We start from the raw sequence: 72,089 nt of genomic DNA on the forward strand, positions 1-72,089 counted from the left end.
CTGAAATCTTTTGGAAAGGACTCTTAATCCTATAGTTTGGCACAAGACCTATCACGTGTAACAGAGCATGTGACCTACTACTGAAATGGTGCACAGCTTCCATGCAAAGTATTTACCCCAGGAATATTAACCTTCAAAATAGGTTTTATGTTTATATGTTCTCCTAGATAAGCTAAAACAAAGTGGCTGGTATGTTACTTATAACTTTACAAGTAACAAGTTTACTTGTTTATTTAAAAAAAATGCAAACTGTTTTTGTTTCAAGTAATAAAAATACTTGCATAACTTTTTTGATCATACGACTTCTTAATTACATTATATTTAATAATTAATTACTAAATATGAACAAGAAACAAGGGAAGATAACTCCATTAACTGTTATACTCCTCTTTCCTGATCTTTATTCAAATGCTTTCACAATCACTCACTTTAATGGACAGCTTCATTATTTTCTTTTGTGAATTAACTCATTTCTTGTATTGAAATTCCTGAGCAGAATAAGATAATAAGACAAATACACACCCCCTTCCCATCAATAACACTTTACTTACATGCAGGTGACATGAAATAATATTATTAGTTTTTATTCCGTGTTCTGTGTCTGTACAGAAGATTTTTAAACATTATGTGCATTAACACTATATGGCCATATTGCCCCCCACCCCTACGACCGAAACCCCTGACCCAGGGACCATGAATTTCACAATTAAGGTAGAGGAGCTCGTGGACATCATGACCATGCATTCAGTTTTTTCCCAACATGTATGGGCGTAAACAAGACTATGTAAGATTTAATACATTTTCACTATATGGCCAAAAAGGCCCCACCCTAGAGTCTGAACCCCGACACAGGAGCCATGGTTTTCACAATTAAGGTAGAGAGCTTCATTGACATCGTAACTATGCGGATAGAGGAGTCCGAAGACATCATATCCATGCACTCAGTTTTATAAAAATATATATAGGAGTAGAGAAGAAGATTGTTCAATATTTAATACATTTTCACTACATTGGCTAAAAAGCGCCACCTTAGAGCTTGAACCCCTGACCCAGGGGCCATGGATTTCACAATTTTGAAAGACAGCTTCATGAACATCACCACCATGCATTCAGTTTGTTTCCCCACATGTGTGGGAGTAAAGAAGAAGAGTTTGTAAGTTTTAATACATTTTCACTATATGGCTAAATTGGCCCCGCCCTAGGGCCTGAATCCGTGACCCAGGGGCCAGGAATTTTACAATTTTGGTACAGGGCTTCATGGACACCATAACCATGCATTCAGTTTTTCCTCACATGTGTAGGGGTAAAGAAGACGATTTTAACATATTTGGCTTTTTTGCATATTTTGCACAGCACGACGAAGAGATGCACGAAGACCAATTGCAATAGGTCACCTGAGAGACTCAGGTGACCTTATAAAAACCCAGTCATAACCGTTGTGGTAATTGCATTGCATTTACGACAGACAATTTTCTGTTAAATTGGTTTTAACCTTCTCTTAAATAATATACTATCCAAAGGAAAAGCGTTGGAAGGAAAAGTGTTTGAGGTCCTGTCCGACAATGTTTTCTCATTTTATGAAAATGATCTAGAAATTGAAATCATTACGAATTTTTGGGTTAATGTGTGCAGAAGACACGGTGTGTTTTGTCGAATCTGTACATTAACTTCAAAATGGAACCTAGCCATTTATACAGATTAAACTAAAATTGTTGTATTTAGAAATGGAGGCAAAATCCATGAAAACGAAAAATAGCATACATATACTGACCAGATAGAAGCTGTGTTGAACTAAAATGGGAATTTTAATGTAACACAAAAACAATTAGCCAGTCAAGGCAGAAAAGCAATGTTCTGTCTAAGATTTAAGGTTGCTCAATTGACAGTTAGTGTTGAAACTACGTTCTTTCTTTTTGACACTTATATACATGTACTAGTAAGGGCATTTTGAAGTAAGGATGTGATTTTTGGAAAACCACAGTGCGTGTGACCTTGAGAAAAAATATTTGGAATTCATAAAAAAAATATTTGTGTGTTAGAAAAAATACAAATACGTCTATGATGTATTTTGAAACCGGCAGGTCGCCTTTGAAGATTGTAGCCTATTTCCGGATTATTTAGTTTTCGTTAAATTTATTACAACGTAAACATTTTATCATTACGTCATGTTATGACAAAATGTTATAATAGTGTGAACACATATTGAAACATGTATCAGACTGGGAAAATCTCATTGCAGATATAGGTAGTTCAGCTAGATGTATGCTATATAGAAACATTATTGAACATGTTCACTACAATATTAGTGAAACCCATTCTTTCTATTTACAATTAACAACTCAGTAAAATCAGAATGTCATCACATAATTTATCAATAGAAATTGGACGCCATAGAAAAACTTTGCGAGATAACATAATATGTGAATTTTGTAGATCCAGTATTGAGGATGAATATCACGTTGTCTTAATATGCCCACCCTACCAGCAATTACAAGCCCAATATATAAAAAAAACTATCAATTTATAGATTTATACAGGTATTATGTGTAAACAATGTTAGAGAACTCTGTAACTTAGGGATTTCTTTTCAAACTACCTAATGATTGATATACTATTTAACAATTGCTGTAATTAAATCGATATGTTGAAATGTACATTCTCTAATGTTATTACATGTATTACTGTACTACATATTTATTGTTGCTATTACCAGTTTGTTACTTAATTCATGCACTGTGCTGCACATATTCTGTTAAAAAACATCCCATATGCAATAAGGTGTATGTCTTACGCAATAAAAACGTTGATGTTGATATATATGGGATAGCCAATATTTATTATTGTTTATGGGGGGGGGGGTCACATTCTACCAGGGTCAGTTTTCGTCATGTTTAACGAGAAGAAAAAATGATCCCTATGTGTTTTTTCTTCAAAATAATCCAATAATTCTACAGCTTGAAGTGGTCAATTTTTTTCTTTACAGCGGATCTTCTCATCAGTGTCCTGATTTAACTCTATTCATAGAACAGAAATTTCCAAAATTAAAATTATTAACAAAATGTAGAGTTGTGTCTGTTTAATTGTAAGCAAACAAAATGCTAATATACATATATAAATATGTATAACTGTAAAAAACATATAAAACTATAACCTTGGAAAATAATAATACATATGATTTACGTTCATTAGGTAAAATTAAGCGTTTTCTAACAATTTCGTCTGCTTGAGATCAACGATCAACATTTACGGCAAGGCTGGCTTTTCCAATTTCAGGAATAATTATAACGATCATATAGGCCTATACACTTTCACGGTAACGCTGCTCTTCATTTTTATAACAAAGATTTTTTAATTAGCACATGTAGGTGATCGGTCATCAGAATAGGCATCGCAAAACATAGCTATGAATAGCTAATTAACTTCTTTATGATTTTCCAAAAGGCAGATATACCATTTAGGTACCTCAATGCCCGTCTACATATATATCGATAAACAATCATATGCCATATGATATTAACAGTTGAGTCTTGGATTAAATATTTCTATTTTGCTGTCAGTTAAAAAAGTGAAAATATTAATATCGGCTACTCGGGTAGATTACACAAAACTTAATAGGTATGCCTTTACAGAATATTTTGTTTTATCAAAAATACATCTAATTTCAAAGCACACCTTTTACTAAAATTCAACAGTAATACTAACTTAACATATTTTTGTTCATCTTTATTATTTTTGTTTATTTTCAACTTTACATTTACGTGCATTTGATATTTTCTTGTCGAGTCACAACTTTAACTACATTATATTATTACTACATTATAATTTTATACACTTGTAGTAACCGTGGTTAATTTAATATACAGAATGATTCATATATTTTTATATTATTTTGATTGCCAATCAGATGAAAAAAAAAAATGCTACATATTGTATAAACATACAATGAATGTAGTTTTATCTCATGTAAGTCAAATGACGTTGACAGGAAAACTAAACATTGACATCATTTATGAACTCCGCGTTCTTTCTTCTTTACAGTTGTAGAGTCTTAATGACTTATTGCTATTTCATTCATCGCACTTCTATTTGCATAAGTTATACGCGCATACTAAAGTACAGATTATATGTAAAGTAAACTAATTTCAAAAGGCAGTTGCACAATTTCTATAGTCATGTGATGAGATTATGATATAAAAAAAAAAGATTCAACAATGATGTCATGATGTCATAAATACTGTTTGTTCTTTATCTTTTAACATATCATTTAAACATTGAAATCAATGGCCATGGGATATACATTGAAATATTGAAATCTATTGAGATTCAGTACAGTCAAATGTCTTTCCAAAGCTTGTATTTAGAAGTAAAACAAGAAACAAATGATATATTGTGATTGTGTCATTTATTGACCAGAGAATTAACGAATACATAACGAAAAATATTCAAAACACATTTACCAATACATAAACCAACACATTTAAACTATTAACATGTATTGACTGGAACTAGGCCCTATGGTAAAGCATCTACACTTCAAAACATGTTATGTCGCAAGTTTGTGTTTATTGTTTATTATATGCCTTTAATGATTACTTATTAATTTTTTTTTGCTACAAGAGTGTGGCACAAACAAAAGACCAAACTATATGCTATATGCTTCTGAATGATGCGTACTTTTAAGCTTGTGGTAGATACAAATATTTTGAATGGTTTCATTCAACTGGTAAACCGATTCTGATCAGATATCAAACCCAAACAAAATATGTACAAACTATACAACACTCTCATATTTAAAAAAAAATTAACTGGTACAAGTAAACATTTTAATGAAATGTGTTTAAATAAACTCTGTAGGACATCCCGCACACACACTTAAATTATACACTTCTTAATATGTAGACGCATATGTTTGGTCTACACGTATAATATGTCCAATTTGTTTTCTTATTTTTTAAACATATTTTTTATAAAACTTACATAAAAAACACAGCATTGCTGGATATTTAGAGGAGGGACAGTGATGAAAAATATAAATTAAAAAAGATCATATATGCATGTACTTGATGCAGCTGACTACAAAAAAAGCAACTGTCATTCCCCATTCAAGTTCCTCGTTTTGTGCATACATCATTTAATGATATAGACGTACAACACAAAATGTGTTCATTGTTTACAAATTAATGACTATGGTTTATGTTCACTAACCCGTTCTGAAAAATAAATCTTAAATAAATCAAAAGGATTATCATATCAAGCTAACCTATTTTTAAAACTTGTTTTTTACCATAGATTGTCCAATTACGGTATTAGGCTGTAATGCACGACAAGCTTGTCCTGTCAACCCGCGTCCTTGGTTACCTTGTTCTGGGAAGTTCTATCCGATTTTTTTACTAAAGGTTGTGGTTTGCAAGCGTCTTTCCATCAAAACCAACAACGCGCTTTAAAGGAACCAATTGACTCAATGTATTTATGCAACATATGTCAAATATTAGTTTTTATGCATAACCTGAATAAATTCTCAGTGGATTATTTATATTTTACGTGATAAATCTGCATTCATTATTATTTCAATGATTCATTCTGATCCAAACTCACACTGATTTTGATCCGCTAAACTTAGTCTACCACTTTACTCTTATTTCCATATTACACATGTTGAAATACCATAAGTATAAGTAGTTACTCTTGTGCAGACATTTCGTAATGTATTAGCAAAAGTCGTAGTTTTAAGTATACTTATAATATTACATAAAACAATTTGAAAAAGGTCATTAAAAAGCATATTATGCATTTTAATTTTAGTTCAAATGATTTCTTTGTTAGTATGTTATAATAACTTTTAAAAAAAATAATCAGGATAATATTAGTTAATATTACTGATTTTGCATCCTAATACTTATCTTCAATCAATATTTCTTATGTTTATTTTTAATTTTCGTATCATACAAATTATCTAGAATTATTGTGTCAAGGAGAATACCAATATATCATATCCGATTCGTTTATTTTGAAACAATGTTTTACTTCTTAACGTTTATCCCATTTCATGACAATCAGGTCATATCTTTAAGTTCATTACGCTTTTTGAGGTTAAGGAAATGAGAACTCTTATTACGTTCATTTTGTATATTGCACTCAAATGCTGAGAATATACATAAGATTTTATAATAAAGCCAAACGAATTTAGTCAAATCTGTATTGACATACAGAGCTATACCCAAAATCTCGATCTGGTCTCGTGTCCAAAAACTTATCGAAAGAAATAACGTATCTTAATCTAACTTCCCATTCACCATTGGTTTCATGCATGTATTCTTTTAAGAAATTCGGCATATTGGTATCATCATGGAATTTCCAAACGCCGTCATCTTTTTTGCCTTGGATCCATATGTCGTTAGTTTCACTATCTGCAATATTGTCTTTAAAACATTAGTGTGACGAATAATGAGTTCACATTGATTAAACATTCGGAATCGATATTTGTATGTTGAAGACCAAACTCATTTTTTTTTGTTAAAATAATTAAAACGGTTGACTCTCTCTCTCTCTCTCTCTCTCTCTCTCTCTCTCTCTCTCGTTTAGTTACTGGCTATATTGTTCATTAACCATATAAATCGAAGAATGGCATATATTCAAGTTTTTAAAAAACTATGCAATTAAATGTGATTGCTGATTATAGATAAGGCTATAAAGTTAACATACGTTGGCTATCAAAACTAATAGCTTTTGTCAAAGCATGTAAATACCAGATCTGGAGTCATTAATGTTGAACTGTTATGCAAAAATTTACAATTACAGTGGTATTCTTTCTGTTACATTTACAATTACAATTTCTTTGATTTACAAATGTATTTATTTAAATTACATCACTTTGTTTTAGCAATGAATTTTCTTACATATTACAATTTGAGAAAAAAATAAGACAATTTCTGAACAAAATTTATTTGCAGTTAACTTTAGAGTTCGTTTGTAAACAAAAACAAGAAACATGTAACATTTGCTTGAGGCTATTTATAAGATTTTAAAAATAGAAATTGAAAAATAGTTGCATTACACATCACACATTAAACCCCATTACTTTAATATATATATATATATATATATATATATATATATATATATATATATATATATATATATATATATATATATATAATGATTACAATGCATTTCCATTGCATATAACGATTACCACAGGACTGGTAAATACGTAGGTTCTTGTTATTGTCAATAAAAAAATGTACAACAAATCTGCGTTTAAAAGTAATCCTCTCTCTTATAAATAAAAACATGTACATGTACATGTTAAATATTAAATCCAAGCTGTTGCTTATGTACGATATAATCACACAATGGAAAACATCTAAATTTAGTGCTTACAATTATACACGTAGTTTGGTATGCATGTTATATTTTTTTATTTGCCTTTCTTCTTTTGTTTGTGTCTATATGCATATTATTTTACTCAATGTGTTCTGTCCTTTCTCACTCACTAATAAATAAACTTTCACATCATAGTGAATTATCAAATATATATGCTTACATGTGTAAAATGTAGAAATTCCAAAAGAAATGTAGTATGTAACAAAGCTGTAAATTCCTGAACAACAAAGAAAAAATTACTTAATTTCACGCTGATGCACAAAATGATATGAACAAAAATCACAAACTAATAACATGATTTCAATGCAGTTCACAACTATAAAAAAATCTGCAAAAAATGCTTTCCTTGATTTGACATGCTTGGCGTGGGGGGAGGGGGGGTCCAAATACTGTCTTTTCTAAATATCAAAGGGTGTTCACTTTGTGACATTTTATTGTGTCACACTTTGTAATAAGACTTTTCCGTACAGTTCCACAAATGGATTTTCTATAGTGTCATTAATTATAGCATTGTTTATAATTAAATGCGTGTTAATATATTCAGAGCAGAATTGATCTCTACTTCTGTTGCGAGATTTATTGAAATTAAGCCATATGAGCTAATACTAAAATAGAAATCAATTCACCGTATGAATTGATCTACTTAAACATTATAATGACAGAAACATTAGTATGGTCAATATACATGAATCAATGTACCTTTAACAAAATGTAAGAAGGCAAGTCTGATATCTGGTGTGTCTATTCTCACAAGATCTCCACCATCAGCTGAGCAGCCAAGTTTGGCGTCCCAATAATAAGTACGTTCAGCAGCAAATCGCAGACAAACTCTTGCAGAATTTGACCATACCTCTGTATAACCGACAGGACAGGCTAAAAAGAGTTGATCAAATTATATCCAAACCTGTTACATTTTTATCAAAATATACCAACATATATTTTACAACAACATAAATATTTATGTATATTGTTAATACACATAAATTTATTTCTTCGACATGTGTGTTGTGGTTTTTTTTTACCAAAGGTAAATTTAAAAAATTAAAAAGTAATATCATTTAAGAAACAGCTAGTATGCATGCCAATGCAATTCTGCATAACCCAAAATGGGATAATGAATGAGCCTGCAGTCCTAAAATAAATGTTTTTTTTTTTATACATAAAGACCAAATTACAAAGTATTACAGCCAATTTTTACTGGGCTTTTTAAAAAAAAGCCTTGGTGTAGGTAGGCACATCACCAATTTATCACTATATTATAAATACATGTATTATCATAAGCATCAAATTTATAATATATATAATTTTATATATTATATTTTACATTCCCATAAAAGTGAACATTTGTTTTTTTACACCAAGCACTAAATAAAGATAATCGAAAGTAATCCTCCAAAAGGAGGTAACAAAAGTGTGCACGGCTTTTAGTACTTCAGTAAATTGATCAGTATTTTGAATTGATTCGAACCTTTCAGAGTACAGCTAAAGTCTGTCTTCCACAGTCCATTAGATAAACATACAAAACGTTTAGAGCCTTCTGTTTTTTTGATTTGGAGATTTATATTTTTCACCAATTTTCAGCATGCTAAACTCTTAACTCCAAGTTTAAAAATGAAAAAAAGTCCATCCCTCCTGGGTCTAGAAACCTTCAGGTGGCAATTCAAAGCAAACATATTTTAAGGATGGCCTTATTATATGTATTTGAATCAAACCTTTCAAAGTGCAGTTCAAGTTTGTCTTCCAGAGTCCGTTAGATAAACAGACAAAGCGTTCAGAACCTTGTTGTTGATACTCAGAAGAGCATGTTATGTGGAGCCCTCTTGTTATTCCAATAGCATCCCATTCCCGCACGTTATCAAGTGAAAATCCTTCTCCCAAAGGGATACCACAATCTGGTATTTTAAAGTAATACAGTAAAACTCGTTTAGTACGAACACGGATATAGCGAATTCTCGGATATAGCGAAGTTTTTTTTTTGAGTCCCCGGTATATTTCTTAACAATTCCTTGCAATATTTTTCGGTCATGATGAATTCGGATTTAACGATCATTATTGGCATCAAAGGAATATATTTTTCTTCTTTTTTCTTCTAATCCTCAATTAGTAAAAACTATTGTCTCATGAAAAAAACGTGCATATTGTGAATTCGCAGCAATGTTAAGGCGTCCCGATGCTAAAATACGGCTGGAAAGCGATATTATTTGAATCATCGCAAAAATACTTTGACCGGGAGTATTTCTTAAAATATATGTTACATTTATTGACACCGATGTTAAACATTATATTTGAAACATTTTGTGACGTCATATGTTCTTTGTAATCACGTGACGGGCGAATCCTAATATTGAAAATGATCTTTTTAAATCGCATCGGCGCAGGTGATTAATAACATTAAATCATACATGTTTTTAAGAAAAATTCTTTGTTAAGTCATATACTTTGAAGTTCTTGCATGGAAAGAAATAGATATTTCGTTTATGGAAGATATTGTTGAAACATTCCAGAAAATCATCAAAATAATGCACATTTTTACTAATCAAAAGCGATTTACAAAAAATTGGGGTTAATCCGTATGTTTCCGTAGCACGATTCACATTGTTACTTATATTCTCTACCAATTTTACGTAAAAAATTCTAAAATTGTGTTCATCTTTCACCTGCGCCAAGCTGGTTTTACATGCATTAAAATTTCTTCATTCAGTTGTTTACACGTAGCAGGGAGAGTCTTCAAACCACTAGTTTATAAATAGTCTTTTACTTATAACGAAGCTTTACAACTGCCGATTATTTGATACTGGTTTTTGATATGAGTGAATTCTGTACGTCTAGCATTAACGGCAGCATCTATGTAAAGAAAACATGCGGATTTATAGTGGTTTGATGTAATTCACTTTAAACGTTGAGATACATTCCCTGAGAACTATCGACAGGAATGCAGATCGTGACGTCAAAGTTAATTATGACGTCATATGGTATGAAGTACAGACAAGTGACTTTCTACACATCGCTGTAAAATCCATCAGGAAGCCTTAACATGCCCGCGTTCGCTATAGTTGTTAATACGAATTCATTATACGGTTAAAACGAATTACGGATATAACGAAGTCAATTAATTGGTTCCTGAAACTTCGCTAAAGCCGAGGTTTACTGTATATCAAAATTACTTTACAGTACGTTACTTCTCTTCATTCAAGTTAACAAATACATGTACTTATCAAATAAAACTTTCATAAACCCTTTTCTATTAAACAAAGAAAGCAAAAAACTATTGTAATGTGTTGTCTTGATCCACAGAGACTTTATACCAGTAGGTGGTTTTATATTACTGATATTACAATAAAGTAAGTATTCCTTGATAATCACTTTAATGGATGTTAAAAAATGATAACTCACAAATGATTACATTTTAAACATTAGAAAAAAATAAAGAAAGAACATAAAATATCAGACCTGACAAGACGCAGTCATGCTCTCCAAAAGGCTTTGGGATGCATTTTTCATTGAGAGCACAATTAGAAGTTGAACAAGCTCCAGCAATATCCTACAAGTTTATTAAAATACATTTTAAACATGAATTGCTTGCATAATGTGTGTAGTAATCTCACTAGATTAAATATGATTTGTTGGGGAATAAAACATGTGATACCGGCATTCATAAACATTTTCTGGGTATGATCTTTTCAGTCTATAAACCTTAGTATAGTTAAGAAAAATACCATATATTTTAGCTTTTATGCTTAGATATTTTCTTTTATTCAAAGCTGTTCTTCCATAGAAGATTGATAGAAGTTTCAAAACGACTACAATCATGTGTATCTATTTAGGTAAAAAAAAAATATTACTGAACATTTTTGTTAATGGTTAACCATTAGTTCAATATACAAAAAAAATTGCAAAATACTAATTAATACACATGTAGTTTTGTAATGTTATGATTTACGAATGTTCTTCATTTTCATTTTTTTGCACATACATGTATTTACATTATTTTTTGTACTTTATGTTCTGTATATTGTAGATTCTTTATCAAAGCCGAGGAGTTTATTTCTGCGTATTATCACAAGAAGTAAATCTTAGAAAGTTTAAACCTTTATAATCATTTTTTTCATTTATAAAATGTGCGCTTTGATCGAACTAACGTCACGAAAGGCCGAGATCGGCCTAGTTTTCATGTAAATTGAAAAAAGCGAAGGACGAAAATGATGCTAAAAAATAGACACATATGTGTGACGGTACATGCATACATCACAAAAATTATTAAATGACGTAAGAGCTCTACTGTTCAAACACGCGATTTAATTTTTTCTGTCTTTTACCCCCCAAAAAAGCAAAAACTTGTATATCATAAATTTTAAAGGATAATATTTCTTAACATATGAAAACAGCCCTTTTAATACAATTTATTGTTAAGTAAAAAATTTAACAACTTAAACATAAAAGTAAATAAATATAACACATCTTGATTTGTATTGATAGCTTTGATCTTTTTTTTAATGTAACTACTCCCGCTTTATCGTTGATTTATAAGTCCTGTAACGATTAATATATTGTGTTCGTGTTTGTGACTATGTCCTTCCAATTAAAAAAAAATAAATAAAACAAGTGTGTAGGTTTTGGTACAATAAAATATATAAATACAAAGGATTTAAGTAGATCGGAAAAGACTCGTTTACACATCACATGACTTTTATAAAGTTAGTAGTAAACTTTCTGATTTGAAATAGAATTCGTGGATAATACAAATTTCAAAACGTGAAGTCGCACAAACGAAGGTAAATGGTGTAATAAGTATCATCGAACTCGCGTATCGAAATCAATGTTGCATATTTCACAAATGAGTAACACTTTAAAAGTTAAAGCGAGTTCACACCAGGGAAACAACATGAATTAATAATTGATAAGACGCTCTGAATTTTTGCACTTTCTAGAAGGACAGTGAGGTACATTTTTCTCTCTTTACATATACATTCACACGGTATTCTCTAGAAGTACATTCATAAAATATTAAGTACTTAAAAAAAAAAACAAGAACTTCCAAAATACTGTTTCTGATCCCAATTTGCTACAGTCGTATCTTACATCACCATTTTCTGATGACCACAACTGTCAAACAACATTTATGTGTTATTTAAAAAGAATAGCATTGAATGCGTTCATTCTATTCGAAAGGAGTGGCAATATTACAAAACCCAACTTTATTATCTGCGTCATACTCCCCAGTGCTGTAAAATTACATCGAATACCCTAAGTTATATCTAAAATAATGGATCTACATTATCTGTCTGATCACAGCTCTGTATCTAAATGCAAAAATAAGATTTTTTCTTGGATTAATTTTTATTCAGTTAGGTTTAGGTCTTTCGATTGTCGCATGACGTCATTGTAAGCATTCTGGAATATTTATCCGTTATCGGTTATAATATTTGTGTTATGTGATGCATGGTTTTGCCAATATTTGTTGATTTAACTTGTGTTTAACACATTTTAAGCTATGTAAAGTGAAATGGTACCAATGTTTAACAATTTATAAAGAGTAGTTTGAGTTGAAATCGCTGAATTCAACACAAAAGTTAACTTATAAAACTGTACATATGAAAAATTGACAGAGACTGCAATTCATAAATTTTTCCCTGGCAAGGTAAATATTTCTTTGCATATTTCGATAGAAAATATACTGAGTTTCAAATTGCCCAAATTGCAGACAGTTTAAACCATTATTTCAAAAGTTATAAACGTTTTACGTTGCCAAACTGTACTTACTATGGTTGAGAAATTATACCAAAATGCACTTTAAATGTGATAGCTTTCATATTGGCAAGGCTAAATGGCCTTCAAATGTAAAAATACAAAAAATAAAGGATTGCAATTAATTTCTTAAAAAAACCGCTTTATCACATAGAAATCAGTAAAAAAAAATGTAATGTTTGATTGGAGAACAGCCGTCGCTATAATTGCCCTTATAGTGTACTTGTGTTAGCTACTACAGCATGAACAAATTATTTGCAAAAAAACCAATATTTAGGTTCAATATGAGTGCTTTCATTGATTTTTAAATTTAAACAAACATTACACGGATTTAACCATAAAAACATAAAGGGTGGAGAAACCTTAATTTAAAATGACAGACACTTGTAAAAGACTTATCAGATTTTCCTGAACAATATACACCATATTCAAATTTATTAATTATTTCTTACCCTGTTCCAGTCCTCTATATTACTGTATATCCATCCAGGTTTTTCTATATACTGCGCAGGTGTAGAAACGTTGTTTTCAAAGTTGATCTGACAGAGGTGTGCTCCCTGGTGGTAGTTGACGGACCGACATCGTGTTGTTCTCAGACATTCCTCTACACAATCCAGAATACTATATCCATCATACGACGTTATCATCCTTCTATCCAACTTGTGTCCATACTGCAACATTGAGTAGCCATGTCGAAGGTCAGCAAAACAGCGACTGATAGGAAATACTAAACAAATCTTCAAATTAAAGCGTAAAATATCGTTTAGTGGAGGCATTTTTTTCATGACATGTCATATTATTTGTTGAATATTACTTAGAGTCGCACTAGACGATACCATATGGGTTAAAAGTTGAATTATTACAGTATTTATACAGTCTGTTTGGCGTTAAATGATCGTGTCTTCCGGTTGATTTTTACAGTGGTGTGTACAGAGAGAATTCTCTGTTCTTTCTAACGACATAACGTCATAATTTACTTTGAGGTCACGATATGTATTCCCTTTGATTGTTCTAAGGGAATACACATTTACAAAACTTCAAGATGTTCATTTTGATAAACAGAATAACTTTAAAATTTGGAACAAAAATTTTTAAACCTTTCCTTACTGTTAAACCTTTTCACTGACGTAAACCAAGTCAACAATTACTAAAACTGACTACCCGTGGCTAAAAGTTAAAACAATAAACTGGTATTGATTAATTCCTCTGCTTTTTAGACCTAGTCAAGGAAAATGAGCTTTTTTTTATTTTTTGCTCAGGCAGTAATAAAATATTAAACAGAACACATGTGGAAGAATGAAAACTGTCATTTATTTTATAAATGGCTAAAAGATATAAAAAAAAAACCAGGGGGGTTCATAAGCATAATAATACAATCTGTGGTGCAAAATGGAAGTATGACCCCCTATTATTCTCACACATTGAAAATGAATATCTACCCAAAGCACAATATAGGGGACAACAGGACTAGTACATTCTGCAACACATGTACTCAAAATATATGACACACCCTCTACAGTAGACACATAAGTAAACGCAAGCATCATATAAGTCTTTTACTGACATTAACCAAGTCAACCATGACTAGTATTGATGCGAAAGAATTTAGTTATAAACGCAAAACTTTACGGTATAAAATAATGAAACATTCATCATTTATATTTACGATGTTCAGGGCCCGTTTGTCATAATAACCATTGCGACACTTAATATGCATGTACACATAGTTGTTTCAATGGTTTCATATAATCAATCAATAAATTAAAAAATTCAACCTGTTGAGTTTCAAGGTTATTGATCCAGAAGTCGTCAACATAAATGCTTTAAAATAGAATTGCTTTTGATACGTAAGGAATTTATGAAACTGTTTCAAATATTCAACGCCAACGTTCATAGCTGTATATTAAAAGCTTTAACACTTTGAGTTTTGTGATGTTTAGATGTCTAGATGTAACCACTTCGATCTACTGGGTCCCTTATATATAAAATTATTATATCAGATAACTGATAATACAACTTTAATCCTATGAGAATTACTGCGTTGTTTTATTAATTGATATTTCTTGGCATTAATCACAGACAAAATTTTCCTGGAAATATTGCTATTTTCCGAAAAACCTTCTCACAACCCACTATATTAAAACCACGACATCATTCTTCTCCCTACATATGTTTTTACTGTAGTATGGAGTAGCAATGAAGAACATGTTTTTTAAACAAGTGTTAAAGAAAAAGACCTAAACATCATAAAACAGAATCGTAAATTATCGTGAAGAAAAAAAAAACAATTGTGTCATGTCTTAAAGCTAAATAGTTTATATGATTGTGTCCTTTATGTCTCATTGGACAATAATGCCTTTAACGTCATAAAACAGAATCGTAAATCACCGTAAAGAGAAAACAATAATGCCATGGCGTAGGTCGTAATATTTTAAATCATTTCGTTACTTTGTATTGCACCAGACAACAATAAAAATAAATCGATTTAATATATATTGATCGCAGATGTATTGTTTGTTTGTTTGTTTTTTCTTATTTGTTTTTTTTAGGTTTTGTTAATAGCATGAGTAAAAAAACATCTATGAAGACGATATTTAAATAGTCAGTATTAGTACTAAAATGTTCATTTTGTTATCTATATTGTTGTGACATATACGGGACATTAATTGGTGTCGAAAAATCATCAAATTTTGATACACCAATTTTTCGCTTAAATGGTTTTAACTGCATGGTGTTCTAAAGGGTTCTTTGTTTGGTATGAAATTATATTGAAGACGAATTCAGTTGTGAAATCGTGTCATCAGTCACCGCTAATGTTCATAAGCACATATTATTGTCATAGCAATCTGATCAATATATTTGTGTTGTGCTATGGTAGATGAATTTAAATGTTACCACTTCTAGTTGACCTAAAGAGTGACTCATAAAAGAAATAAGATATTGATACTTCAAAGAAAAATTTATGTTTAGTTCAATTTCTCAAAATTGGTCAGCATTTAACAAACAACTTAGAAAAAAAACTCTAGGATAAGAAATGAAACTTTATAAAAGTACTTGAATTTTTTGGTAGATATAAACGTGCCATAACTGTATGCTGGATTGACAAGTTCTTGTATAATTCAACGCCATATAAGCATCGAACTATCGCTAATCTTGCAATGGGCTTTTAGAATTGTAATTTCTTTGGATGTACGAGCTAAACAAATCAGTTAACAAAACAAAAAATCAACCATGTTGAATTGAATTTTATGAACACGTTCTAGCTGTATAGTCTAAAGAGACTACATATATTCTATAAGTAGGTCTTTTGCATGTTTAATGGATGTTTGCTAGTAAATTCCAATATATTTCCGTCTACCAAGTATTATTTCCTCTACTTCTTAGGGAAACTTACAGTTCATTCATAGCTTTATATTTACATCTATCGAGTATTATTTCCTCTATTTCTTACGGAAACTTATAGTTCACTCATAGCTCTATAGAAGCAGCCAGACAGAAATCTACACGCCCCGTTTATCGATTGGTCGAACTCTACAGCGGCTGAAACTGACAAGAGTGAAATTGACACACCTGTTAATCGATTGGTCGAAGCCTACAGCGACTTAAGAAAAACCACGGACTGCACGATATAATCATGATGCTCTAAGATGCAAAGTCTCACAGGAGACAATTTGGCTGTTTCTTTTAGCTAACATACTTACGTACATTAACAGTAATTTAGTTAATTTTACTTACTTTTTGATAATCAATTTATTAATTGGTCAAAAGAAAGATAGCGATCATTGCAGAAAAAAATTACATATTTTGTATTTTTTCTGCAATGTCGCTACCTTCTTATCCCGAATGAATCACGAAAGAAAGCATGTTATTGTTTAAATAAAAACAGCCTGAAAAAATGTACACGCCCCATTAATCGAATGGTTGAAAAAAAGAGCGGCTGAAACTCATTAGAAATTGACAGAACTAAAATCAGCACGCCCTGTTTATCGATTGGACGAAGCCTACAGCAACCTAAGAAAAAGCACGGATTGCACGAAATAACCTAAAAATATCAGACCCAAAGTAACACGGAAAGCGATTTGGCTGTTTCTTTTAGCTAACGTACTTATGTACATTAACAGTAATTTAGTGAAGTCTACTCACTTTTCATGATCAATTTTATTGATTAGTTAAAAGAAAGATCTCAATATAAACAATACAATGCTTTATTTGATGATTCATGCGGGTTATGAAGGTAGCAATCATTGCAGAAAAAGAATACGTAACCTGCTAGCGCGGGTTATGTATTTTTTCTGCAATGTGGCTACCTTCATATCCCGAATGAATTACCAAACAAAGCCTTTTATCCATGCAGCGAACTTGGTCAAATCCAATTTTAAATTAAAAAGGGGAAGAGTAATTAATTCTTTAAATGATTAGAGAGGAGAATTTTTTAAACTGCATGGACTTATTCGAAAGACTTAAGTGATCCCTACAATTAAAGGATTGTGCATATGTTATTAACATCTGTTTAAAAGTATAGAAGGTTGAAAGAAAACCAGCAAAAATACAATTGTAAATACCGTACCGACTTTATTCTATGACAACAATGAAGATGTGTTACTTGTTTTGTTGAAAATGACCAGCTCGTTTCAGTTTTTCATCACATCATCAATCAAAATCTATGATTCCCCTAACTTCTTGATTTTTGATTTAGTATATAAAGTATTTATATGTAAATATATTTTTCCTATTAGGTGTTTTGGGTAAAATGAAAAAGACATTGTTGAATTAGTGTTCAAATGTGTCAGTTTTATCAACAATTCATACATTTTTAAATTTTTGATTACTTTGTTTAGCAAAACATAATACAATGTCTATTACGATTTGTAAGCCTTTCGTCTTCTTGATCTAACTGAGGCTCAACTCAAACTTAGGAATCACAAAGTCCAAAAGTTGTTTCACAACCAGTTTATTAAAAAGCGTGATCGTATAGTTTTATCAGAGTTACATCAATTAGAAGCAGTCCAAAAATAATACTCTCTTATTCAATTTCTAAATTAAAAATCTCTAATTTCACACCCAAATAAAAATTGTAAATATAATTCTAAGCCCAAAAATTACAGTTCTCTATAAGCTGACCCAAAACCCAAAATAAAATTCTGTCTAACATCATTTTATTGGGGATAATATAACATTTTACTAATGATTGACAGTTCGGCCAATCTACAATGATTATGAGATAACATTTAGTGTTCAAATTTCAGAGTTCTATTTTATTTCTTTGTAATTGTGTCCGCATTCTACACTCCGTTGCATAAAATCATTTAAGAATGCTGCGCAGTGCTACAAGAGTCACATAGTTCACTCTGTTAGTTCTCATTATTACAATTCATTGTGCAGTATTTAGGTAAACATAATTATCATAGTGAATAATTTGCTATGCAAGGGCAAAGCATGGCTATCTGGTTACAAATTGTATAAAAAAATCGATACTATGATTCAGAAACTTTTATGACATATAACCTTGCCTGTCAAGAACGAATTTCTAATATTAATAAGCATTAAAATGAAAATTACAAAATTAACAAATTTTAGTAAATGCAATTATAAGTCCATTCCAATTAACCAAAGACGTTTGCTTATCTACCTATGCTGAAGCAAATGTAGATTAGTCGAAACATCGGTTTGAGTTTTAATGTTTCTCGTACAAATGTACCTAATGCACTTAATAAAAGAATAAAATGTCAAAAAAATAATAATATCTAATAAACCATTTTGTATCGATTAAAAAAAATGCATGCAATATATTATGGTTAATTATTACAAGTTTTTTTCGAATGTATTTCTTCTGCTTAGACATATTACGAATATCTGTGTAATCCACTTGACCATATCCACAGTTCTGTTTGTTTTAGAAGTTTCTTGTTAAAAGAAATATGTTATTTAAACATCGTTCTCAACGTGTTACCACGCATTGACGTATTAAATCAGTTAGAAATCGTAATCGAAACTAGGGTTTGAAATTGATTTTAAAGATATCCAAAACACCTTTGTTGTTGTTTTTTTGTCTATAGTTATTCTGAAAATTAATTTTAAATGTTTTTCAATAAAGACGACTGTCAATCGAAATGAGTTGCAAACAATTAACCGTAATGCAAAAAAAAATTTAGGCGATTTAATTATATTTAAAAAAAAAAAAAATATTAAGTTCAATAAAAAATATAAGTTTAATCATTACTAAAACGAAAAGCAGTTAAAACATTTTTTTATCCTAATTATAATTGTGTTTAAGGTAAAGTTGATTGCTTTCTGACTTTGGGGAGTTACAGTTAAGTTGCGAATTAATTTGTATATGAAGATATGTTTTTTTTCTTATAATTAACAAATTCAAATGAGTTAATAAATTGTATTGTCAAAGTTTAGAATGTGACAGTCGATTTGACAAAAAGGTACATGCAAAATGTTTTGTTAAATATGTACATTATATCGGTTGAAAATTTGATATTATTTGTATTATTTTTAAATTAGAGTACAATTTAAATTATCTGTAGTTTAAAAAAAAAACTAAATTCATTAACTCATTAAAACGTGAAACTTTGTTTGTACCATCTGGTGTACATCAATCTAATTTTCAAATATAACCATTTATTATGAGTAAAAAAAACTTTTTTTGCGATAAACTAACATTTTTTAAATGAAAAAAATGACAATAACAAACTGTCAACCATCTCAAAAACCCATAAAACAAAATACAAATTCAAAGCAGAGCAGAGCAACACGGACCTCCAAAAAGATAGAGGTAAGATCAGGTACCTAGGAGGAGTAAGCATCCTCTGCTGACCGGTCACACCTGCCGTGTGCTCTTTTCAAAATGAGTAACTAAAATCAAATGTTAAATAAAATACATCATCAGGAATTTCTTTCAAATTCTTAAAAGTCTAAAACGAATGAAAGTTATATCTAATAACAGAATTAATATCCGATTTATCTTTCTTTTGCAGCAAACTTCTACTCATTATATCACTTAAATACCTGCATAGATAAGCACAGAGCAATATCGGGAATTCAAATATGCTATTGAACAGAGAGAAAGCAACAGTTGGTTGCAAGACTAAGGGCACTCAAGAACATGAAAAAAATTGATTCTGCACAACAGTAGAAAAACAATAGGGCATGAGGAATTCACACTCTATTGATTGAAAGCACTTGATTTTTTTAAAGCATTATTAAAAAAAATAAAAGTAACAGGAAACATGTCAAAATGTCTAAACAACGCAACTATACAAAGTTATTGAAACAATGAATTGCATTCAAGGTATTATTAATAATTTGTCATTCCTTAAACAGGCTTCCAGATGACCAGAATATTACTAAGGCTTAATGATTTAGGTTTTAAATACGTCAGTATACAATCAGTTGACTACGAATTTTTAAGCTGGAGATAAATTCATTTCATTCATTTTTAATACTTATTATATGCAATCATGGTATGTAGAAATTTTACCTTACATCTAATATCATCACCTTAAGCTTTGATAGCAAAATGCAAATGGCATTTTCTGTTAACTGTCGAAGTGTCTGCATGTATTTATGAGACTTCGATGAGATAAAAAGACAGGCATTTTGTCCATGATATATTCTTGAATATACAGTAAAACTTGTCTGTGGTTCCTAAAAATTTGGCCGGATAAGGCAAAATCCGGTTTGGAGAACATTGATTCAAACTGAATTTAGGATGTAATACAGTAGGTCTTGATCGTCTTTTATGCAAAATGTTTAATTCTTCTGAAATATGCCCTCCCTGATCGCGATTATGGTGCAGATATTCATTTTTTAATTGGAAAACAATAATTGCATAACGGAATACGTACAATGGAAATACTTTTCAATCAAATCATCGTAATTGATAAGTTTTCAAACAACTGATTAACCTTAGAAGTCCGATACGAGACAAGTATGAATCACAGGAAATTGTTAAACATCACGCGACAAGTAAACATGCGGTTGATTACGTAATGGCGAGAACAATGGATAAATATGCGGGAATTTAAATAAAAACGTGAATAAACGGGAATTTAATAAAGAATGGAACATTTTGACAAAGTGAAATGTGACTCTGTAAGAGTAACCAAACAACGCATTACAAACAATATCGGCAGTCTTACTCCCACAGTATCAAGAATAATGACCGGAAAAAAAATGAGGTGTAGTAAAATACACAACCCCCATTTTAGATATAATGCTGGCAGGTAAAAAATGCATATTTATTTATAACAAGACCTAACGGTATCAACTGAAATTAGTTGCTAGTTTGGACTTATATTCACAGTTGTTTAAATAAAAAACAACGAAGAAAAATTGATAATTGAGCAGTAATTATCCTGCATAAGGCCGATCGATAAGTGGCAGGATTACGGGAGATAACTCTCACTAATTATAAGTATTTGGTTCTTTTAATCGCGGCCACTTTACAGAATAGACAAGATCCGGATTGCAAAACATTTTTTAAACATAAAATGATTAGAAAATGTCAAGGGACTGGATAATTTTGCCGGACTGGACATCATGCCGGTATGCACAACATCCATATTCAACAAGTTTTACTGTTTAAGCTGATTCCTAAATCAAACTGTAACGTTTTATATGAGATAAATCTCCATTTTCCAGGATTGACCGCAGGTTTCATCGTCGTTACCTTGGCATGGTAAATTGCATTCACTGTTATATAAAAGCTCTGGAGAGAATCTGATCTGTGTTCCACAAAAACATTGATTCCCGTTCTAAAAATAAAATTAAGATTTCTTCAAGCTATTAAACGATGTATTTTTTTCGTATCTACAAAAAATATATATCATCTATCTATCATTTGTTGATCGACGAACGAACTAGTAAAATGAAATAACTATTGATCATTAATTGAAATATATTTGAATTATACAATTACAATGTTAACCGAATTATAATGTAACAAAATTGCATAATGTCAAAAACTATAACTCGTCTTAGAGTACTCCATACCTGAAGCCCAAAATATTTGAATTCTCCAAGACTTTTACATACACGTTTGCAATATATTTTTCCATTTACGGGAGGGTAATTGGGTCCATTTCCTAACACACGGTCTTGTATGTCTGTATAACATCCTGCTATTTTTTATTTAGTTTAAAAGAAAAAAAAACATCCTTAGAAAAAATGATAAACACGAACAACAATTACAAACTTTTACTCAGGGTTGTGTCAAAAACGCATACAAATTCAACATAGACTCACAATAATTGGAAAAATTTAATAACCGTGTTTTAAAAAGATACTTATATTTATATTTGTTTATATTTTCATAATTGTTCGGAAACATTTTACATGTAACGTTTACTCTCGGTTGGTTCAAAACAAGGGAAGTATAAATTCATTCAATCTTCAGACTTTTTTTTAATGAAAGCGCTAACGTTTTACTCTGTGTTGTCTTTCATTTTTCAAATGTTCTTTATAGAAAACCGGACAATGCGATATTTTTTGGATTTAACTATATATATATATATATATATATATAGCACAGGGAAATTCAATTTTGTTGGAGTTCTACCTCCGCCCCGACCGAGGCTTGAACTCACGACCTCTGGAACCCATTCTTCTAGCAGTCAGCGGCCACTGCGCTACCCACTCGGCCATCTAGGCAAGACAAAAAATCTTGCTTTCGATGACGAACGGAACCTAGCGTGCTGACCGCGCACTACACAGTCGCTTTAGATACAGGTGGAATACAGTTAAACGACAATTTGAGAGTATCGAAACGATACATATTGCATAGATACACACATATACAATAAGCACAAACATTGCAATAATTCTCAAATTGACATATACCTACCCATAGTGAATGATATTGATATATATAAAACATAGGGAAATTCACTTTTGTTGGAGCTCCATCTCCGCCCCGACCGACGCTAAAACTCATATATAACTCTAAATATATGTTTTTCAAAAATTCATCAATGTTTAAGAAAATTAATTCTGTCAAATAAAGTATCTTTCTTAGTTACCTTTAAAAGTACAGTTTAGGTCCGTTTTCCACGATCCGTCGGATCTACAGATAAACAGTTCAGAACCACGTTGTTCAAATCCTTCCATACACGTAACATGGATCCCTCTTGTTATACCTATGGCATCCCATTCTTGTACTTTTTTCAAGGAAAATCCGTCATCTGAAGGAACTCCGCAATCTGGCATTTGATATTTCATATCAAATTCATATTAGTTAAATGTTACTATCATTTGTTATAGTACCTGTTTGGTAAATAATTAATTCACCCCAAATCAGCGAAATTCAATTTTCTCCGTGCTCTTTTACATGACAGTATTGTTTATTATATTCCTTTTGCTTCAAAGAATATTTGAAACTTGTTTTTGTGATTTTGAAATAAAAATCATAATAAAACTTACCTATTTGCATTGAATAAAAATCATTAAAAATATTTAAATAGAAAAAATAAAATAGATAATAATATCTAAAATAAATAATAAATATAAAAAAATAAAAACATTGTGTATACCTGACAAGATACAGGAAAACTCTCCAAAAGGCTTTGGGATGCATCTCTCGTTTATGGAACAATTTGACAGTGAACAACTTCCTGCTACCTTCTGTTTAAATGATTTTTTTTTTCAATTTTAAACCTATAAGATCGCAATATTGTTAATATCAAAAATGCAATTAAAATTATCATGCATTTAATTGTTCCATATAAACTATTGTCTTTATACTATTTCATGTTTCCTTCTTGGCTCATGCTCGCAAACTCTACAGAAAACACTCATACATGTACCAGTGCACTGTTTTGGATAATTGCTACTTTTTTCACAATGAATGGTAAACCAAAGAATACATTATGCTATGTTTGTTAACGTCTTTATGTAGATTCTCCACTAGATTTTTATGAAACTAAATCTGGTCTTATATTATATAAATTTTAATACGTAATATACATTCTGCATTTAATATCAAACCTATAAAAAGTATACAAATATTACACTTTAAAAAAGAATAATCACTTATGATGACAATAGTTGGTAACGACGAACGTTCTGTATTTAATTTGTCTATAAAGACCATTTCATACCGAATCTAATTAATACCATTTTATGCCGATCATTTTTTCATCCACTTGTACATGTAGGTGGCATATCCTTTAGATAATTACAATCATCTTGCCTCGATAAAAAGTGGTTAAGGTCTGAACACACTATTGTGCATGAGCGGATCTTTCAGTTCTCCAACAGAAATAGGAGTTCAGCTTGAACAGAATTGTGTAAACAGAAAGACAGATGTTATATTTATTTGAAAATTCTCAAACATTTTTCATTTCCAAATTCAGAACACAAAGTTACGAATATGCATATACTTTTCAAACCAAACAGATTATCGAAAACTTCCCTAAATTAATTTCTATATGCTTGTATTCCATGGAACTTATATTCAATTATATGCAACCTGGTGGTTTCCAAACATTGATTTTAATCCGGAGGGGGGGGGGGGCTACCATATAGCATTTTTCAAATTGGAAAAAGAAGCTACCAGGGGGACTGCTCCTCTACACCGTTAAACTGTAGAAATAATTTAGAAATAAACTAGTGCATAAGTACAATTGTATACTGCTTTAGTTTACTTTAGTGCACTACCAATAGAGGTCATATATATTCGAGGTAACAAGGCTATACATATAAAAAAAAACCAAAAAAATGTAGTTTTATAGCGTGTGTTTAATATTACATGTACATGAAAAGGCTCTTCGTTTGCGAAGTATATTAAACCTTAGGAACAGTATCTAATGTAAAGCCCTCTGCATAGACAGAAAGAGGAATGGCAAAGATCAAAAGCCTTTGAAATGCTAGTGCCTGAATTATTCATTATTTATGGATACAAAGGTCTTGGTCCTTTTGCTGTTTATGTTATATAATCAAATGGGTTTCGACTGTACACTAAAAAGTTTTGGTTCAGTGTAGATGGGAATGACCTTTAATGCAATTTAAACATGAAATTAAAAAAATAGTGAAAAATTCAATTCTCTCATTTCGTTGACTTTTTTTATATATTTGTATGATTTACTTGATTGTGAACTATTTAAGAAATGAACTAAATGTCTTCCCAAGTTATACAATATTACTTTGGTTGTGACAGTCTACGCTCCAACCTAGGTTACACGAGTATAACTTGGGTAGAGGATGCGTTCATAATCTAATTTTAGGTAATTTACTGTTCAAATTGAGTTCGTTTTACTTAATCTGTTCAATTTTCAAACGTATCTTTTAGCGTTTATGACGTTTTTTTTACTTGTCTTGTAGCGTGCCGGGTTATACAAATTTAAGCAAATCTTTTCATCTATTAACGGTATCCCCAAGTACCCAAACTCCTTACAGTCAGTTCAAGCATATCTTTTACAACATACACCATAGGATAGCATAGCATTGAAATCTCATAGCATAGCATTGGGATCTCAAAGCATAGCATTGGAATTTCATACCATAGCATACAATCTCATAGAATCGCATTCGTCATATCATACCATAGCATACCATAGCATAGCATACAACATTATTTTAACTTTGTTTTAAATGTTTTTATTTGAAAAAATAAATGTTTACATGATAGATTTGTGGTAAACTTTGGCTTCTTATTATTTCACTTCGAAATGTGTGGAACTCTTCTGTGTATGGAGGCCTTTTTGTTCAAATCTTATAGCATACCATAGCATAGCATAGCATACCATATCATTAAGCCCTTCATTTCAATTTCTCATAGCATAGCATACAAATCTCATAGCATAGCATACAAATCTCATAGCATATCATTAAAATCGCATACCATAGCATAGCATTAAATTGTAAAAGATATGCATGAAATGACTGTAACCATATGCAGAAAACATCCCGCGTTTCTCTGTGAATTATGTTTTGCTGTTTTTATTATATTTGCAATCACTAAATATTACCGGAAACGTTATATTTCATAAAATTATCAACAAAAATCTTATTATTATTAATCAAATAAGGCCTCTGAATACGACGTTTATTACACGTGTTATCATAACTTATGAACCTAACTCCGTCACCCACATGATCTATGATACGCCAGGCAATGAAGACACATTAACATTTAATTTAAACTCAACTTGTATCTAAGCCAAGTTAAAATAAGTAAAATCGGTGTATTCAATTTAAATTGTATTTAATTTCATCAAAGTGAAATTATCCCCAGAATAAAAAATGGGTCCTTGTAAAAACAATCACAATGATCTTTTCAAAATGTATGGATGCAGTTTGATTTCTGTCCTAAATATTTCAAATATACTATATCAAAAATGAATATATTAATGATTATATTATTTATTTATTACATATATATGTAGCAAATTCTAAATACCGACATACAGTATATATCTGCAATCCTTTATAAGGCAAATATTACGGCATGAGCGATTTGACGTTACCATCAAGTGTAGTGCATAAACACTATTGCGGACTGTATAAAATGTATTATTAACCTTAATAAAAAATGAATTACATGTGAAATGTCTCATCTTGACCTCTCTTATAAGGATTGACCACCGTAAATCATCGAATGGGCCCGCATGTCAGAAATATCGTTTTTAGTGCACGCCTGAAAAAAGTGTTAGCTGATTCCACGCAATTATTGTTGCATAGAATGAACAAGATGTAATTTTGTTATGTTTGAACACATTCATAAATTTTACCGTTGTAAATTGTGGACATTTTATTGAAGATTTTTTACATGTAAAAATGACGTCATTATCGCACTTGATTTCAAACGTCGAGGTGTTTTCCGAAAGGGACGGAGTTAGGGTATTGAGGGAGTTAAGGGCCATGCAATATAGTAAATGCTACTTTGTTTGATACTTAGTGTGGGTTCCTGAATTGATAGCCACGTGACATATATTGATAATTCTCCCAAATGAAGGTCATAAACTTTGACCACTATTTCGTGTTAAAAAAGATGGAATATTTAGATAATTATGTAAACATTTAAATGTACTTTTAATGGAAGCCATATTAAGAATCGTTTTTATTCAATGAAAAAGCGTACAGGTAATCATTTTTCTTTCTTTTTTTTAAAGCCTTGCACTGTAATGAAAGTTCTCCCTTTAATGTTATTTGATTATTGATTAAAATCAGAATGACTATTTTTATAATTGACTTACAATGTTTAGTTTCATGTGTCGGTCAAATAAATACGCAGGTATGCTAAAACTTTTCTATTGATCTCCAAGCGAAGTGTAAAAGGCATTTGGTTTTTCTTCATACTATATGACTTCATGCGCAGGTGAGTTAAGGCTAGATATATGTATTATGGAAATAGGGAAATCAAAATGCATTTGATTTTTTAAACAAACAATAATTGAATATATTTTGTAATACATACGTATATGTAGTACCAAAAACATGCCAAAGCTAACACACATTATGACGTCATATTAAGACGAATATTCTTAAAATTTAGGAATTGCTGCACAAATCATATGCACTTTCTATTTTAATTAGAATTCGGGAAACTTACACTGGACTGTGAATTTCCTGTTTACCTAACCTTAATTTACTTACTTGTCATATTTTATTCTTTTTTAAATGTATCTATTACTTTATTTTCGATCATTATATCTATCGTTTTACCTTATCCCAGTCAGATCTTGCACTATATATCCACCCTGGTTTCTCTAAATACAGATCTGGTGAAGAAACATTGGTTTCAAAGTTGGTCTGACAGAAGTGGGCTCCCTGGTGGTAGTTGACGGACCGACATCGTGTTGTTCTCAGACAATCCTCCACACAATCCAGAATACTATATCCATCATACGACGTTATCATCCTTCTGTCTAGTTTGTGTCCGTATTGTAGCATGGAGTAGCTATGTCGAAGATTCGTCGTAGACTGACTTGGTGCATAAAGAACAGCTGACTCATATATCAATATAAAATATAATTTCATGATGATTTGCCGTTTAAACGAAGTATACGCTGCGATGCCCATCGCTATTCTAAAGTCATTCCAAATAAACACCGGAAAAGATATTTCACTACCTCATATCATTCTTTTTTTATTTTTTATTTTTTAGGTTTTTTATGAAACGGTAATAAACACCTTTGTCAAGAAAAAGCTAATTGTTTAAATCCAACGAAAAAGATAAAACGCATAAGGTTATCAAAAATTTCCTCCACAATGAAGCAAAGGGCAGGTTTATATAATTATATATTTTTCCCCTTGATCAATACTATCAAATTTTTAAAAAAAGTATTGCCCGATAAATCGATCCCTTCAAAGTAGATTTATAAAGATCATATTTGCAAAGCATGAAAAATAAATGACAAACTGTGAAACCATTAACAGTAAAAACTTAATATTCAGATCAAAGTACATTTTATTGCTTTGATTTACATGCATAATTCAAAACTTTTTTAGAGCCTTTTAACTTAATATATATTGATAATGTTTTTATTATGAATTTTTAATACGCCGTATTATTTCTGTTCTGCTACAGACATTGCACATCTGGCATTAATTGACAAAGATGTATCAATTAATATAAAATCATTTAAAATCAGCCTTTTTGGAAAACTTAAAAATTTATTAAGTATGTTCCGAATTGGATTAAATATACTTTTTTTTGTGGCAAAATTTCTGAAATTGTCTTTAAGGTAGCACACTGATGATATTTTATTTTTATATCAATATTGGTTGCAAGGAAATAATAAGTGAAAAATTGCTAAACAAAACTTGCTTAGTATAATACGCGTCGGCTTGCTTCATTACCTTTCTTTACATTTTTATTTCTATGTTGTTCGTGTTTATCCATATTTCATGGCTATCAATAAATTTGATCTCTTTACCTTTTCCATGTCTTATTCGTCATTTAATTTGTTCCAATAATCGAACTTCATCTCCGATTTTTTTCTTTGGAGTCCTTAGTACGTTAAGACTTGTTTTGTTTATTATCAAACAAAGCAAAAACGTTTATTGGATGACACACGAAGTTAACTAGTTATTATATTTTTCAACAGCATATATTTGGCGAAGAATTTAATTACTTAAATTACTTAAACTTAGACATTTTATAGGCCGTTAGATATTCCTTCAAAATTAATAAATCCTTATTTCATCTGAAGTATCTGTATTTACCATTTAGAAACACAATACAGCACATCTTATTTTAAAAAAAAACGACTTGAAAGAAATTATCGATCGGGTTCGGATTTTTTTGTACTACTCATACATGTATAAACTTTCAGAAAATTACAAAATATTTACATCACAACGTGTGACAGGGTTCAACCTTCTATACTCATATCATGCCTATTTACTGTAAACAAACCACATGCATAACTCGCAAATGTTCTCCTCTTCATGTTTGTTGATAGAAATATGTCTTTTCTACTTCTTCCAGGTAATAAAATTTCAAAGTTTTTAAAATAACAACTATAATTATTTTGTAAACATTCATTTTGTGTGTTCATCACACCAGTTGCTATAACCAAGCGTTTATTATCTATCGAGAAAGTGACGATGTGTTCAGTTAAGAGAGGCCCCTTAATCTCGAATATCATGATGACTGTAGATCTTGTAGTTTTCAGCGCGTGTCAAATACTCTGAATCAAAATGAATAATATAAGATTTTTCCGGTTTGTACCATCTTTAATTTCCGGAAGCTCATAATAACATCAATTAGGTATGTGAAAGGGATTTTTTGTACTTCAACTGTCACAATCAACGTTATTTCTTTTTAAATTACGTCACAAAGGGTATATCGTAACTTATTCACACATTTGTAGCTGCACGGTCCCTTTAATTGCTTTTCTACATTTGACTTTATGTATGACAGAACAAAAATCAATATACTGTAGAGAAACGATGAGTTTCTACTTAAAATCAATAGCTCTCATGAATCAAAAAAAGTATACCTAGAAAATATGATGAATATCCCATGGTTTGTGATGGTTTATGATTTTGATAATACGGCATTTTTGCAAAGCATGAAAAATAAATGACAAACTATGAAACCATTAACAGTAAAAACTTAATATTCAGATCAAAGTACATTTTATTGCTTTGATTTACATGCATAATTCAAAACTTTTTTAGAGCCTTTTAACTTAATATATATTGATAATGTTTTTTTATTATGAATATTTAATGCACCGTATTATTTCTGTTCCGCTACAGACATTGCACATCTGGCATTTATTGACGAAGATGTATCAATTAATATTAAATCCATTAAAAACAACCTTTTTTTGGAAAACTTAAAAATTTATTAAGTATGATCCGAATTGGATTAGATATACTTTTTTGTGGCAAAATTTGTGCAATTGTCTTTAAGGTATCACACTGATGATATTTTATTTTTATATCAATATTGGTTGCAAGGAAATAATAAGTGAAAAATTGCTACTAAGATCAAAAATAATTTGCTTTACATAAAAGTAACTTTTCTAGATAATTTTTACTTAATACTTTTGTCAGTTTAGGCGTTTATAAAATAAACAAAACTTGCTTAGTATAATACGCGTCGGCTTGCTTCATTGCCTTTCTTTACATTTTTATTTCTATGTTGTTCGTGTTTATCCATATTTCATGGCTATCAATAAATTTGATCTCTTTAACTTTTCCATGTCTTATTCGTCATTTAATTTGTTCCAATAATCGAACTTCATCTCCGATTTTTTTCTTTGGAGTCCTTAGTACGTTTAGGCTTGTTTTGTTTATTATCAAACAAAGCAAAAACGTTGAATGGATGACACACGAAGTTAACTAATTATTATATTTTTCAACACATATGTTTGGCTAAGAATTTAATTACTTAAATTACTTAAACTTAGACATTTTATAGGCCAGTATATATTCCTTTAAAATTAATAAATCCTTATTTCATCTGAATGATCTGTATTTACCATTAAGAAACACAATACAGCACATCTTATAAAAAAAAAAAAACGACTTCAAAGAAATTATCGATCGGGTTCGGATTTTTTTGTACTACTCATACATGTATAAACTTTCAGAAAATTACAAAATATTTACATCACAACGTATGACAGGGTTCAACCTTCTATACTCATATCGTTCCTATTTGCTGTAAACAAACCACATGCATAACTCGCAAATGTTCTCCTTATCATGTTTGTTGATAGAATACATGTATGTCTTTTCTACTGCTTCCAGGTAATTATATTTCAAAGTTTTTAAAATAAAAACAATAATTATTTTGTAAGCATGTATTTTGTGTGTTTATCCTACCTAAGCATTTATAATCTATCGAGAACGTGATGATGTGTTTAGTTAAGAGAGTCCCTTTAACCTCGTATATCATGATGACTGTAGATCTTGTAGTTTTCAGCGCGTGGGAATTACTCTGAATCAAAATCCAAATGAATAATATAGGATTTGTCCGGTTTGAACGATCTTTAATTTCTGGAAGCTCATAATAACGTCAATTAGATATGTGAAAGGGATTTTTTGTACTTCAACTGACACAATCAACGTTATTTCTTTTTAAACTACGTTACAAAGGGTAAATCCTAAATTATTCACACATTTTTAGCTGCACGGTCCCTTAAATTGCTTTTCTACATCTAACTTTATGTATGACAGATCAAAAATCAATATACTGTGTAGAAACGATGAGTTTCTACTAAAAAACAATAGCTCTCATGAATAAAAAAAAGTATACCTGGAAAATATAATGAATATCCCATGGTTTGTGATGATTCATGAATTTGATAATACAGCATTATTGTTAATAAGTTAATAAACTCATAATGTAATAATTTAAAAAAAAAGAACTGAAATAATAATAAGCGTTTATGTAACTTGTGATATGTTTTTGTCCGAACAATATATTATGTACTTTTAAATTTTAGAAAATTTCAACCATACTTTTCGGTTTTTATCATTACCTTTTGATACTTATACAGATCAACCAATCAGAACGTGCTAAAATGCCATGTAATGAATATTTATCGCCACTTCAAAAAATAATGGTGATCGTGTATTTAAAATCTAATCACTATTATCAAGAAATAAGGAAGACATTTTAAGAAAAAAATAAAACTAATCAGTAGTCTTATCCTGTCATTGGAAATCTTCAAACTTACTGAGTTAAAAAAATCAATCCGATTGCACACACAAATACTCTGAAGTTGACATTAAAAATATCCTTGAATTTCTAATAGACGACATACATGTCGTTTTTGGAGACCAAGGATCATGTAGAAATTTCAAACTTAGGTCAGTATTTCAGTCAGTCATAAAATGATTGTTTATCATAATATGGTGATTGAAATTTGTAATTGACAACTTTAATCAAGACTCCTTAAATAGTTAATCAAATTTGTCAGTATTTTCATTTAGGAGAGATTAAGAAAGTGTACAATTTTTGACTAGTCTAAGATTGTTTCATGATTTTGGAGCCTTGTCTTCAAACAATCAGTAGGAATTTTCATGGACACAAATTGTGCTCATCTATTGGCTGCCTTGTTTTATAATCATATGAAGCACAATTTATTCAAAAGATTGTGCAAGAAGAAAACCCCTGAAACTCAACATTAAGAAATATTAAGGACATTTTTTTTTCAATAACAAAGTTACTTTCACTCTTATGTAAACTCAGATATATCCTAGTAAGCTTGAAATAAAATATTCCACATATTCTTAGTCATCTGTTTCACTATTATTGGATATTTTACTAGAAAAAGACATTAATAATAACCCAGCAACAAAACTTTATGATCAACATAATGATTCTTATCTTTCCATCGTCGACTTCCCTTACTTATGTAGCAATATATCACCATCACCGGCATGTGGAGTTTATGTCTCTTAGTGTATTCTTTATGCAATAGCATGCTATCTATACAAACAATTTCTTAAATGAGGCAAGCAACTAACAAACAAGTTGTTGGAACAACGATACTGAAGAGACAAACACCTCGACTAAAATCATCTTTACGCAAGTTCGATATGTGCAATGTTTCTTTTGGAGACATGCTGACTGATGTTGTTCGTACTTGTTAGACCGTTATTTATCTCGCGGATTGACTACGGTTTCTTCCGTTTTTTCATTACTTTACAAATAAGCACCCTGTGGGTGCAACTGATTATCAGGGAATGAGTAATCCTCCTAGGTACCTGATCCAATCGCTATCTCTTTAGAGGTCCTTGTTGTTCCGCTTTTAATTTGTATTTTGCTATATTGATTTTTTTATGGTTGGCGCATTGTCATTGTAGTTTTTATCACATCTTTTTACCAAGTTAACTAGTAAACTTTATTATTTTTACAAAGCAAAATTTTGTGCGCACATCACACTTTTGTGACGTCAACATTAGTAAGCAGAAAGAGTATTTAGCTAAACAAACATTTCAATTTTGATTAGTTTTTTTAAAGATTTTTCTATGAAAAAAGGCAAAAAAGAGCATGCAATGTTTTTGGGATTTTTTTCAAAATAGTTTTAACTTTGATATCATTTTTTTGATAATCCATTATGTCCAAAGTGAACTTTTCATTTCCACCCATGATGTACCAACTGATCAGATTTTAATATCATATGCCTGTCAGTATTTAATAGATGACCCAGAGGGAGATATGAAAAGCTTGTTGGCCAATAAAAAGTTAACAATGGAGCAGTCTGTCAAATCATGTGCAAAAATATGATGTACACATTTAATTAATTATGCTGATTGCAACACACTTCATTCCTGATGAATATTCTTCTTTACACACGGTTTAACTTCCTACATTTCACTACTTTACCTACATTAATTTTTTTAAATCCAAGACATGAAGTAAAATATACATTGTTTATATATGACAAGTATTACTACATGAACATGTACTTGCTTTTTGTAGCATGAATGTATAAAATACAAAGTATCACACAGATCATTCACCTTACAATTCTCATCAATACCAGCATTTTACTTATCATATGATATAAAAGCTAATTCCAATTATATATTAGTTACATAACACAGATTAAAATAAAACCCACATGGAAACAACTTTCCATCCAAGTAATTTTGTTATATAAAAATTGTAATACATGGGGTATATGTTGTCTTTATATATTTTCATATACGACATAATTGAATATTGTTTGGTGTATTTTATCATTTCTATGACAAATGCATTCATCTCCTAATGCAGTGTTTTTACATTTAAGATTGGTTTCTTAATTTTTCATATATTGCTGCAAAGTTATCAATAAATGTTTAAACAAAGAAAATGGAAAAAAAAAGTAGTTAACACTTATCAACTTGGAGGTGTGAGGATATATGTTACATGGAGTCTAATATTTTATGCAATATTTGCAAATATAACAAATTATTTCAGAAAATGAAAGTTAATATCTGCAAGGTCTAATCAATCATTTAATAAGTCAAAACCAGGGTTGGCCGGGAAATACCACTCAAAACCATGTGATTTTCTAAGATTCTAGCTTACAGACAGACATTGTAATATACTGGTATTTGATCATATAAAAAAAGTACTTTTATAGTTTATAGTTTTTTTGAAATGAGAATACTTTACAGTTAAAAAGTCTTGTTCTGCAGAGGTTTAGTCGGGTCGTAGAGATGTGTCCATTCGAATCAATAAGGAGTGTCCTTGGCTGTTGTTGATGTAACCCGAGTCGTAGTTTATGGAAATAGGCCTTTTTGGGGGACTTTCGAGCATTGTCCAGACCGGTGAAGCACTCATATGATCACATCATGGCTACAGCAGACTTAGTAGTTCTGGACTGTGGTAGCATTAACATTCTTCTTCTTGCGATGAACTTGTTCCTTTCACTGGGCTGTACTTTATGTCTGTTCTATTTATCTTAAACATTATGGAGGGTAATCGTGTTCAAAAATCCAGACATGTAAACTTGTAAATCCGAATATGCAATCGTGTTGATGTGTGAGCCTGAGCATGAATATGTGTAATTCTGATCGTGTAACCTATAAAACTCGGGCATAAACACGTGTAAGATTTGTCTCAGTTCCTTCGCATGATGCACATTTTGCAACTTTATTGTTTACATTAGTTAATTAAACCTTCAACTTTGCACACTTTCAATCCGTAGTTTCTGCGTTTGTAACTTCAGGCTCGGCAATAACACATCCGACATGATACAAATTGACAAATGTAAAGTCTACAAGTTTGTCGAATTTTGACATGACCTTATATGGCAACTGCCTTGCTGCGGGAAAAGGCATGCCGTAACCGCCGGACCGGAATGAACGAAAATAAAAATAATATTCAGCTAAACTGTTGCAATAAGCTTTTAATGAACGACACATTTTCTATCGAAAACACGGGTATTATTTTTAGAAAAGAAAAAAAAATTGAGGTATGATTGAAACTGGACCAAACAGGAAGAGGTTCATGTAGAAAAAAAATCGTTGCCGATGTGACGAATGCGCTAATTTCCGTAATATAATTCTCATGGTATTATTAAAGGAAATGCCTAATATCTTATATCTCTAAAAAAAAATTGACATGTAATTTAAACTGGAATATAAGTAAATGCGTACTCTTTTCTAGAAATGAGACGGATCAAGAAATTTCCTAAGGGGGTAAATATATTTTGAGCGGCATGGGGTTCGAAGACTGCCGTGAGGTCCCATGTAACTCCATTGCTTCTGAATTCTAAGAATTTTGAGAGTGAATTTTTAACCGGGTTTCCGATTATTGAAATAGTAAAAATTGCAGACGGGCGAGTGGCTGTCAAAAAGGTACCCTTATTGTACCGATAACTCCTCGAACAGTTTTCAAAATAGGAAGTTGTTCTTTTGCAGATCATTTATACATATATATCAGAAGTATGCAAATTGCTAGGATTTTGATTTCTGATAATTTATAAAAATATCAGCTGTTGAACTTAGTCATTTTTGGGCAAAAACATTGCATATAGAGTACCCCATTTTTACTCTTGTTATTTTTCTGAATTAGTTAGAATAAACGACCTGCAAGGATTTGGTAATTTTTCGCGGAAAAATTTATGTTACTTTACATGTATTTATACTTTTTGTTGTTGTGTAAGTGAAAGATAAATAATAACACAATCTTCAATAATAATAAAAAAAAACTAGCGCATATTTTTTGTGCGCCGTAAATTGAAGTTTTACTATGGGAGGCACTGTAGCTCAAAGATCGTCCATCTGTATTTTTAGACAGGGAGCTACAGACCTGCAGCTAGTTCACAAGTGGCTGTAAAGCTGTATTATACTAGCTCTCCAGAAAATTTTTATCAGCCAACTTCACAAAGTGAGTCTGTATTGAACCGACATTCAGGACGTCATACTCAATCCCGTAATAATTGCTTAAAATAATTTTAAAAAAATGTCAAATTTTACCTGCATGATAGGCTTTTTTTCCTTTATATTGCCGACAATGCAAAGAAACATTTCTTAAAATAATTTATACACATTTTAATTTCACGACAGTTAACCTTATCTTTGGAATCCTTATCTTTGGAATTTTTATTCATTTTTTTAAAAGAGGGTGTCGCTTCTTATGTCTCATATTACCGGGTAATCACAATCTCCAAACCAATGTCTTTAAATAGTTTGTTTTTCTTATCGATAACTTTGCAACTCAGCTGACGGACCCCGTGTAATTTTTCGCGTGGGGGGGGGGGGGGGGGGGTCTTGTCACAACTTTGTTGTAGCAATAAGGATGCATTTGGAGATATTTTCTTAATTCAGCCGAGGCCTATACTTTAACAATTTGTTGCATGTACTCTAATAACAGTGGCGTCGGAAGCAAATTGAAAGGGGGGGGGGGGGCTAAACTAATCATGAAAAATATTGACAAGAATTCCCATAATCATGAAAATTCTAATCCGTGGGGGAGGGTATACCAATAACTCCAATCTTACCTGCCCAATCCCCCCTCCCCAGATCATGAAATTCCTAATCCGTGGTGGTGGTGGGGGGGGGGGGGTGCTAGTATACCTACTATGACTCTAATTTTCAATATATCACTATTAATATTTCAATTTCTTTAAGGTCTTTTAAGGAACAATTTTGTTTGTTGCGAGGAAAAAGTGGGGGGGGGGGGTTGAATCCTCCCTGTTGCTATGTTCCTAATGGTTAGGTCTAACTTGGCAAAAAAGTGGGGGGGGGGGGGCTAAGTCCCCCCTAGTCCCCCACCCTCCCGGTTCAGACGCCTATGAATAAAAATGCGTATATATCTTTATTCACGTGTATTCAAACAAAGTCATTAAATGTAATTTTTTCAGTTCTAAGAGGATATCTGAAGCCGATCGAATTCTTTACTCGCATCTTTTATACATTCTCTTGAGTAAATGTACACCAATCTCATAATTTAATTTTCCGAAAAATAATACTCTATGAAATGTTGTTATCCAGAGATAATATGATTATAGGCTTACCTAATATTTTTTTTTATTTATTCCGTCCCTTACGGCATGCCTTTACCTGCAGCTAGCCTTTTTCTATCAGTGACGTCACTGTTTCCATATAAGGTCATGTCAAAATTCGACAAACTTGTAGACTTTACATTTGTCAATTTGTATCATGTCAGATGTGCTATTGCCGAGCCTGAAGTTACAAATGCAGAAACTACGGATTGAAAGTGTGCAAAGTTGAAGGTTTAATTAACTAATGTTAATAATAAAGTTGCAAAATGTGCATCATGCGAAGGAACTGAGTCAAATCTTACACGTGTTTATGCCCGAGTTTTATAGGTTACACGATCAGAATTACACATATTCATGCTCAGGCTCACACATCAACACGATTGCATATTCGGATTTACAAGTTTACATGTCTGGATTTTTGAACACGATTACCCTCCATAAAACATGAATAATAAAGTTTCATTTAGATTTTTAAACAATAAACATAAGTCATTCAGCCTAACATGTAATAAAAGCATTCTGAATAAAATTCTGAATACAGAAGCTACTATGCAGTTGCCAGTTGCTGTTTAAACTATGTCATATAATTACTACAGTAGTATCTGGTCTAAAATGTTTCATTTTATGTTTGAAGCTATGTTATTTTCATTTTGATTCAATTATTGTTTGTTGAACAATGGAAAAACTTATCAACAATAAGTGTGTTTCACCCCCCCCCCCCCCCATCAACCTCCTTTTCAAGAACTTAGACCTGGATTTCCCCAAAATTACTACAGTAAATTATAAACATCCAACACATGTATAAGTTAATGGTGAAAATAATCAATTTCAAAGCAATACCTTGCGTTCACATCGTCCAGCTGGTCAAAACATTCAGCCGAATCACCGAACAGAGGATGCAACTAATCACCGGAAACATTGACTTTGTATGCTGTCAATGCTGAAGAAGAAAAACGTGAAAGATTTCATTTTCCGGATTTAATTAATAAAAAATTTTCGTTACATTTAGAGTTTGTAAATTGTATAATGTGCGAAAGATTCATTGTTCGTCTTGTTTACCAACCAAGCATTCATATATTAGGGTCGTTTATATAATTATATATGTGTATACCCTGGATAATCTTGATTATCATGCATATAAAGTTGGTTAATGGTTAACTTGGTCAAAACGTATATTTAAAAGAGATACGGTAATAAAAATTAAAACGCCGAACCAAGTTTGAAAAAATGACGCCATCTTGTTTTGATGGCGCGAGATCTCGTTTACAAATGAGAGATAAATTAGAGGCTTGAAAATGTTATTGGGGGTATCTATATTGTGAATTAAGTTACCTTGACATGAGTTCTTCGTTCCTGCATTATCTCCTTGCTGTAGAGGCTATTAATGCTTCTCAATTCTCCATTTTACAACAGCACCTTCTTGTCCATTTTAGCCTTCGCTCGGAAGAAATCAAGTCAAGTCGTACCCAACCCGACTCGCACCCAAACCAACTCGTACCCAAATATTTGAGTACGACTTCACTAGTCAACTCGTACCCACGGGAAAAATATATTTATACTAAAAAAATAAAATACAATAGTTTTCATTCATATGTTATGAACCATGTTGATCTTCCAAAAGTGATGAAAATGTGTGTTTCTTCTTAATTATGGACAGCATGTTTATTTTGTGCTGACAAACTCATTGGTTGATCGGTTGAACGGAATCACATAAAGCAATTATTTTATTTTTAATTGATGATAGTTAACCTGCTCATAATCATTCTTTGATCCGTCCGCATTCAAGTACAGAACTATAGTATTATACTAGATTTTTATAACAAATTCTTTTAAATTTGTTATACAATTCGCATTATAATGTTATCGATAATATACAAAACATAACAACATACGAATAAAAGCCATTCATTTTATTTTCTAAAATAAATATTGAGCTGCCCGTATTCAAATACACTGAGATCTAGGACTAGGACTCGAGTGAACCACATGGTTTTGGGTAGGACCTGACCATTTGAGTACGAGTTGGTTTGGGTGCGAGTCGGGTTGGGTACGACTTGACTGTAATTCGCTCGGAATCATATAGTGCGCCAATACTGACCAATCAGAACCCGCTAAATCTTGGAAAAGTGCATCTTGGGATAGTTTAAAATGAATAATGTTTAATCAAAATTATCATTTTTTACCGAATAGTATACTTTTTACATGTATATTTATTTTAAATAAGAACTGTCGGAGTCAGTATTTCCTGGTTAAATACGACAAAGTATTGGCGTGTGTTTGTTACAATTGTATTTGTAACACGTGATTAACCAAAAAAAATGGCCGACCTTTTGTTTACAAATGTTTAATGAAATTAAACAAGTTTTAATGAGACATATGTATCAGATTTTCTCTTTAACTATATTTTATTTACATGTACTGATGATTTTGCCAAACTAAATATTATAGAGCCATATATAGTTTACTGACAAGTTAGTCTTGACTTGTCCAATTTTCACCGCGATTCTAAGCACGGTCATATTCTTATTCAAAATATAGAGGTGTGAAAATATTATGTTCATCACAGAGCAGGTTCTGCATGAACACAGAGAAATCACAAATATAAATAGATGCCGATCAATTAACGGGGTCCGGTTAACAGCGTTCACCCGTACGGTGAATTTACAACTACGATGAATCGATGGCAATTATTTTACAGTTACACATGTGCACTGATTGGTCATGCGATGAACAGTACGTTAAGAATACATATGAAATTAAAATACAAACGCGTTAAACAAGCCGGTAAGTAAGACGTTCACGTCGGACTGATATATAAACAAAATATAATTTTAATTATTTGGTATACTTTCTACATCAAATGTATACGAATGTATAATCAAATTTTAAAAATGGGATTAAAATCACGTGCACCACATGGCTAGTGCTGGATTTTAAACTGATTTTGTAATATAACGTATAACTTCAGTAAACTTATAAATAATGCTTATTATATCTTATAACAGAAACATGTGCATGTTTCATAAACATGTATCAATATCTGTGTTTACAGTACAAAAAGTAAATACAAATTATAGAAATGCACGAATCACAAAGGCGTCGAACCGGGGGGGGGGGGGGGGGGGGGGGGCTTAGTGCAAAGTTAGACTTAACCAATAGGCATATAGCCCCCCCCCCCTTTTTCTCGCCGGAAATGTAATTGTTCTTAAATTTACCTTGAAAGATTGAGAAGTTGGAGTAATAGGCATACTAGCCCCCCCCCCCCCCCCCCCCCACGGATTAGGATTTTCATGATTTTGGGAATTAGGGTTTTTTAGGGTTTTTCCTCAATATTTCTGAGGATTAGTCGAGCCCCCCCCCCCCCCCCCCCCCCCACACACACACTTTCAATTTGCTTCCGACGCCAGTGAATCATGATACAGTCATACAGTCATACATGTAGTAAAGTCTGAAATGCATGTAAATAATTAAACAATTATTATATTAGACTCAAACTCCAAGTGGGTTTTACTTGTTATTATCAACTGTAGAATTTTTTTAAAAAAATTCCTGTGTACATGTGCTGGCGTGGTATTAAAAAAGAAATGAATTAGCTCTAAACTTCAGGTTGTACGAATATTTGGTACGATTTGTAAAAATTTACAACGACTTTACCTTAATTTGTTTGCTTAATTAGTTACTGTACCTCAAGGTTCATTCAAATGATAACTAAATGATTTAAGAAGGAGTCTTACAAAATAGGTATAATAATCTATTTTACTAAATAATTATAATTTACTTATCAGTTTTACTAACTCAGGTACACACAAATTGAAAAAAAATTCCCGCCGGGCTCCAGTTATAAACTCACGCTTCGTACTGTATATATGTTATGTAACAGTCTTTTGTTCACTCCTGACAGACAAAACCTTGCAATCCACACAGAATATACAGGAAAATCACAGAGGAGGTCACCTGGACAAAGAATGTATACACATGTATACACGTGCCCGAGTACCTAAGATTAATGATTTCATCATATGCATTAAACAAGATCAGACATCCACTGGATGAAAAATCAAGTTTCAGCAAAACTGAAACTATATGGAAACCTTGCTGAAACTTGAAGTTGAAGTTTCATGTATAGTTTCCGCAATGCGGAAACCATTATATCGATTCAGCAAGTATCCGTTAGGTTTCAGTCAGCAGAAACTTTAGTCTAAGATTCCTGATGGTTTCTGCAATGCGAAAACTAAATTTGAATCGTGTGAATAGTTGTGTAAATTATTATGGAAATATCAATCAGTTTCAGAACATTTCCGCTAGGTTTCAGTATGCTGAAACTTTAAGTTAAGATTCCTGATGGTTTCCGCAATGCGGAAACTAAATTTGAATTATGTGAAAAGTTGTGTAAATTATGATGGAAATATCAATCAGTTTCAGAACATTTCCGCTAGGTTTCAGTATGCTGAAACTTTAAGTTTAGATTCCAAATGGTTTACGCGTTGCTGAAACTATTACTAAAATTGATTTGAGTTTAATAGTGATATCATTTATTTTCAACAGGTTTAAGTTTAATTCTAGCCTAATGATAATGAATCCGTACATACTAAAATGTATAGTAAGGTTTCAGCGTGACTGAAACTATATGTATACATGCAACTATCTTCAAATGTTGCAAATAAGGCGATTAATTAAGAACCTTACTAAGTAATTAATTGAATTTGAAAAGAAAAACTGATGTCTGATCTTGTTTAATGCATATGATGAAATCATTAATCTTAGGTACTCGGGCACGTGTATACATGTGTATACATTCTTTGTCCAGGTGACCTCCTCTGTGATTTTCCTGTATATTCTGTGTGGATTGCAGGGTTTTTTCTGTCAGGAGTGAACAAAAGACTGTTACATAACATATACACAGTACGAAGCGTGAGTTTATAACTGGAGCCCGGCGGGAATTTTTTTTTCAATTTGTGTGTACCTGAGTTAGTAAAACTGATAAGTAAATTATAATTATTTAGTAAAATAAATTAATTTACCTATTTTGTAAGACTCCTTCTTAAATCATTTAGTTATCATTTGAATGAACCTTGAGGTACAGTAACTAATTAAGCAAACAAATTAAGGTAAAGTCGTTGTAAATTTTTACAAATCGTACCAAATATTCGTACAACCTGAGATTAAGAGCTAATTCATTTCTTTTTTAATACCACGCCAACACATGTACATAGGAATTTTTTTGTAAAAAATTCTACAGTTGATAATAACAAGTAAAACCCACTTGGAGTTTGAGTCTAATCTAAAAATTGTTTAATTATTTACATGCATTTCAGACTTTACTACATCTATGGCTGTATCATGATTCACTGGCGTCGGGAGCAAATTGAAAGTGTGTGTGTGTGGGGGGGGGGGGGGGCTAGACTAATCCTCAGAAATATTGAGGAAAAACCCTAATTCCCAAAATCATGAAATTCCTAATCCGTGTCGGGGGGGGGGGGGGGGGGGTGCTAGTATGCCTATTACTCCAACTTCTCAATCTTTCAAGGTAAATTTAGGAAAAATTACATTTCCGGCGAGAAAAAGTTGGGGAGGGGGGTTATATGCCTATTGGTTAAGTCTAACTTTGCACTAAGCCCCCCCCCCCCCCCCCCCCACCGGTTCGACGCCTTTGTGATTCGTGCATTTCTATACTTTGTATTTACCTTCTGTACTGTAAACACAGATATTGATACATGTTTATGAAACATGCACATGTTTCTGTTATAAGATATAATAAGCATTATTTATAATTTTACTGAAGTTATACGTTATATTACAAAATCAGTTTAAAATCCAGCACTAGCCATGTGGTGCACGTGATTTTAATCCCATTTTTAAAATTTGATTATACATTCGTATACATTTGATGTAGAAAGTATACCAAATAATTAAAATTATATTTTGTTTATATATCAGTCCGACGTGTACGTCTTACTTCCCGGCTTGTTTAACGCGTTTGTATTTTAATTTCATAAGTATTCTTAACGTACTATTCATCGCATGACCAATCAGTGCACATGTGTAACTGTAAAATAATTGCCATCAATTCATCGTAGTTGTAAATTCACCGTACGGGTGAACGCTGTTAACCGGACCCCGTTAATTGATCGGCATATCTAATTATATTTGTGATTTCTGTGTGTTCATGCAGAACCTGCTCTGTGATGAACATAATATTTTCACACCTCTATATTTTGAATAAGAATATGACCGTGCTTAGAATCGCGGTGAAAATTGGACAAGTCAAGACTAACTTGTCAGTAAACTATATATAGCTCTATCATATTTAGTTTGGCAAAATCATCAGTACATGTGAATAAAATATAGTTAAAGACAAAATCTGATACATATGTCTCATTAAAACTTGTTTAATTTCATTAGACATTTGTAAACAAACGGTCGGCCATTTTTTTTTTTGGTTAATCACGTGTTACAAATACAATTGTAACAAACACACGCCAATACTTTGTCGTATTTAACCAGGAAATACTGACTCCGACAGTTCTTATTTAAAATAAATATACCTGTAAAAAGTATACTATTCGGTAAAAAATGATAATTTTGATTAAACATTATTCATTTTAAACTATCCCAAGATGCACTTTTCCAAGATTTAGCGGGTTCTGATTGGTCAGTATTGGCGCACTTTATGATTCCGAGCGAAGGTTAAAATGGACAAGAAGGTGCTGTTGTAAAATGGAGAATTGAGAAGCATTAATAGCCTCTACAACAAGGAGATAATGCAGGAACGAAGAACTCATGTCAAGGTAACTTAATACACAATATAGATACTCCCAATAACATTTTCAAGGCTCTAATTTATCTCTCATTTGTAAACGAGATCTCGCGCCATCAAATCAAGATGGCGTCATTTTTTCAAACTTGGTTCGGCGTTTTAATTTTCATTACCGTATCTCTTTTAAATATACGTTTTGACCAATTTAACCATTAACCAACTTTATATGCATGATAATCAAGATTATTCAGGGTAAATACATATATAATTATAAATATAAAAGTCCCTAATATATGAATGCTTGGTTGGTAAACATGACGAACAATGAATCTTTCGCACATTATACAATTTACAAACTCTAAATGTAACGAAAAAAAATTATTAATTAAATCCGGAAAATGAAATCTTTCACGTTTTTCTTTTTCAGCATTGACAGCATACAAAGTCAATGTTTCCGGTGATTAGTTGCATCCTCTGTTCGGTGATTCAGGTGAATGTTTTGACCAGCTGGACGATGTGAACGCAAGGTATTGCTTTGAAATTGATTATTTTCACCATTAACTTATACATGTGTTGGATGTTTATAATTTATTGTAGTAATTTTTTAGAAATCCAGGTCTAAGTTCTTGAAAAGGAGGTTGATAGGGGGGGGGGGTGAAACACACTTATTGTTGATAAGTTTTTCCATTGTTCAACAAACAATAATTGAATCAAAATGAAAATAACATAGCTTCAAACATAAAATGAAACATTTTAGACCAGATACTACTGTAGTCTTTATGTGACATAGTTTAAACAGCAACTGGCAACTGCATAGTAGCTTCTGTATTCAGAATTTTATTCAGAATGCTTTTATTACATGTTGGGCTGAATGACTTATGTTTATTGTTTAAAAATCTAAATGAAACTTTATTATTCATGTTTAAGATAAATAGAACAGACATAAAGTACAGCCCAGTGAAAGGAACAAGTTCATCGCAAGAAGAAGAATTTTAATGCTACCACTGTCCAGAACTACTAAGTCTGCTGAAGCCATGATGTGATCATATGAGTGCTTCACCGGTCTGGACAGTGCTTGAAAGTCCCCCCAAAAGGCCTATTTCCATAAACCATGACTCGGGTTACATCAACAACAGCCAAGGACACTTCTTATTGATTCGAATGGACACATCTCTACGACCCGACTAAACCTCTGCAGAACAAGACTTTTTAACTGTAAAGTATTCTCATTTCAAAAAACCTATAAACCATAAAAGTCCTTTTTTTATATGATCAATTACCAGTATATTACAATGTATGTCTGTAAGCTAGAATCTTAGAAAATCACATGGTTTTGACTTATTAAATGATTGATTAGACCTTGCAGATATTAACTTTCATTTTCTTAAATAATTTGTTATATTTGCAAATATTGCATAAAATATTAGACTCCATGTAACATATATCCTCACACCTCCAAGTTAATAAGTGTTAACTACTTTTTTTTCTCCATTTTCTTTGTTTAAACATTTATTGATAACTTAGTTTTTTATTTGCAGCAATATATGAAAAATTAAGAAACCAATCTTAAATGTAAAAACACTGCATTAGGAGATAAATGCATGGGTCATAAAAATGATAAAATACACCAAACAATATTCAATTATGTCGTATATGAAAATATATAATGACAACATATACCCCATGTATTAAATTTTTATATAACAAAATTACTTGGATGGAAAGTTGTTTCCATGTGGGTTTTATTTTAATCTGTGTTATGTAACTAATATATAATTGGAATTAGCTTTTATATCATAAGTAAAATGCTGGTATTGATGAGAATTGTAAGGTGAATGATCTGTGTGATACTTTGTATTTTATACATTCATGCTACAAAAAGCATGTACATGTAGTAATACTTGTCATATATAAACAATATATATTTTACTTCATGTCTTGAAATGTAGGAAGGTAAACCGTGTGTAAAGAAGAATATTCATCAGGAATGAAGTGTGTTGCAATCAGCATAATTAATTAAATGTGTACATCATATTTTTGCGCATGATTTGACAGACTGCTCCATTGTTAGCTTTTTATTGGCCAACAAGCTTTTCATATCTCCCTCTGGGTCATCTATTAAATACTGACAGGCTTATGATATTAAAATCTGATCAGTTGGTACATCATGGGTGGAAATGAAAAGTTCACTTTGGACTTAATGGATTATCAAAAAAATGATATCAAATCCTGTTCTATTGTAAAACATTAGATTATATTACTAACAAAGAAAACGTTTATCCCAACTTGTAAGTGGGTCACTTTGACCTCATTTTGGAATTTATTGACATATTCAAATCAGATCTGGGTCATACCTCTATAGTCAACTACTATCTTGTAGTGTATTTTTTTTTTTTTTAAAGATGGATACTTTAGACTTTTCAAAAATATTTTATGGTGTACATATTCATTGTAGTTCAAAACAAATTGAGACAAGTGTATCATGTTCATGTAACAGTGAAGTTTTCTTTGTTTATTCATGTACGTGCAGTTATTTTGTAAATTGCATTCATATTTTTAAAAAGGTAAGATCTTTGCTGCATTTTTAAAGGGAGATTTGATAGGCATTTAATGGAGATGAAAAAAATACAAATGTCAAGATTTCTATGGGAGTTTTTTTTCTTGTGCAATTTTATCATTTTTTAAATAAAAGTCCCTAATAAGGGAATTGCCATATGGATGTTTCTCCATTATTGTATCTTGGCTGTATTTTATTTATTATTGGAAACAATTTCAGATTTTTGAACAAAATAAATTTGGAACTGCTTGAAATTGTTTTGTTTTTACATAAAGTAGAAACCTTGCTCAGCTTTTGTGAAAGCAAAAATATAAAAAGTTTCAGTAAGTTTCAGTTGCGGAAACCCTTTGTAAACAATATGTTTCCCAATTGTATATGGAGGTTGAAACTATGCAGAAACTTCAAGTTTCAGTAAGTTTCCATCGCGGAAACCATTTGTAAACAATATGTATCCCAAACGTATATGGAGATTGAAACTATGCAGAAACTTCAAGTTTCAGTAAGTTTCCGTTGCGGAAACCATTTGGATTCATGGACAGCCTAAGTTTCAGCACTGCGGAAACTTAATGAAACTTGAAGTTTCCGTGCTGAAACCTGTCGGAAACTTAAAGTAACCTTAAGTTTCCGCAGAGTTTCCAATGGGTTTCCGCAGCGCTGAAACCAGATATTTCATCCAGTGATCAGTTTTTCTTTTCAAATTCAATTAATTACTTAGTATAAATGTTCTTAATCGCCTTATTTGCCACATTTGAAGATAGTTACATGTATACATATAGTTTCAGTCACGCTGAAACCTTACTATACATTTTAGTATATACGGATTCATTATCATTAGGCTAGAATTAAACTTAAACCTGTTGAAAATAAATGATATCACTATTTAACTCAAATCAATTTTAGTAATAGTTTCAGCAATGCGTAAACCATTTGGAATCTTAACTTTAAGTTTCAGCATACTGAAACCTAGCGGAAATGTTCTGAAACTGATTGATATTTCCATAATAATTTAAACAACTTTTCACATTATTCAAATTTAGTTTCCGCATTGCGGAAACCATCAGGAATCTTAACTTAGAGTTTCAGCATACTGAAACCTAGCGGAAATGTTCTGAAACTGATTGATATTTCCATAATAATTTACACAACTATTCACACGATTCAAATTTAGTTTCCGCATTGCGGAAACCATCAGGAATCTTAGACTAAAGTTTCTACTGACTGAAACCTAACGGATACTTGCTGAATCGATATAATGGTTTCTGCATTGTGGAAACTATACATGAAACTTCAACTTCAAGTTTCAGCAAGGATTCCATATAGTTTCAGTTTTGCTGAAACTTGATTTTTCATCCAGTGCATCGCTCAATTTTGTTTAAGTGTCTTCAATAAACAATTTAAGCAAATTCTATCACTTAAAGGTTTTTAGGAGTTTTTTTTAATTACTTCTTTCTTGTTAATCAACAAATATATCGATATCAAAACATTCGATTGACTGAAAATGTTTATATGTATTCACCATCTTGTGTCTCTTCGCCGTAGGCCGGCGTACAGCTTCAAGCCAATATTAAGGGAAAGGTAAACAAATATCGATCCATTCAATTTCAATATTCTAAATTTGAAATGGTTTCATATTTTTTTTAATTTTGTAGGTTTCACAAAGGCTGCGCCCGTTGATCTGAAGAACTGTATTATTAGGACTTATGCTCACCGAATTATTTGTAAACAAACTACACATGTATTGTTCGTACAATTGTACTATGTGCATGATTCACCATTTTGCGAGTAGCGTATCTAATGGTATACATCAAAATAAATTTGAGCTTGGGATATCTACTCGCGATGCGATAATGAACTCATCCTACACTTTTCGTCATGACGTTAATGTGTCGATCATCTCGGATTCTTGGTTACCCTGTTCTTGCAGGTTATACCCAATTTTATCAACAGAAGTCGTGTTTTGTACGAGTTCCATCTATCAAAACTAAAGTAGCACATTCAAGAAACAAAATGTATTATTTCATGTTCATGGTTTGTGACTTCTTAACTTTTAAATGTACTTGAAGTAAGTTGTGAGTAAATGCATTTACTCTTTACGTTGTACTTCAATATTATTGCATTGTAAGCATATATTGTAATGCAAACTCCCATTGCCTTTGATCCACCAAAGGGTGTCCATCATCTTACTCTCATGTTGGATATTTTGACATGTTCATAGAAAATAAAGAAGGGGATATTTTTGTTTATTTTACAATAATTACTAAACATATAAAATTCAGTTAAAATTTACAGACATCATAACACACATGTTTATTTACAAAAGATAACAGCAGTTACTCTGGTGCAGGCATCTTATAATTTATCGCCAAAATTGTTAATTAATATATAAAAAAAATACCTATTAAAAATATTGCAGCGTAAAATTTCAGATTGTCTGCCTCAGACATTACTAGAACAAATAGAAGATGTGATATTTACTGTGGACTGGATGATATCCCCCGAAAGCGCGGAAATAATTGCAATTTTTACATTGATATGAACATTGTGTCATGCTGTATTTTTTTAATTTACTCGATGGCAGTATGTACAAATTTCCAAACTGACAGCGTTGACATATATTTTTCTTAATTTACTACCGCAAAAATACAATGATAGCTTACATATATATACTCCCACGTAATGAAATACCAAAGTTACTCAGGTGGTAGTTTATATTTAAAATATCTTAATTTATAGGTATAGATATGGCTGTCTATTGAGATAATTTCGATATAAAATAGGGGAAACAACTATATAGCCAGCCTTTCTCTCGAATTATTGTACTATTTATTAATTCATATAACGTGGGCTTTTACAGGGAAACTGCTTCTTATTCATTTCATCTACAGTGAGAAAGACCGCTTGTGAAAGAAAGGCGCTACACAGCACTGATAATAATAATTTAAAAAAAAAACATATGATGCATTGACACATTCCATCATTATCAATATCGCAGCATAGTAACAGTATTTACTGCTCACTTACAGTCGTAATGTTTTCAGGGGTTTTTTTTCGTTTCACATAAATAACTCATTTTGCTTAATCATTTTACATCTTCCATGTTCATTTATAAATTATCTGCATTTATTGCCGTCTGTTTTTAATAGAGAAAAAAAAAATAAAAAAGAATTTAGTCAAATCTGTACTCACATACATAGCTAAATTTGTCACTTGGTTTAATGTCATGAAATTTCATTTTAGATATAATATATCTCAGATGAATTTCCCCAGAATTGTTTGATTCAACCATATAGTCAGTTAAGAAATCTGGCATTTTTAAACCATCGTGAAACTTCCAAACGCTGTCATCCTTTACGCCTTGTATCCATATGTCTTTACTATCTGCACCATGTGCTGTAAATAATAAAAGAAAGGCATAATATATAATTATGTATGTAATATTTATATTACGAAACTCTTTTTCATATTTTAACACTTGTACCATAATTAATCACTATTAATTAATTTTTCTTCCATTTTACTTATTTTTCTTTATTTCTTGTGGCCCATATTTTGACACACTGCTCTTTTAATCACGAATTCGGTGTTATTCATCTTTTCAAGGAATTACTTTTGCAGCATATAGTAACCGATTTTGGTTATTTTGAATGAATTTTATAAATTGAGATTAAATCAACGCTTTTGATATTATAAATAACGATAGACTATGATGTTTAAAAAGGTAAAAGATTAAGAAGGTATATAGCTTCAACAGCGTAAGGCTTCTTAAATAGTTCAGGTAGATAAAAATTGAAGGAGTACATTGTCCCAAAAAAACATATAAGCTTTCATTGGTTTTCAATGCGTATGTTACAAAAAGTTCAATGGAAAACTCATTATATAGTCATGCAAGGTCCCGGCAAATAACTGGAGCGATTTTCTTCCAGCAGACTTGTTTGTATTAAAATAAATTTAGGAGTTTTTGTTTCCACTCCACTTTTTTGGGGGAGGGAAGCAAACAAAAAATGTATTAAAAAAAGATTATTATGATAGAAAATTAGTTTGTTTGCTATCTTAAATACAGTTTTAACCCCTACACCCCCCCCCAATAAAAAAAAACAAACAAAAAAACTATAAAATTGCAAATAATATTTAACACCTTATTTTCATCATCGTGCAATTTTACAATTCGCTTTGGTGATTTCGGAGTTAATTTTAAATCATTCTCTGGGCCATGTAGAATTGATCTTACTTACTCGCAATAAAAGCTAGGAAGGTAAGTAGCATTGTTTTCGTATCTATTTTTATTAAATCTCCACCATCAGCTGTGCAGTCACATCTAGCATTTGGATAAGTAGCAGCTGTGGCAACAAATCGCAGATCAGCTCTTTTAGAATTTGAGGACACCCCTGTATAAAGGACTGGACAGCCTGAAAGAGTTCGATTATAACAAGTTAAAAGTATATGCTTAGCATGAAAGCAACTGAAGAATATATCATTATCATTTATTTTCTTCATTTACATGTTCTTGTCACATAATATATATTTCAATATTTTTAAGTATTTGTTTACGTACATTTCATATTTGTATGTCAATTATGACTTGACATTAATAAACTTGAACATTAGCTTAACCTGAGCTTTACAAAATGTCGCTTTTTCATTTGCAAACTTTCACATAGATCTTCGAAAAAAATATATTATTTTAATAATTTTCCATGTGTAATTCATTATATTAAACGAAAATTGTTCTAGAAAAGTCAGTAAAATAAAGACAAATAACACTGTGATATTGATTAAGGAAATGTTTGAGAATATATCTTCACTTTAACTTTGACTTTATTCTGAAACTAGAGAGGTCGGTTTTAAAACTTATCAAACATGAATTTGAATTGATATTATAATAGCGAAATGTTGAATTTAATCAAACTTAGTTCATTTGTTTAACCATTTTAATTGCTATACCTTTGAGTTATGTATATGTAAAAAAAAAAACAAACAAACAAACAAACAAACAAACAAACAATATCCGATATTTTCCGGTCCAAACGGAGATAACTTATTATATTATTACATAGCAACCTCATTTATTGGAATACAAACAGGATTTAAAAAAATTGCAATTAACAAATTGTAAAGAGGTTATCAAAAACAAAAAGCCTAAGGGACACTGAGGAACGTTAACAATACCTATAACAAAATAATTTATAAAGAATCACATTCAAAATATCCCCTCACTGTAGTAGAATAGATACTGTTTAAAATTATCTTTTTAAAATGTATCTCCCGATATTCCTATGTTTAACATTCATCCTCTTTTAAAATATGATTATTCTTAGTCCCATATCATATTTAGCATTAGACATTTTGGACCCACTCTACCCCCGAGGATCATGATTTAAACAAACAAAATCCACTGTATCTGAGAATTGTTTTTTACTTAAGTAATAGCTTTTCTATACAAAGTTTTAAGAGAATATTTCTTTGAAAATATATAACACTTTATATTTCTTTATAAAAATACAATCCAAACTGTGGCCCCACTATAAATGTACCCAAGGAAACAGAAGTTATTTTTAACAATCTTGAATTTAAACTACATGAGTATCCTTACACGCAATTGATAGCTTTTCTGGCCAATTGGGCTTCGAGAAGAATATTGTTAATAAATTCTCTTTAGATATTATTATTCTCAAGACCGCTTTTACTTAAGTCAGAGCTTTTTTGGCCGATCTGTTTGAAAAAGATTTTCAAAGAGACATATATATATATATATATATATATATATATATATATATATATATATATATATATATATATATATATATATATATATATATATATATATATATATATTAATTTCTTTATGTAAGTTTGACTACCATACCCGCCCATTGTTTTTTTTTATGAAATTCAAACATAACGTCATGCCATTGAAAAAATAGTCTCTTTTTTTACGTGTTTACAATATAAACCATTTATAAACCTATCAAAATGCGGGTGAAAACCGATATGAAATATTCTACAAAAAAATGAGGAATCGAATAAATATTCTATAAAAAAATTTTTTAAATGAAATCGAACCTTCCAAACTGCATATAAGGTCGGTTTTCCACGTTCCGTCCGATAAACAGACGAATTGTTCAGAGCCTTGCTTTTTATATCCAGGAGCGCACGTTATGTGAATTCTCCTTGATATACCGATTGCATCCCATTCCTGTGCTTCATTCATTGAAAACCCTCCCCATGAAGGAATACCACAATCTGTAATTTAAATTTAAATATAAAGTTAACATCATGTTGATATCATACGAATACTGAATAATAAATTAAGACTATTTTATTTGTGTTTTTTAATAAAAGATACAAACAAAACTATCATTTTATTAAAGCGGTAACAATCTATCATATTTTAATTCTATGTAATAGCTTTAATTGTACATGCAAAGTGTAGACTACATAATAACCCCTGATAATTAAACAACAACAAAAACTATTATATGGACTTTTAAACTTGACATTGATTTAAAAAAGAAATAAATAAAGGATAAAAAATCAATGGGTGTTTAAAAGATATGATAAAAAATCATAAAAATGCCAAACCTGAGAGTACGCAAGAGGATTGTCCAAAAGGTTTTGAAATGCATTTTTCATTAAGAGCACAATTAGTCTTTGAACAAGATCCAGCGATTCCCTGCAAATTCATTAAAAATGCATATAACAAACTGACTGCTTTACTTCATACATGAAGTCATCGTAAAGAGCTTGGGTGTTCCATTGATTTACCATCAGTGCCTTATTAAAATATCTAAGGACATGTCCCTCTTAAGGTCAAGATCTAGAAAATGAAAGGTGCCTACAGGTCTATGATAGTCAAGATATTAACTGTTTTAATGATGCTTCATAACAATATCTCTGTTTGATATGGTGAACCGAGCCTTTTTGTTGGTCAACACAAAAATCATGCTTAAAACAATAATTTTTTTATGAAATATAAAAGATAAAGGTAACAAATATTATAGTTTTGAAATATTTGTCCTTTTTTGACTAATGAAATGGATACAAAATGCCTAGTCTCTCCAAAAAAAGCATAAAACAAGCTTTTGACCTCTTCTTATAAATGATGTCAATTAGAATATAGTACCGGGATTACTTTTTCCGTAATTAAATATATAAAGTCAAATATTGTTTTATTTTCTACAGCATTCCTTTAAAGCCGTAAAATAGGGGAATAATGACATCATAATGATTCTAGCACCAATAAGACAGTCTGGAATCATTTACTAGATATTGACCTTAATCTGCATGAGGCTTCAGTTTTTCCTAATCAGTATATTTTATCTTCATTCGTTGTCCCTACACGTATGTTTCGTATAAAAATTCTGTAAATGTGCTTGCTGGAAATTAATATAACATTTAACATGGTTTTCTCATACATGTAAATGTATTTTACCACATAAAATAAGATTGCAAGATAATATTGCAATACATGATTATGCTAACAGACTGAATAAACAGAATGCTGCTCTCCTTACACTCTACAACCGTATATGTATTTTAGCGAAATTGGTTTTTTAAACAAACAAGATAACTTAGTCCCAATGCTGCATTTAAACATAAAATATAATATTTAAAAAATGCTTTAAACTTTAAAATAATTATGTATATAAAAAAATATAACAATATACATGAATTGCAAAAACAGTCTTGTTTTCTGTCTTGACATAACCATGACAACAAAGGTCAAAATAGAGTTTAAAAGAGCCTTTGTGCACACGTTTCGAACATTTGTATGGTTTTTTGGTGGGTTTTTTTTATTTTTTACTAGTTATTGCGTTTTATTTGTATTTATATGTTTTTGCACTTAATTGCATAAATTTCAAGGAGTTATTTTGATATGTTGTATTCACATATTTTGATCATTACACATTTTTTATATTGTCTAAATGCGCTCTAAATGAATGTGTATAGCATATTCCTTATTGAACACGGGAAATAAATTCTTGGTAAAATCTTGAATAGTAACATTCGCATTTTTTTTTTTTTAAATACAATTTAATACATGTATTAGTTTTACCATTTTATGAACTATGTAAAATCAAAATAAGAGTTCTACATTCACGATTTGATACCAAATAGAAGAACAGCAGAAATAAGTTTCAAAGCGCTAAATAAGAAATTTACAGTACCCGACCATCCTTGATTATATACAGTGTTAATTACAATTCCTTTAGCAGCATTTCCCTCATTGGAATCTATTTCTTATTTACCTTGTCCCAATCTTCTTTATCGCTGTATATCCAGCCAGACTTTTCTTTATACAGAGTTGGTTCAGTTGTCCTGCTTTTAAAGTTGGTCTGACAGAAGTGGCCTCCCTGGTGGTAGTTGACGGACCGACATCGTGTTGTTCTCAGACAATCCTCCACACAATCCAGAATACTATATCCATCATACGACGTTATCATCCTTCTCTCCAGTTTGTGTCCATACTGTAACATGGAGTAGCCATATCTTAGATCTGCCTTACAAAACTGAAGAGCGAGGAGGAAAAATGAAGCAAGCCGCAGAGAAGTGCACAGAAAACACGATCTCCTCATGACTGGCTAAAAATATACGCCCTGAGACAAAGCAGCACACCATGTACGACCGAATGGAACTGAACGATAGAGCTACTGAGGAAATTGTTTCATACAACTTGTAATACAAATAATCTATAGACCAATATTCTGGTTGCTATTCTACTGAATATTTATGATATTAAAACAATGTATCCTTTATTAACTGTTTCCAATACGATACAAATAACAGTTAAAAACCTTTCGTTATGTTTCATTTCCTCAACAGTGACCGTGTGTTCAATATGAATGGGATCCCTCTGGATGCTTCATTCTTTCTGCATACTGAATCATAAAAACATATCCTTTCAAATTCAATAGGTTTCGCACACAAATGTCTGTGTTGAATGAATAACTAAAGTGATATTTGAGTATTTACATATAAATTTATCAAAATGATTCAAATGATGTAAAATAGACAATACGCTACGTCTGGTAGTTGGAATTCCGCTTATAATTTTTCAAATAAAACAAAAGACAAATGTAAATTGAGGCATGCAGAGCTTAATAGTTACCCGAGAGCTATGTCCTGTACACTAGGAATCCCAAATAATATTGCATTGAATTAAGCATTGTATTTGAGTATAAACGTCGCTCAAGTAGTCAAAAATGCAATATCAATTGTAATTCAATCCATTATACAGGACGTTTCTACAAAACTAATGTTAAGTTAAGATCTTTCTCGGGGGAAGAATTAAGAATTATATTTTGTGACAGGCTATTGAAAATGTGCAAGATTCTAATGATGACAATTAATTTTCTCATTATCTGATCATTTTCTTTTTGATATATTTTAACTTATGCAATATCTTTTAGAAAGCTTACACACTATTTTTTTGAATGCAGTTTGCTGACAAAAGAACTAACGACGCCTAGTTAAGGTGAAACAAGTTTTCTCCTTCCCCGGGCCTGACCACACTCTTTCCCTACGACATTCAAATAAGAACAAATATTGCAGAATTCCTTAACCCCTTACTTCATTGCAATTTTTTCTTTTTACATCAGCTTGTTTAAAAAACATTATTTTTGTCTTATTTAGAAATAAAAGAAAAAAAAAATCGCTCGCCTTGGATACATGAAACATCAAACCCCCATCGTTGAGTTACAACATAGATACATTTCGTGTTATAAAAACAGAATTTTTATCATATACTTACACGCGGGTATGATAAGGCAACTCTCAACGATCAAATTCCTCTGATCAATATGACGTCACAATAAGCAGCATGATGTCATATTTTACTCAGAAACATGTCGATTTTAACTTTCTCTCTGGTTTAACGAGGCCGAGTACAGAACGAGTACGCACGCTTTCGCGCAGCGTTTCATTTGGATTGTGACGTCATCTTTTTGCTTGGTTGACGCCATGGCGTGATAGTTTCAACTGCAGATATTCAGCGAAGTTTGTTGAAAATAGCTCGTTTGATGCGTAAAATTAATGTTTTATTGTGGAATAAACATCAAAGTCTCGAAGTATAAGTATATTTGGGCTTGGGTCGAAAACGTGAAGAGGATTCAGCAAGCCTAGCCCTCTGTCACGTTTTCTTAACCCGCGTAAATATAGCTTAAGTCATATATTTCAAGACAGTAACCATGTATTTTATATTAATGACCCTTAATATGTGATGTTATATATCTTTTTATTACTTAAATATGTCTCAATGTTTTGATAATACTATATAGATCACCTTTTCTGCCTTTGTCAAATAAAAAGTAGCCATTATCTGACGAATCTGGGAAATTGGGCATACAAAAATCAACTTTGATAAGACCCCTGGAACAAACCAGGAGGTAAAAGGTTTTTTTTATTTGACCATTTGATGGTCAAATAACTTTAATGTGTAGAACAGAAAAAGAAATCCCTAGGGCAGAAAATTTAAAAAAAATGTAAAAAATGTGCAAATTTGATACATTTCATGCAAAATCCCATAGGGGCCTATGTTAAAGATTAACAAACTTTGAGATGACCCCCTAAACAAACGGTGTGGTAAATGTCTTATTTTTTAATCTTTAAATAATAATTATATCAGTAGAAATTCATGTAAAAAATTTCATCCAAAAATCTAGGGCAGAACAAATTAGACCCGGCCTCGTTAAATTAAAAAAAAATACAGGCATAAAATATCACTACAAACTCTTTTAACTGAATATAGCTTCGATTTCTCTCTATTACGTTTAATTATCATTGATGACGTCACAAGCATGTTTAATAGAGAAGATCATGTCGGGAGACAAATCGGAATGCAGTGTAAACAATGCCGAAATAAGACTTATTGAATACAGCTACCTAAGATTTAGATGAGTGTCAGTTAGGATATAATCAGGATAATACAGGGATGGATATTTTGTTTTATCAGCGAGTGTTTTAAGGTAAGCAGATCGACATTTATATGGCTTGACCACCCTTTCCCCTGTCAATGTGTACAAAGAAAGGCAAAAGTGTAACACTACCCTGGATATTATGAAAGATGACTTTGGTAAATATCAACGGTATATGACCTAAACTACTTGAAAAGTGCTGCTAGAATCCTGTGCTTCGTTGTTTAAAATGAAAAATACGTAGTATTTTCAATGAAATTATAGAAGTTGAGAGGGTTTCCGATAAATATTTACAATATTTATTTAATGCGATTAACAAAAGGATTCTATAGTCTGTCCCAAGTTATTGCTTCCATCAATTTTTGATGATTTTTAATAAAAACACACATATATTTTTAACTGTCACGTGATACCATGGCTCGACAGCTTCAAAGATCGTGTCGATTCCGAAGTAGAAAAATGATTTCTTTAGGAACACATACACTTGGTTTTCATATTCAGCACTGTTTTCATAAAAATGAACAGTTTTTAAAATAATCATAATTTTGACGGTCATTAAACTCGGAGTTGCCTTAACCTACCCGTGCATTTAAATGTAACGTGTATTGAACAAAAATCAAATTTTTTTTTTAAATAATCAACTTAATCATAAAAGCAACAAAAAGTAAGAAATTGCAACTTAAGAAATGAAAACGCCACTTAATGCACGCACTTAAAGCAATGTATTGGAAAGGGAGACAATGCATGTTTCAATATTTATCGAAATATACTTAAGTCGATATGGAACACATGGTCTCTTGCTCGTGGGTGTTAAATGTAAGTCTGTAACTCAAGAATTATGGATTCAAGCCCAGTTTTTGTCATTTGATTCTGAGTTTTGTGTCCTTAGACAAGGAATTTTATCTACATTATTTTGGTCCCCCAGGATGAAATTTATTACCAGCCTACGTTTGAAGTTGAATTGCGATGACCTGGTGTTCTACTGAAACTCAAAATCTTGAATTTAAAATTGTTAAATACAACGGTTAATTTTAATAAAGCTTGTTATAAGCTATGATATGTACGTGATTTTACGCTGACTGTATATCATACAACCCTTATACGATATTTAACTGACCCTTTTTTCTGATTTAAAAAAACACGGAATATGTTAAAATATATTACATCTGAATTATTATATTTTTTTTCTCCTTAAAGATATGGGCACAAACAAAGATGTTTCCTTAAAGCTCATCAACTAAATTTAAAATTTGAATTATTAAATGTAAATACTTGCGGATTAAATAAATAACGTTTACTTTAAAAAAAATCATTTTATACGCAGTCAAACATACAAAATAAGTAGAAAAACTTGGCTTGACCTGTTTTGTTGTTATTGGGTTTTTTTTCATTGTATGTTAACCAATGTGTGTACATGATTGTACGAAAATGGTGAAATTTGCAAGTAATAAAGAACATATGCATTGTTTACGAGTTTATAAATTTGCAAACAAAAAATACAGTTACACGAGTTGATTTGAATTGGCTTAGGGAAATGGGCATTAATCGACCGTATTTGATACCTATTCAATAATTATTGAAGTTGTGTCCGAAGAGAACCTGGCATGCCGACTGCGACGTACCGGGCAAAATCGGCACAAGACGTTTGGTACTAAAAAGGTTTAATGAATGCAGATATGTTTACCCTGTTTCCCGTCATTTGCATCTTGGCATGTACATGTACTCCAGGACTCAGCTCCCCCTTTGTTATGAAAGAGATATAAAGGGCGTCAAAAGTCAAAACAGCTTACTTTGAAATTAATTGAATCTAAAATTTATACTTGACTTGTTTTCTTTTTATAGACAATAGAAAAATAGACAACCTGTCTACTAAAAAATACTCCTACCGTCATAAGTATATGATGGCTGTAGAGGAAAAGAACGAGCAAGATAGGTTAACCCCTCTTCTGCCCCCCCCCCCCCCCCACACACACACACATACACACACGTCCCCGAACCCATCTTTAACATTATATAAACTGTTAACCTTATATAAAACGAATAATATCATTTTAGAAGTGTGAATGAAAAAAGACAAAGAGTTACGAGTTGATGTGAATAGTAGTGCAATGATCATTATGTTTCCATTTGATATTATCATGATAAACCTTTCATTTCAACGGACAGCAGCCAAACAATATGCCCTTCCTTATTCGAAGGGGGTCATAAATATTGCATTAGCAACAAAAGCACCATACTGGGAAAAGATCTCGTGTTAAATCAACCATTGAATTTCTGCATAAAGTTACATGTTTCATGTTACATCTCCAGGGATACTAAGCATAAACGCTTTTTAAAAATTGATCTTAAGCATTTCATTATACAACTAATTATGTTTAAAGAACGATTCCTTATTACTTAAAATGAAAATATTTTTCAGCAATTGAAAGATACGATATTAAATTGTTACCATTTTATAGAGGACTTTATTTTGTTTATTGTCATAGTGAGCCCCACAATACGCCATAATTCCTCTCTAGTCGCTACACCTGAGATTCCATCATGATTTTTCCTTTGTTTAGACTTTTCAGCGTAATTATTATGTAGCGGCGATATCTTTATCAAGTAATTAATTCATGCTATACGAGAAGGAAACATACAAGGCATTGGTATCCTTAAAAAAATCAGAGAATTTAAAACGCAAACTATGAGACCACGTAAAGAAATGAGCATATCTTAATCATTCTGAAAACACAAGGTAATATGCTTGCATGATCCTAAACGTATTAGAGATCAGAAATAATAACCGCGTTTATTATAGCTTTTTTATAGCTTATCACATTTGCTCTAGTTTAAAAGAATCTACAAAATATCAAAACACACGTCATTAATAGTTTTTCCACCTTCAGTTTGTTTTCGATCCAACGACTTTAGAGCATGGATGGTGTAAAATCTACAGTTGCTGTCATTGGGATGTTCTGTTTTTCGGTGATGTTGATGTGTGAAAGTGTAAGTTAAGATCACATCAATTACAATTTCAAGCGAACCTTGTCCCAATCTTCTATATCACTGTATATCCAGCCAGACTTTTCTATAAAGAGATCAGGCACAGTTTTCCTGTCTTCAAAGTTGGTCTGACAGAAGTGGGCTCCCTGGTGGTAGTTCACGGACCGACATCGTGTTGTTCTCAGACAATCCTCCACACAATCCAGAATACTGTATAATTTATCATAGGACGTTATCATCCTTCTCTCCAGTTTGTGACCATATTGTAGCATTGAGTAGCCATGTTTCAGATCCGTCTTACAAACAAGAGGCCCATGGGGCCACATCGCTCACCTGAACAAAAATGGGCGTTCAAAAGATATTGTGCCATATGGTAGAGTAACAAAAAAATAAATATTGTAAAGTATTCGAATTTTACACTTATTTTTGCATACACGTAATCTTTGACATTGTACATTCATGAAATACTATTTTTTTACCAGAATAAGAAAATCCTACGCAAGATATAAAACTAAACATTTGGTAGGGCTACACTGTTAAGTTGTTAACTTCCAATTCCCTATATTTTCGTTTGCCCACCCCCCCCCCCCCCCACTTTGTAAAGCGATCAAAATATATGAGAGCATATAGGTACATTTTTTTCATCAACTACTTACTAGTTATTATATTTAAAAAAAATATAATAGTTATTGTTTTTTATTTAAAAAATCCTACATGTATAGATGTGAAGAAGAAAATTGTACCTCAATGTGCTCAATTCCTCAAATTAAACACATTCAAAAATTGTATTTGTCTTCTCCATTATAATTAAATGCCTGTTATTTACTTCGCGTACAAACCAGGATAATTTTCCGCTGTGATATTTTCTTAGGAATAGCGATAATTACTTTATCCCCGCAACAGAAATGTGTCAGAACTATGGGAACTGTTTTAAAGTTGTCGTTTTTATTTACTCGTGTCTGAAAAACTATCAAAATTAATGTAGATTTCATATTATTTATTGTATAAAGAGGGGGCCCCAAAGAGTACGTAGGTATATACAGAATACCATTCTTTTATTTTGTTTGTACAAATATTTAACATACTCTATTTCTAATGTTCAACCAAAATTTAAGCGTCAATCGTAGCATTATAAGCAAGATACAGAGCTCACAGTTCGCCTAGGTTTGAGTCATATTTTATTCACATTAATTTATTACATTCAGCTTAAGATTTTTAACTTGGTATTTCCTATTCAGCATTTAAAATGGAAAAATAGAATGGCCTAAGATTTCCAATTCTTTTATTCACTCAAGATCAGTTCACTGGTATTTGAGGTTCAAAATCAGTTTATACAAATGTACACAAACACAGTCAAGGATCACATGTACAGTAGGCGTAATAATGACGAAAATAGGTTAAGTTTACAATACAATAAATTGTTAAAGTTGGTTTCTGGAAGAACAGACTTTGAAAATTTTCTTAATAAATATTGACAATTGTTTTTTACTTTTTTAATCTTTAGTTTTTAAGATATGTGTACAAACATAGAATTGTGGATACATCTCTGTATCCTGCTTATAATTCCAAGCTTAACACTCAAATATGGTTAGTAAATAGAAATTGTAAACAAATAAACACAAGAAACATGCACTGTAACAAACAAAGAACACAATTCATTATTTCGAAATGAATCATATATATACATGTATATACCTACATATTACCGTCAGCAATATCAAACTCTATTTAAACTGAATAAACTCGAGAAAATGCCGAGCATCTCAACAGAACCTATTGCATTAATCAACCATTACGCAAAAGATAATGCCGAATTACCGATAGAATGAATTGTATTTCAGTACTTTTTTGATACATCAGATATTGCTTAATTTGCGCAGGTAAACAGTTAACTGTTTGATTTACCGAAGTCTCTGTTTGATTTGATACGTAAAAATCACGAAATACAGACGATAGTCACCAGGTTACAAAGCATAAATAATGAAAACGAAACAAAAATCAGAACAATCTAACACCAACGTCATGTGTGAAAACTATCAACGCATTGAAATATTCAGCCTCAATTTACTTCACAAAATTGGCACCAATGTATTTTGCATGTTTCAAAAATTTCCCTTCATACGCGAACTGTTGCACAACAAGCAAATTCATCATAGTCAGATCGACCCTTTTTCGTATAATGTCATGGCTGCTTTAAACAAAAAACCTCGTTTTAGAAGTATGCAATACGAGTCTTGGTAAAATGGGAATGCAAACCCGGGCCGTGGCAAAATAAAGGCCGGGGCAAATCGGCAATCGTCAATTCCAAATACGCATTATTTTGCAGCAATATTTACAGCGAATACAAATATACTGGTCCATCAAATATCCTGAAATTTTAATAAGATTGACAGATTAATAACTGCCAATCTTTTATTTTGCCCAGGCCAAGTCTTGCCTACCCATTTTACAGGATGCCGAACCCGAAGCTATTAAACTGATTGAAACACGCCTTTCCTTTATTATTATTTTCGTAATAACTCAGATTTGAAACTGAATTAGCCCTTAATTTTTGCAATTTATATTGTCCTTCCCATAAGGATATTTTATGCTTAACTACAGTGAATTGGAATCAGAAGTTCATGAGAAGAAGATTTTTAAAAATGCGCCCCCTTTTTCTACAGTTTCAATGTTTTCTCCGCTTTGAATACAGATCGGACTTTTATTTCTGCAATTTATATTCGCCCTTCCATAAGGATGCTTTGTGCCAAAATTGGTTGAAATTGGATAAGCGGTTTTAGAGGAGAAGTTCAAAATGTAAAAAGTTTACAGACGGACGGACGGACGACGGACAAAATGTGATCAGAATAGCTCACTTGAGCTTTCAGCTCAGGTGAACTAAAAAGGGTGAGGAAGAAAAACAAAAAAATCGCAAGACACAGAATCGAACCAAAAATAATGTCATGACTTGATATGCAGTTTCATTGTCAATACACTAGTTCCTATTACTCCGTCGTTTTATAACAAAATGCAAAATAAAAAAAGATTTTTCCAAAAACATTTCCAAACATCGTTTTCCAATAACTGTTTTGTTATTCATGAAGCAGTTTTGTATGCGTTAATATGACACGATGAAAGTGAATTAAAACTGCTTATATTTTTGCATCATTTCTTTATGGTTATTTATGAGACACTCTCGGGACACCATCTGTGTTTGTAACATGTATATGTTGAAATATTAATCATGCCCTTACTTTTTTACAATTTAAAAACAAAATATAAATCTAAAGCGAAGGCTATGGGGAGCAAAAATACAATGTGTATATTAGTAAGACAAAAGATTCTTGGAACATGGGATACATTCTTGAAGTCAATCTTTGTAAAATACTTTACATTGATGTCCGATATTAACATTACATTGACAAGAATCAATTCTGTTTAGTAAACATCAATATTGTACAACCGTGTACATATAAGTATATAGTTTATTCTGGAGATAATATGTTCTTAACACAGGATGAATCTCTGCCATTAATTTAACTTAAATGTGACTGAAAAAAATCTAAAACCGTGTGATATAATTGTAACACCCTTCCTCTACCCTCACAAGACTCACATTCACATGTACAACAACGTAAGTCTTAAAAATTTAAATCATCATTGAGACGAGTTTAGATATGATAAAAAAAGTTACTAAAAATACAAACTAATATGAACAGTTTTGCATACCATACATATACTGAAGATTCCTTATTTTACACGAGTATTCATTTCCGCGATTCAGCCGTTTCCATCAAATTGCAAGAACATAAAATCGCAAATGCCGAAGTTTTATCAAAGTTATATGTAGGTTACATAATTATGTTTAAAACATAAAAGCGAGATATAAAGTTCGTAAGATGCACATCTCGCGATTTTACGCGGATAGATATCAATTCTTTGCGTTTAAATAGGAATCTACAGTACATTTCCTTCGGAAAGCGTTTCTATATGTTGCCACATTTAAATTTCTATAAATCAGTAAATTCTATATTCACATATGTAGCTAAAATTTCTATTTGCGTTTATGTCCCAGAATTGCTGTTTTTCAATAACATATCTTAGATAAATTTCGCCACGATAATTTGTTTTGTTCATATCTCTTTTCAGGAAGTCCGACAGAGTTGAACCATCATGAAATCTCCAAATACCTTCACCGTCTTCTTCAGCCTGAATTCTATATGTTGTCATTTGTAGTCTTATCAATGAAATCTATTTAAAATATAAAAAAGAACAGAAATTTTGACAAATTTAACTTGTACACGTATACTTATGATAGTAAAATGAGATTTGTGTTATGGTAAATACAGCTCTGGTGAAGAAACATTAGTTTCAAAGTTGGTCTGACAGAAGTTGGCTCCCTGGTGGTAGTTGACGGACCGACATCGTGTTGTTCTCAGACAATCCTCCACACAATCCAGAATACTATATCCATCATACGAGGTTATCATCCTTCTCTCCAGTTTGTGTCCGTACTGTAACATGGAGTAGCCATGTCTTAGATCTGTCTTACAAAAATGAATAGCGAGGAAGAAAAATGAAGCAAGCCGCAGAGAAGTGTACAGAAAACATGATCTCCTCATGACTGGCTAAAATAATGTACTTTCTGAGACAAAGCACACCATGTACGACAGAATGGCACTGAACGATAGAGCTACTAAGGAAATTGTTTCATACAACTTGTAATACAAATAATCAATAGACCAATATTATGGTTGCTATTCAACTGAATATTTACAATATTAAAAACAATGTATCTAGAACTATCATTTATCTTTCACTAATTGTGTCCAATACGAAAACATTAACAGTTAACAACCTTTTGTTATGTTTCTCATTTCCGCAACAGTGACCGTGTGTTCAATATGAATCGAGTCCCTCTGGATGCATCATTCTTTCTGCATACCGTAGAATGAGGAAAACCAAATTAAAAACATATTTTCTATAAAGTATCCCTGAATCATAAAAACATATCCTTTTAAATTCAATAGTTTACGCACACGAATGTTTGTGTTGAATGAATAACTAAGTGATATTTGAGTTTTTACAAATAAATTTATCAATATGATTCAAATGATGTAAAATAGACAATACGCTACATCTGATAGCTGGACTTCCGCTTATATTTTTCAAATAAAACAAAAGAAAAATGTAAATTGAGGCATTCAGAGCGTAATAATTACCCGAAAACTATGTCCTGTATACTAGGAATCCCAGATAATATTGCATTGAATTAAGCGTTGTATTTGAGTATAAACGTCGCTCAAGTAGTCAAAAATGCAATATCAATTGTAATTCAATCCATTATACAGAAAGTTTCTACAAAACTAATGTAAAGTTAAGATCTTTCTCTTGGAAAAAATTAAGAATTATATTTTAAACTTGTGACAGGCTATTGAAAATGTGCAAGATTCTAGTGATGAAAATAAGTTTTCTCATAATCTGATTATTTTCTTTTTGATATGCTTTAACTTATGCAATATCTTTAAAGAAGCCTAAACATTTTTTTAAATGCACTTTGGTAACAAAAGAACTATTGACGCCTAGTAAGGGTGAAACAAGTCTTCTCCTTCCAAGGGCCTGACCATATTCTTTCCCTGCGACATTCCAATGAAAACAAATATTGCAGAATGCCTTATCTCCGAACTTCATTGCCAATTTTTTAAAATGCTTAAAAAACATATGTATGCCTTGTTTAGAAATAAAAGAACAAAAAAAATCGCTATCCGTGGATACATGAAATATCAAATCCCCATCGTTGAGTTACAAGTTTGATATATTTCGTGTTATTAAAACAGAATTTGTATCATATATTTACATTAAATGTTTTCTTTTTGAACAAAAACCGAATAGTTTTCATAAAGAATCATCTTAAACATAAAAAATCAAAATGTAAAAAATTGAAACTTGAGAAATGAAAACGCCACTTAATGCCCGGACTTAAAGCAATGTATTGAAAAGGGAAACAATACATGTTTCAATATTTATTGAAATATCCTTCAATCGATATTGAACACATGGTCTCTTGTTCATGGGTGTTTAATGTAAGCCTGTAACTCAAGAATTATGGAATCAAGCCCAGTTTAGGTCATTTGATTCTGAGTTTTGTTTCATTAGACAAGGACATTTATCTACATTGTTTTGGTCCACCGGGATGAAATGTATTACCAGCTTACGTTTGAAGTTGATGCGATGACCTGGTGTTCTAATGAAACTCAAAATGTCTAATGTAAAATTGTTAAATACAACGGTTCATTCTTTAAAAGTTTGTTATGAACTATGATATGTACGTGGTTTTACGCTGACTGTATATCATACAACCCTTATACGATGTTAATTTGATCCTTATTTTCTGATTAAGAAACACGGAATATATTTAAATATGTCACAGCTAAATGATAATATTTTTCTTATTCAAAAAATCTGCGCACAAAAAAGGATGTTTCCTTTAAGCTCACAAACTTAATGATAAAATCGAATTATTTTGTAAATTTCTGCGGATTAAAAAAAAATGGTATTTAAAAGAATTGTTCTACCGGCATTCAAAGACACAAAATAAGTGGACAAATTTAGCTTGACCTGTTTTGTTGTGTTTTTTATTTTCTATTTTTAAAAACCGATGCGTGTACATACACGATCGTAATGATATTTGTTTGTAATTAATAACATATGCATTGTTTACGAGTTAATCAATTCCCCCCCCCCCCAAAAAAAAATTACAAATACACGAATTGACTGTAATTGGCTGAGGGAAATGAGCGAGTATTAAACGACTGCATTGGATACATATACAATTGAAGTTGGATCCCATGAGAACCTGGCATACCGACTACGGCGTACCAGGCAAAACCGGTACAAGACATTTGGTACCAGAAAGGCTGTATGCAGATCTGTTTACCCTATTTCCCGGTATTTGCTTTGTCTTGGTACAATTTAACTCATGTACATTTTGACTCAGGCTCCCCTCATGTTATGAGAGATGTAAAGGGCGTCAAGACAGCTTGATATCGGCCACGTCCCCCCTCTGCCCCCCCCCCCCCTCCCCTCCACAACACACACGTCCCCGAACCAGCTGCCTTAAACATTATATAAACTGTTAACCTTAAATGAAACAAATAACACCAGTTTAGAAGTGTGAATGAAAAAGAGACAAACAGTTACGAGTTAATGTGAATGTTAGTGCAATGATCATTCCGTTTCAAATTTCTACACCTAATGGTAACAGCTTTGTAGTGAAATATATTTACTTATGAAATCCAATATAAGATTGAGAACTGCCCCATACCAGAAAAAGATTTCGTGTAAAGTCAAACTTTTCATTTCTGTGTAAAGTTACATATTTAATGTAACATATCCAGGAATACTAAGCATAAAGGCTTTTCAAAATTTGATTTAAATCATTTCGTGATACCCCAATGTAATTTTTTTGTATATAAGGCGTCATCTTATTGGTCAAGAAAGTCACTGACAGGGCGAACAAATCGTCGTGTCTCCCGGAATATAAATATCATATTCCATTTCTTTGGTATAAAGAGCATACGATATGAACAAATTTGTTAAATTCTCTTTATGTCACAAACTAATATAACAATCAAAGTGCGAATTTATAAAAGAGAAGAGAGACAATGAACATCGAAAAACAAACATTTGCAACGTAATTGTTTACAAAACGTCGAAAAAATATTAAAAATTGATGTATTTTGTATAATCATATGTTGTTCAAAATAAAAAAAGGTTCATTGCATGGTGATGAGGGAAATAAAAGGATTCGTTCCTTCATTAAAAACCAAATTCCATGCGGATGCCCTTGGCGATTTTGATTTTTCTTCTTTTTATTGAAAAACTGTATGTTTTTCTCCATGACAATATCTTACTAACAAAATTAACCAATATTGACAGTTTTTTTATATAATAGATACACATTCCCTTCAGAAAGTTTCGCATTTACTCTAAATTGGGCATACAAAAAACAACTTTGATAAGACCCCTGGAACAAACCAGGAGGTAAAAGGTTTATTTTATTTGATCATTTGATGCCTTTTAGCAATAACTTTAATATGTAGAACAGAAAAAAAAATCCCTACGGCAGAAGTTTAAAAAAAATGTAAAAAATGTGCAAAATTAATACATTTCAAGCAAAATCCCATAGGGTCCTATGTTAAAAATTAACAAACTTTGACATGACCTCTTAAACAAACGGTGTGGAAAATGTCTTATTTTTTTGTCTGAAAATAATAATTATATCAGTAAAAATTCATGTAAAAAATGTCATTCAAAAATCTAGGGCAGAACAAATTAGACCCGGCCTCGTTAAATTAAATGTGACTGAAAAAAATCCAAAAACCGTGTGATATAATTGTAAAACCCTTCCTCTACCCTCACAAGACACACATTCACATGTACAACAACGTAAGTCTTAAAAATTAAAATCATCATTGAGACGAGTTTAGATATGATAAAAAAAAGTTACTAAAAATACAAACTAATATGAACAGTTTTGCATACCATACATATACTGAAGATTCCTTATTTTACACGAGTATTCATTTCCGCAAGTCAGCCGTTTCCATCAAATTGCAAAAACATAAAATCGTAAATACCAAGGTTTTATAAAATTTATGTGTAGGTTACATAATTATGTTTAAAACATAAAAGCGAGATATAGAGTTCGTAAGATGCACATCTCGTGATTTTACACGGATAGATATCAATTCCTTGCGTTTTAATAGGAATCTACGTACATTTCCTTCTGAAAGTGTTTCTATATGTTGCCAGATTTATATTTCTATAAATCAGTAAAGTCTATATTCACATATGTAGCTAAAAATTCTTTTTGCGTGTATGTCCCAGAATTGCTGATTATCAATGACATATCTTAGATACATTTCGCCACGATAATTTGTTTCGTTCATATCTCTCTTCAGAAAGTCTGGCAGAGTTGAACCATCATGAAATCTCCAAATACCTTCACCGTCTTCTTCAGCCTGAATCCATATGTTGTTATTTGTAGTCGTATCAATGTAACCTATTTAAGATATGAAAAGAACAGAAATTTTGACAAATTTTACTTGCACACCTAATTATGATAATGAATTGACATTTAGGTTATGGTAAAAATCAACATATTAAGCTCTCGTTGTCAATTATTAAAACATTAATTTTTTTTTTTTAAACGAGTGCGACAACATTGTTCAAGTATATGCATTTAACATTTTTACCGCTTCATTTATGCCTAATATGTAACCAATTTGTACACTCTTTTGATATTCTTTTGATATTATATATTTCAAGCTTTTATTCCTCTGATTTCTGGGTTTTATTAAACTTTTCTTTTTTACAACTAGCTTTTCGTTAATATCTATTAAATGATTTCTTGCTTTCAATTTTTTTCCTTTTTTTCCAATTTTGAATATTGTAGAAACAAAGTACGATGCATAATATGTATTAAGAAATTGATTCTTGTGACCTTTGAGATAATGTTTACGTTAGTATTTTTTGACATTTAAAACCAACCTTGTAGAAAAAACTTCAATTTAATTATGATAATTGGCTGCATAAATATGACATACCATCGATAAATTTCAAGAAGATATTCTTCAATGGTTCGGTGTCTAGCTTAATCAAATCCCCACCATCCTCTTGGCAGTCGAGAGTTGCGTTTGGATAATATGTAGGCGTGTCAACAAATCGCAGACAAGTTTTGGTGTCATTTGACGTCGCTTCCTTGTACCCAACTGGACATGCTACAAGTAATAATTTTTTTTTAGAAAATTAAGATTCAGAAAATTGGGAGATTTGTGATATTAGTACATTATAATCTAGTTAATTGCTTGTCATAATTGTATGTAAACATCCACTGTCTACACCCCCCCCCCCCTTTGTGAGGTAATTGTGACCCAAATCTTTAGAAACTGATAGAGCTGAAATCTTCGTATTGAATGATTTATTTATGGTGTGCTATTTTCCACATGCAACAGGAAAGTAAACATAATATTCTATTAAAATATTGATTGGTAAATTATTTCAATTTTTCCATTAGTGGGTCAATAAAACATCAAAGGGGTTGGGCCTGGCTCTACCACCAACCTTTTCTCACAGGAAACCTTTTTCTCAAATTTATATTTTTAAGTTTTATAAAGTTCCCCTCCCTCCATTCCTCACTTTTCGGGAGCATATAAAATGTAAGTGGAAAACAGTAGGATAACAATTCATTCAATGTTAAAGTAGATCTTCTGTCGAGACTGACTTAAAAATGTCATGATTTGCAAAATTGCCTTTTTTATTATGAGTCTGTCCCCTAACCTACTCTCAAAAAGATACTACAGACCATACCTGCCTGCATCAATATTAGGCAAAATTAGTATAATTTTGTAGGAAAAAAAATCAAACTTCTCTAAATTTAACTTTATTCGCCTATTAGAGAATTTAGTAGCTTGCATTTTAACTAAATCAACGCCTTTGCTTCTATGAATTATTTTGAATAATCAGAAGTATCGATCTAATTAATTAAGAACATGCTATTAAATTAAATTTGACATTTTAATGAATTATTTTTTTTTAAATTCCAATTGCTTTTTGCTATTGCAACATGAATGGTAAATCTTCTATAATTTTTGAAAAAAAAAGTTTGCCATACTTTTTAAAGTGCAGTTTAAATCCGTCCTCCAAGATCCATTGGATCTACACACAAAGACCTCAGACCCTTGTTGGTTATAACCGATAGCGCATTTGATATGAACTTTTCTTGTAATTCCAATGGCATCCCATTCTTGTATTTCTTCCGTGGAGAAACCTTCGTTACTTGGAATTCCACAATCTAAAAAACAGACAAACGGTATCTAGAATGTAACAGCAATCTAGAATAACAGAGACACATCAGCTATAATGTAACTCTGACATTGTTGTCAGATTGAGAACAGAAAACATACAATTTGTTTTACATACATTTGATTATTTTTTTCTTATATCTCTTTGTCATGCTGCTACTCGTGTGATAATGCGCTATATCTAAAGCTTATCAACTGCACGACTCACGCGAGTTTCTTCATGTAATTGTTCTCTAAGGTGGAATAGCACATCATCACAACATGGCTGACCGCTGATCAAATCGTCATTTCGTATTATTAAAAGGATTTTATACACCGAAACATGTAACTTTATACATAGCCGAGTGGATACAGTGTCGGTCTTGTGATCCGTACATCCTGAGTTTGAATCCCGCCGAGGCCTTTGTTGCTACTTACTGGAGTAATTATTTTAGATATTCATTTTTTATCGCCAAACTGAAATTTTTTCGCTTTTTTGACATTTGTACAGTTTATTTA

At 31.4% G+C, this 72,089-nt stretch overlaps 3 protein-coding genes and 2 long non-coding RNA genes across 5 annotated transcripts in view; 1 reads left to right on the top strand and 4 right to left on the bottom strand.

Annotated features, from left to right (window-relative positions):
* Window positions 1–20,421: 20,421 nt before the first annotated feature.
* On the bottom strand, window positions 20,422–28,235 carry LOC117688265 (uncharacterized). The gene is made up of 5 exons (XM_066088790.1): window positions 27,796–28,235; window positions 23,664–23,754; window positions 23,154–23,333; window positions 22,129–22,256; window positions 20,422–21,890 (listed from the first exon to the last, which is right to left on the bottom strand). The coding sequence occupies exons 1-5, from the start codon at window positions 28,150–28,152 to the stop codon at window positions 21,750–21,752; spliced, it is 897 nt and encodes a 298-aa protein (XP_065944862.1). The 5' UTR covers window positions 28,153–28,235; the 3' UTR covers window positions 20,422–21,749.
* A 5,399-nt stretch (window positions 28,236–33,634) lies between these two features.
* Window positions 33,635–38,978, bottom strand: LOC136276538 (uncharacterized). Its single transcript, XR_010715033.1, has 3 exons — window positions 38,871–38,978; window positions 38,379–38,478; window positions 33,635–34,990 (listed from the first exon to the last, which is right to left on the bottom strand). It is a non-coding gene; the product is annotated as an uncharacterized lncRNA (long non-coding RNA).
* Window positions 38,979–43,181: 4,203 nt separating this feature from the next.
* LOC136276539 (uncharacterized) lies at window positions 43,182–47,504 on the top strand. Its single transcript, XR_010715034.1, has 3 exons — window positions 43,182–44,326; window positions 44,723–44,822; window positions 45,223–47,504. It is a non-coding gene; the product is annotated as an uncharacterized lncRNA (long non-coding RNA).
* A 2,505-nt stretch (window positions 47,505–50,009) lies between these two features.
* LOC117688271 (uncharacterized) lies at window positions 50,010–55,599 on the bottom strand. The gene is made up of 5 exons (XM_034466148.2): window positions 55,099–55,599; window positions 53,432–53,522; window positions 52,913–53,092; window positions 51,085–51,258; window positions 50,010–50,242 (listed from the first exon to the last, which is right to left on the bottom strand). The coding sequence occupies exons 1-5, from the start codon at window positions 55,423–55,425 to the stop codon at window positions 50,019–50,021; spliced, it is 996 nt and encodes a 331-aa protein (XP_034322039.2). The 5' UTR covers window positions 55,426–55,599; the 3' UTR covers window positions 50,010–50,018.
* Window positions 55,600–68,347: 12,748 nt separating this feature from the next.
* Window positions 68,348–72,089, bottom strand: part of LOC117688272 (uncharacterized) — a 5,529-nt gene continuing 1,787 nt past the window's right edge. Inside the window, exons 3-5 of the mRNA XM_066088813.1 lie at window positions 71,402–71,581; window positions 70,335–70,508; window positions 68,348–69,790 (exon numbers count right to left, since the gene is read on the bottom strand). Coding sequence (XP_065944885.1) covers window positions 69,558–69,790; window positions 70,335–70,508; window positions 71,402–71,581 — 587 coding nt within the window. The 3' untranslated portion in view covers window positions 68,348–69,557. The remainder of the gene's footprint in view (window positions 69,791–70,334; window positions 70,509–71,401; window positions 71,582–72,089) is intronic.

Source organism: Magallana gigas, chromosome 1 (genome assembly GCF_963853765.1).
Source record: "Magallana gigas chromosome 1, xbMagGiga1.1, whole genome shotgun sequence".
NCBI classification, from domain to species: Eukaryota; Metazoa; Mollusca; class Bivalvia; order Ostreida; family Ostreidae; genus Magallana; species Magallana gigas.

Bases quoted from the DNA above. Each gene is read 5' to 3' on its own strand.
- LOC117688265 (XM_066088790.1), bottom strand. From the start codon at position 28,152: ATGGGCATCGCAGCGTATACTTCGTTTAAACGGCAAATCATCATGAAA. The intron at 23,334-23,663 runs GTATACACAATG...ATCAAATGCCAG, and splicing joins GTTTTCCTGTATCTTGTCAG to ATTGCGGAGTTCCTTCAGAT. The intron at 21,891-22,128 runs GTATGGAGTACT...TTTTATTTTTAG, and splicing joins TCAAATATTTTGGGCTTCAG to AACGGGAATCAATGTTTTTG.
- LOC117688271 (XM_034466148.2), bottom strand. From the start codon at position 55,425: ATGAGGAGATCGTGTTTTCTGTGCACTTCTCTGCGGCTTGCTTCATTT. The intron at 51,259-52,912 runs GTTCGATTTCAT...GAACTCTTTCAG, and splicing joins CCTTATATGCAGTTTGGAAG to GCTGTCCAGTCCTTTATACA. The intron at 50,243-51,084 runs GTAAGTAAGATC...TATTATTTACAG, and splicing joins CTTCCTAGCTTTTATTGCGA to CACATGGTGCAGATAGTAAA.